The sequence below is a fragment of the Pipistrellus kuhlii genome, unplaced genomic scaffold (assembly GCF_014108245.1).
Source record: "Pipistrellus kuhlii isolate mPipKuh1 unplaced genomic scaffold, mPipKuh1.p scaffold_m20_p_3, whole genome shotgun sequence".
NCBI classification, from domain to species: Eukaryota; Metazoa; Chordata; class Mammalia; order Chiroptera; family Vespertilionidae; genus Pipistrellus; species Pipistrellus kuhlii.
Genome location: NW_023425529.1, coordinates 181453877 through 181525965, shown reverse-complemented (window position 1 = coordinate 181525965; position 72089 = coordinate 181453877). Strand labels below are relative to the sequence as shown.

Below are 72089 nucleotides of genomic sequence, written 5' to 3'. Positions count from 1 at the left end.
CCAAGAAAGGGAAGGAGATAAGGGGCATGCAGTTAGGAGCCCAATAAACAGACTTGTGCAACGGCTGACTACAGTGCCCAGTGGTGCTGGGCTTAGGATCCTGCATCTCCCGTCGATCTCTTGTTTCTGCCTCTTTTCCCTCCCCTCTTCGGCAGAAACTGGGAAGTACCCGTGCAGCCACCCAGTCATCTGCTGAACAGTCTGCACATCCTGCGTTGTGGCTGAACGACTGACCAGATGACCAAACATTCAGCATATTAGGCTTTTATTATATAGGATGGAGTAAAGGAACTAATTCAGTATTTACTAATGATACTTCCTATGGCAGCTGCATGCTCTTTTCAGCTTTCTCTCTATTTCCCCCCACTCGGGTCCTTTTTATCTATTCCACTCATCAGCTGGCTGCTCCACTTTGGGATCTAGACCCAAGTCTTGGTGAGGGTGGAACTCGGCTGCAGAAGTCCAGTTCCGGAGCCTGTCCCCTAAGTCTCACTCCCTTTCCACTTGGCCTCCAGCTCTGATTCTAACTCATTTTCTGACTGCTCAGTTCCAGACACCTGATTCCCCATGGACCTGGGGCCAGGTGTAGGGATTTATCCATGTAGTCGTATGTGTCCCATGTGGACAGAGATCACTACAGCAATAACTCTTAGCATCTCTCAGCAGCCCTCCTCTATTCCTCAGCCACCTGACTGGGGTGTTCAGAAGGCAGACCCAGGCATGCTCACCTCTGCCCCTTCCTCTCTGGGTGTGAACCTGCCCACAGGAAGCAAGCAAGAGTTCCCTCTGGGCTGCTGGGGAGATTTCCAGCTTCCTGTGCTTTTTTAAGATTGAGTTTAATCTGACATGAAATGCTGCAATCTCTCTCTCTCTGCAGAGTGAAGTCACAGCCCCACTCAGTTGCAAAATAGACATTTTTATCTCCACCTGATTTCTACATCTCTAATAATTCTAAGCACTGACGGGAGAAAAAATTACTTTATTTATTGAATATCCTAAACCCCAGGACCTGGGTGCCTACACGTGTGCAGCTGGGAGGAAGACACAGGCATTTGCCTGCATCCATCAGGTGGCACAAGTCCAGGACTGCCTACATGTGTGTGTGCACAGGATGCCTGCCAGTGTACACAAGTGTGCACATGATGGACAAACTGGGCCAAGGAAAGGGCTGCCCACACAAAATCACTGCTAGGCTATAGCTGGAGGGACCCTTCTATTTCCAGCTCGCTTGGAAGACGGGCGGCTGTCATGATGAAGGTCTGCACATCTGTCCCATTATAAACTTGGACAAAGCCTCTCCCTGGTAGGAAGAGCTGAAGCAGAGCATAAGGGTGGCAGCGGATAGTGTTATGGGATCGGGGAGATAGCAGGAAAGTTACTCAAACCATAGAAGAGGGTGGTGGGAACTTGGAGCAGGAACTCTGGGCTGAGCTACGGGGAGAGGGTGCCAGGTGAAAGGGCCACAAAAGAAATGGGCATCTGGGCACCTTTCGCTCTCTCTATTCCCAACTAGCCTCATTTATTATGTGTAGCTTAAAAGCAAGAGTCAATAAAATATAGCACTTAAAGCTTTATGACTATAATGAGACATTCTGACTACCATATTTCTGGAAGCCCTGGAACTGTCAAATTAGAACTGAATAATAATTATTCTGAACCTAAACCCTAGTCTGATGATGGCCCAAATATGAGTGGTGAGGAGAGGCTGCGGGGGAAGGCATGTCATCACTGTATCATGAATTCCAGAAGGAAGAAGGTGATCTAAGAAGTTCTTAAACTATAATTGAAAGTAGAGAAGGTAATCTCTAAAAACTACCGGAAGTAGGATTTTATAGCTGGTTCCTTGGTATAAAAGAACACTTAACAGTGAGACCACAATGCCAAAGCCTTCCAATTATGAGTGACAGGAAGAGACACCGGAAGGCTGAACATGCTTTGGGTTGGATAATGGGGTTTAGGAAACAGGTATGCCCAGAAAGCATCAAATGACTCTCTATGAGGACAGTTTTGCAGGGAGTAACCAAGTGATTGAGGTAAAGAGGATGTACTAATATGATGGCCTTCTGTTTACACCTGGTAGAGGTTTGGGGCATCAGGTGTGGGCTGTGGTTTGCAAGCTTCTTTCCAAAAAGGATTTGGGGTCTATTTTCCCATCTAACTCCTGGCCATACTTTGTCAGGCCCTGATAAGCCTCATATAAAGGAGGACTTGGCTGACCTTAAGCGCTGACCTGAATTCTGGGGAGGAAAGGCAGTCACTACTATCGACATGTTAGCTTCTTAAAAACCCTCTGTAGGGTCTCCCAGTCACCCTGGTGCTAACAGGAGAGAAAGTTATTGTACAAACTCCTCCTTCCCAAATAAATATATCAAACCATAAATGTTTCCTCACCTTCTCTCCTTTCTCTACCTGCCCTCGTTCACCTAATCACCAGCTTTTTTCTCTCTGTTTTAGGTTAGGCTCCAGTTATCCTGAAGGATTCTTTTGGGGCCATTAATCGAGGCAAAGCCATGCCACTGCAATAGAAAGGAAACCACTGTGACCTTATTTCCAGATCTATCCTCACTCCAGGTAGACTCAATCTGCCACTCCTTGATTCACCCCTATCCCTTGAGCAGCCTCTCTCCCTTCTCCAAAACTCCATATCCAAAGAGTCATCATCTTGTTGATCTTACCTCCTATCTATTGAATCCATTCATTTCCATCTCTTTTGCCACAGACCAGGCTGCCAATGTCCCTCTTCAGCTTCCTACCAATCCTCCAGCCTCCATTTTGCTTCTTCGAATTCATTTTCAACATAGCCGCAAGAGTGGCTTTTTCCTACAACATATCTGAAAGGCCTCTGTTTGGAATTATCCAATGCCTGCCCATTACTCTCAGGACAAAGTCAGAGCTCTTTTTCAGGTCTTCCCACTGCATACTTCTCAGGCCTCGTTCCTCAACACTACCCAAGATGCACATCAGTCATACTGAGAGTTCCTCCAAAGTCATGTGACTATACTCTGGCAGGCCTAGGATTTGAACTAGAATATGTTTGCTTTTAAGTCCAGTTCCCTTCCTCCTAGGCAACAGCTGCCATCATCAGGAATATGTTCACACTTTCTTAGAACATATGGTTTGGATCTAAGTTTAGAAATACTCTCCTCTACCTGTATAAAGTTGAGGTCCTCCAGGACCTCAAAATTGGACAGTTGGAGGTCCCAAAATACAGTCCCTAAAATTCAGGTTAAAAAAATAACTATCACAAACTAATGACAGAAGCAATATATGCTCACTGAAGAATGTTGGAAACACAATGAAAAGTACAAAGAGAATTCAAAAGCACCTATAATCCCACCATCTAGATATCAGCTCTAAGATTCTGAATGTGTTCCTTAAAACCTTTCTATGGACACACTATTTAAAATAAGTTTTAAATACTAATCCATAAATATGGTGTAAAATGTTAGAAGTACGAAGGGTCCATAGTGAGGAGTCCCCTGCCCCTTCTGCCCACCCACCCAGTGCCCCTCCTAGGAAACAACCACCATTTCCAGTTTTTAAATGTTCCCTTTGAAAGACAGTCCAGGCATGCACATAACCTGAGTGATTTTTAATCTCCTCTTTTTAAAACATGGGTCCTGGTAGGAGTGAGCACAAGCAGGTATCTCATTCTCTTTAGTCTCTAGAACTGACTCACCTCCCACTGCTTCCCGGCTCTCCCGTCACATTCATTCAGGCTGAGGCACAGGCCAGTCAAAGCATCTTCACGTCTGCCCTGCTGGTCCATGCGGCATGAGAGGCATCAAGTTCCCGAATTCTTCCCCGGTCATCCGGTAACTGCCCCCCCTAAGAGAAGAATCGGAAGCCTGGGATGTGAGTCTTCAGTGGGGCTACCCGTATTTCGAGACGTGTGCTGCTACATCACCGCTCTCCGTACGTACAACACCCTTCCTGTAAACTTGGCCTTCCTGAACAGTAAGGGTCACTGGGTCTAACTAACTTGCCTCTTCTGACCCCTTACAATTCTGTCTTCCAAAATGCTTGTCATTGCCTAAACTTGCCAAGCTCTCCCCTGCTTGGCATAGGCTCTTTCCTTTCTTCTAGTTCATTCCACCACCATCCCAATCACCTCCCCTCTCTTCCTTACCTGGCAAATCCCACCTTCCCCTGAATGATGTAGGCATGGCTCTTTTGGAAAGCTTTCCCTGATACCTCCATCTTCCCACCCCCCGTCCCCCAATATCATCTTCCCAATAACTTCTCTGTGTTACTCATTGCATCTGTGCAAACCCCTATTATCCATTGAACAAATACCAATGAAGCGCCTATACATGCCAGGGGCTGAGGAAATGGGGGGTGAGCCCCGTGATATCCTGATAGCAGTCATATAGTCACATGGGAAGCAATGAGGAAGCAATTATAAGGTCTGATAAATGCTAAAAAGAAACATTCCAGGCGCTGGGGGTGGGGGCAGGGAAAGGGTCCAGAGCAGAGCTTCCCAACTGGACCAAAGGAGCAGCAAAAGAGACAGTTAGCTGACATCTGAAGGAAGTACAGGAATTAACCAGGTGAAGTGGGGAATAAAAGGAAGACAGCTTCAGGTAGAAAACATCCTGTGTGAAGGCTCAAAAGCAGGAAACAGGAGCTTTTGAGAAATCAATGGCTGTCTGTACGGCCAGGGAACTGTTTTAAGACTTAATTAGAAAACCATTCTGGTTTCAGTAGGGAGAGGAGGAAGACTGGCGAGAGAGGGACCTGTGTCTGGAACATTTACATAGGATTTCCCTGTAAAGAGTTGAAGTCCAGACTGGCTGGTGGTGTAGCTCAGCAGTTGAGCTTTGACCTATGAACCAAGAGGTCCCAGTTCAATTCAGGGCACATGCCTGGGTTGCGGGCTGAATCCCTAGTGTGGGTTGCACAGGAGGCAGCCAATCAATGATTCTCTCTCATAGTTGATGTTTCTAACTCTCTCTCCTTTACCCTCTCCCTTCCTCTCTCAAATAAATTTTAAAAAGCCCAATAACAGAGAGAATCCAAGATGGCTGCTCGGGTAGGCAACTAGCCGCAGCAGCACACAACAATTTCAACAAAATACAACTAAAATATAAAATGGACATTAGCCAGAACTACAGGAAAGTCGACTGACTGGAAATTCTACAACAAGAAGCAAAGAGAAAACCAGAAGGAAGCGCGGAGGAGCTGGAAAAGCCCAAGGTACGGAGACACGCGGCGCGCGCCGAGAGGACAGAGCCGGAGAGGAGGGAGGCCGAGTGCCTGGCGGGCGTTCCCAAGCGGGAAGGAGAGAAAAGCTCCGACTGTGCTGGGCCCAGCTCCAACTGCTCTGAACCCCAATTCTAGGCCAGACCCCGGGGACCCAGGCTCAGCCATAGGGAGCAGGGCTGTAAGGCGGGACTCCGGGGAAACGGCGAAAGGAGGTCCCGGAGGCTCGCACACTGCACGCAGAGAAGGGCCGGCCGGCTTTGCCGCGGGATTGCCCTGACGGGAAGGAGACAGGGGCTCCAGACTGCTCTGAACGCCACCTCCAATCCCACTACCAACTGAACTGAACCCCAATACCAGACTCATTGGGGGAGAGCATAGACAGTTTGGCAGCATGCGAAAATCAAGGGCACCTTTCTCTCAGAGGCGCTCACAACAAGTACTGAAGGACCCTGAGTCTCAGGAGTCGCATAGGGCGGGGCTGACGGAAGCCAAGGCTGTAGGCTCCACCCTGAAACCCAGCCCCACCAGGAAAGCTGCCTGCGAAAATGCCTAAACCAAATAGATCACAAACGAAAGAAATGGAGGACAAAAAGCGACTGGATATAGAGTTCAAAACCACACTTATAAGGTTGTTCAAGAATCTCCTAGAAAAGGCCGATAAAATAAACAAGACCTATGAGGATATGAAAAGGGATCAACTAGAAATAATAAGGGATCAACAAGAAATAAAGAATACATTGTCTAAAATAAAAAATATTTTATGGAGTCCTAAAAACAGAATGGAAGATCGCAAGAATCAAGTCAAAGATTTGGAACATAAAGAGCCAGAAGACACTCCTCCGCAGACACAAGAAGGCCAGAGAATCCAGAAAGTTGAAGATAATGTAAGAAACCTCTGGGACAACTTCAAGCGAACCAACATCAGAATTATGGGGGTCCCAGAAGATGAGAGAGAGCAAGATATCGAAAACATACTGAAAGAAATAGTGACAGAAAACTTTCCCCACCTGGTGAAAGAATTAGACTTACAAGTCCAGGAAGCGCACAGAACTCCAAACAAAAGGAATCCAAAGAGGACCACACCAAGACAAATCATAATTAAGATTCCAAGAGCAAAAGACAAAGAGAGAATATTAAAAGAAGCAAGAGCAAAGAAGGTAGTTACATATAAAGGAGCACCTATACGATTGTCAGCTGATTTCTCAACAGAAACCATGCAGGCCAGACGGGAATGGCAAGAAATATTCAAGGTGATGACTAGCAAGAACCTACAGCCAAAGATAATCTATCCAGCAAAGCTATCACTCAGATTCGAAGGTCAGATAAAGAGCTTCACTAATAAAAAAAAAGCTAAAGGAGTTCATCACCACCAAACCAGAATTATATGAATTGCTGAAGGGGGTTCTTTCAGAAGAGAAAGTAAATAAAGATAAAAATTATGAACAACAAATACGTAACTATCAACAAGTGAATCTAAAAACCAAGGAAACTAAAAAAAAAAATCTGAGGAACAATATTAACTGTTGAATATAATAGAATCAGAGGTATGGAAGGGGAGTGAACTGTTTATTCTTGGGGAAAAGGGGAGAGGGGGATGTGGGAAGAGACTGAACATAAACTGTGCACCTATGGATGAGGACAATGGGGGGTGGGGAAAGGGCAGAGGGTGGGGTGAGAAGGGGGGGGAAGGGAACATTTGTAATAATATGAACAATAAAAATTTATTTAAAAACAAAACAAAACAAAACAAAACAAAACAAACAAACAAAAAAAGCCCAATAACAGCAAGAGTTTTATATTTCTGCATTGTTATTGATTGCTGACTAACTTCTGAGCTTTTAAAAAGGTCACTACATTATATTCACCTTTTTAGCACCAGAACTTAGCAGAGGTTAGCAGAGAGTGTGAGAAATGTCTACAAAAGACAAATGGTAGTACTTCCTCAGAGTAGCTTAAGCTCTAAGATTAGGGTTTTGTTTTGTTTTTGTAAAACAACACAAAGTGGAGTATCTTTCTGTTCCTATTAATGCATTATTTCATTAAAACAACAGCATCTTTATGAAGCAAACACTGATTTTCAAACTTACAGTTTACAAGTACTACCTACAATGTGGAAGCACCCAAAGAGCCAATCACAGGCTGAGGTGTCTGTAGACAGCCACCAAAATGGATCTTTAAGGCAAAGCTTGATGTGGAAATTAGTAATGGTTTCAATAGTGTGTGGTATGTATGTGTACGAATGAATATCGATCTGATGGATGCAAACATGCCCAATTGCATTACTAAATTGTGACAGAATCATGAATGCTAGAGAAGAGACTAAAGATAATAAAATACAAAAAAAAAACAACGCTTTTTACAAATCTTCCTATATATTAAAGAGCTAATATGCTAATTAGACCAGACAGCAGAACCACCTTCCAGAATGACCTTCTGGAACTACCAGTGGGTGGTTCTGTACCCTCAGCTCAGTTCCAGTCCCTTTCTCCCCAACTAAGTGATCACTATCCAGACTTTTACAGTAACCACTTCCTGGGATTTCTAAAAATAAAAATAAAAAGTAAAATAAAATAAATTGTCACCCAAATGTGCAACCCTGGGCAACAGCGTTTAGCTTGTGTCTTGCTTATTTAAAAATGCTTTTAAATCTCTTTTAACCTATAGATTCTCCCCTCCGTCCCTTTCATTGTCTGACAATTTGTTGGGAAATCCAGGCTATCTGGCCTGAGGAGGTTTGCAGAGGTTGGGTTTTGCTGGTGGTAAATGCATGTGCAACTCAACATGCTCTTCTGGCTTCTATATCCTGCAGCTGGACCCAGAGGCTCGATCAGATTCAGGTTTGATTCAAGCATTTTTTCAAAGTCAGAATGAAATGTCTCACATTTCACCGTGCGTCCCTTCAGAGCTGTTCTGGGCTCTGCCTGTCGGCTCTGCTCAGGGCCGGCAGTCATGGAGATGCACCTGTGTGCGCACACGCCCTCCTTTGGGAGAGAGAGAGCGCCGAATCCTAACCACTAGACCACCAGGGAGATCTCCTTTGGGCTCTAAGAGCTCACCAGCTCCTCTGACCCGGAGAAGAGTGACGGGCACCTCTGTGGAGGCAGAGCTCCCTGGCCGCTGCGCTGGGAGTCTCCAGTCCAGTTTACTCACTGACACTTACAAAGGGACATGGGACGGAGGGACATTCCTCCTTCACTCAGACCTTGGCCTCTTCCCCATCTGTAGCCCAAATAGTGTTCTCAATCACATCAAAGGAAAAAACTAACTTTAAAGTTTAACTGGTCCAGTGAGACCTCATTTAAAATTCTGAAGTGTAGCTTTCTGTCAGCTTTTATCTTCTGAATGCACTTCTGGCCCAAAGTCATTTAAAACAATACGATAATTACCCAGCACTGCCATCATCGCATGCTATGATAAGTTAGATCCTGTAAGGGATTGCTTAGAATGGCCATTCTAATAATCAAAATTTATGGAGCACTAGTCTTTCAAGAATTAAAAGTCCCTTAGCACTTCACTTGTCTTGAGGTGAAATACTGGATCCTATTTTTCAGATCAGACTGAGTCACATGGCCATTGTGCCTAGAATGGCAGTGGCATAGCATCTAATTAGGGAGTCGAACTTGGTACTTTCCTTCTTACCTTCACATACAATCCATCACCAAATTCTTAGATCCACTTTCCTCATGTCCCAGACTCACTCCTAGTCCAAACCACTATTCTCACCCGCAGTATTACCAGTTTCCTAACTGGTGTCTCAGCCTACACTTCTGGCTCCTCAAAATCTATTTCCACAACAGTCTGCATGGCTGTTAAAATAGAATTTAGATCATATTTTCCTCTCCACTAATTTCTTCAATAACCTGTCATCACTGCAATAAAATCCAAACCACTTACCATAGTCAACAAGACTCTGATCCAGGCTCTTTTTTTTTTTTTTTTTAATATATTTTATTGATTTTTTACAGAGAGAAAGAGAGAGGGATAAAGAGTCAGAAACATCGACAAGAGAGAGACATCGATCAGCTGCCTCTTGTACACCCACTGCTGGGGATGTGCCCGCAACCAAGGCACATGCCCTTGACCGGAATCGAACCCGGGACCTTTCAGTCCGCAGGCTGATGCTCTATCCACTGAGCCAAACCGGTTTCGGCTGATCCAGGCTCTTACCAACCCCTCCAACCTCACTGCCTCCCGTTCTCCTGGATCTATGTGCCAACCGCCTGGTCTCCCCTCAGCGCTCACATCCCCTCTAGGGGCCTTCCAACATTCTGCCCCCTGCACTCCTCACTCTACTGTCAGCACTACCTTCCTGGACCACCCTCTTCATTCAGACTGTCCCTCCCTCATTCCCTAAACACCTGGTGGTAAAAATAAATAAATAAATAAATAAAATCTGTTGTTTTTCAAATTAAAATGACAATGAGGTACCACCTCACACCATCAATAAATCAACAAACAAGTGCTGGGGAGGATGTGGAGATAAAAGAACCCTAGTATGCTGCCGGTGGTTTTTGCTCTTCAAATTACTCACCATAATTATTTTAAATTGCAGTAAAATATACAGAAAATAAAATTTACCACTGTAACCATGTTCTGTGTCATTCAGTACACTTACATTGCTGTGCAACTATCTCCAGAACTTACTAAAACTCTGTCCCCATTAAATAATTCCCCATTCTTGCCCTAGCTGGTCTGGCTCAGTGGATAGAGCATCAACCCTCAGACTGAAAGGTCCCAGGTTTGATTTCGGTCAAGGGCAGGTACCTCGTTTGTAAGCTCAATCCCTGGCCCTGGTCACAAGCAACACGATTCTACTTTCTGTCTCTATGAATTAACTATTCTAGCCATCTCACGAAAGCAGGATCAGTCAGTATTTGTCCTTTGTGTCTGGCTTATTCCATGTTGTAGCATGCGCCAGAATTTCCTTAAAATTTTCTTTTTAAGGCTGAGTAGTATTCCGTTACATGTACATACCACATTTTGTTTATCCATTCATCTGCTGATGGGTACTTGGGTTGCTTCCACCTTCGGCTTGTGTAAAAAAAAAATGCTGCCATGAACTTGGGTTACAAATATATGTTCAAGTCCCGGTTTTCAATTCTTTTGGGTATATACCCAAAAGCTGAACTGCTAGGTCATAGGTAATTCTATTTTTAATTTTGTGAGGAATCACATACTATTTTCCATGGCACCTATATCATTTTCCATTCCCACCAGCAATGCACAGGCTTGCAATGTCTCCACATTCTCACCAATACTTGTTAGTCTCTGTTTTGGTTGTTTAATAATTGCCATCCTAATAGGTATGAAGTAGTGACTCGTAGGGATTTGATTTGCATTTCTCTCATGGTTAGTGATGCTGAGTATCTTTTCCTGTGCTTATTTTTATATCTTTGGAGACATGTCTATTCAAGTTCTTTGCCTATTTCTAGATTGGCTTATATGCTTTTTGTTGTTGTTGAGTTATAGGATATTAACCCTTTATCAGATATATGGTTTTCAAACACCTTCTCCCATTCCTTCTGTTGTCTTTTCACTCTGTTGCTGTGTCCTTTCAGACACAAAAGTTTTAAATTTTGATGAAGCCAAATTTATCTATTTTTTATTGTTGTCTGTGTTTTTGATGCCATAGCCAACAAACAATTTACAATTCTTAATTATACACTCATCTGAATGTTTTATATCACAAATGTCTATCATAATAGACTGTAATTTACACAAAGGCAGAAACCTCTGTTTTTAAAGAAACTGATTGTAAAGAGAGAGGAAAAGAGAGGGAGCGAGAGATAGAAACACCAGTGAGAAAGAAACATCCATCAGCTGCATCCTGCATACCCCCCACTGGGGATCGAGCCCATAGCCCGGGCATGTGCCCTGACCGGGAATCGAATGGCGACCTTAGGTGCCTGTGTCGATGCTCAACCACTGAGCTATACCATCTGCTTTGCTCACAGTCCTATCCCCACTGCTTTCACTGGGGCTAGTAACTATGTGTTCCATTATATATTTGTAATCTGATGAATGCATATGTTCTGACATTTTTAACTTTAGGTATAGAATGGTACCCTACTAACTAGTACAGTTTGGGAAAATACTGATTAATAAATGTGATCTTATAATATATAATTATCTTTAGCATGAAAATTCACTCAATTATGGCATATAGTTTAAATCAAATCCCATGTACAGTTTCAATAAGTATTAAAAAATTAAATACAACAGAAATTGTATCAATGGCTTATTTTGAAAGCATATTATTTTTTTCAGATCAAAACTTTACAGATCATGCCCTGGCTGGTGTGGCTCAGTTGGCTGAGTTTTGTCCCATGCACCAAGAGGTCCCGGGTTCAGTTCCTGGTCAGGGCACATGCCTGGGTTGCAGGCTTGATCCCCAGTAGGGCACATGAAAGAAGCAGCCGATCAATGTTTCTCTCTCATCGATGTTTCACCCTCTCTCTCTCTCTAGTTTCCTCTCTCTTCTTCCACTTTCCTCTCTCTCTAAAGTCAATAAAAACATATTCAAGAAACTTTACAGCTCAAAATGAAATGACTAGAAACCCATCTGCCAAGTGTTAGTCAATCCATATCAGATCTAATTAACTTCGTGATATATTTCTTCATTCTTCTACTGGTAGCTTCTCAAAAGTGGCACAGACCTGCTTCTTACATCAAATGAGGGGTACAGTTGCCTGGTGCTAATCTGAGTGTTAGCCCAGATAAAATGCTAAAATAACTTTCCTTTCCTTTCTTATTTTGTAAATATTTTCGGGGAATTTAACAAGTATTTATCTGCCTCTTAGATCAAGCAAATCTACAAGGGAGTCTCTAACTCTTTTATGTTCTTGTATGCTTCTGGGAATTATCATTGAATAGGGCCTGTATTGTCAACTGTGTAACGGCAGAGGGCGCTCATGAGGTTTTTAAGGCAGCTATTACCAGCCTCTGGCTCCCTCCAAAAAACAGTGCATTAAGTATAAAATGAACAGTACCACAGAGGAACCCAAACACGGAGAAAAAAAGAAAAGAATAATAAAATAGAATGTCTTCCAAAGAAAAGTAAAAATGGCTAAAATCAATTGTATAAGAAAGGACTGATAGAAACTAACCCTCAGCTCAAACCTACAAACCCAAGTCTCCGACTATCCTTACCCCAAACCCAGTGTATCCCTAGATGCCCAAGACCCCATCACTGCACTGAACCCTTACCATCTTTCTTATGTATCAAAGTTTCCAGGAAGCTGTCTTCAAAACGATTGTGCTTACATTTTCTAAACATGTTTTTAAAACATTCTGTGAAATTCTCTTTGGAGAACAGCTTAAATTGTATTTTAAAAAATGGGTTGTAAACCACAGAATAATGAAAATATATGAAATATAGGCCTTGCAAAGAGTGAGGAAAAGAGTGAGGAAAGCAGGAAGTTGGGGTTTGGATAAGAAGTGACTCCTGTGAGCACAGGAGTGACATGAGAACATGAACAGAAAAGCATTTCCTATTGGGGAGAAATCACAAGTGACACTGGTACAACTTGCTGTGCTGACCTTTGAACCTTCCTGGGCAACAGGCATCAATCTTTAGCATTAACAAGCTGCATACTGCTCTTCATCCTTTATCATTACTTGTCATCATTTAAATATGTCATCAACGAGAACACGTAAATGTGCAAAGTACAAAGAAGAAAAAAACACACAATTTTATAAAAATCAGCTGCTAACTGCCGAAACCCGTTTGGCTCAGTGGTAGAGCATCGGTCTGCGGACTCAGGGGTCCCAGGTTCGATTCTGGTCAAGGGCATGTACATTGGTTGCGGGCACATCTCTGGTGGGGGGTGTGCAGGAGGCAACTGGTCGATGTCTCTCTCTCATCGATGTTTCTAGCTCTCTATCCTTCTCCCTTCCTCTCTGTGAAAAATCAATAAAACATATTTCTTAAAATTATTTTTAAAAATCAACTGCTAACCTTTTCACGTATATTCTTCACTCTCTGCTCTGTGTGTATGTAATATGTTTGTTATTGAGATTATATTTTCATTCTGTCAGGTACATTGTGGAGACAACAACTGGAGAGTATTCTGGGGTGGCTGAGAGGGACTGTGATCAGGGAGGAGGACTAAACCTTTCCAAGGAAAGAGCTGGAGCAACAACAGCAAAATGTGAATTAATACCTATTGCTTCACTACTCCCTATATTTTTCTGTAAGTTTGAAATGCTTCCTAACTTCCAAGGCAAGGAAAGGCTAGACTTGTGTTATGACCTCGCATGTGACGTGCGTGGCGGTTTTCCTATTTTGGGGGGGTCTCTCTCGCGGCAGTCTTCTTGCTGGGAGTATAGACACTTCTGGCTTTTCATAAATTGCTCTTCTGGCTTTTCATAAATTGCTCCAATAGAGAGTTCTCATTAAAAAGACTGATAACTCTCCTACAGAGAAGGTACAATCATTTAAAGCCACCCCACCCCCCCCACCCCCCCGTCAGTAGCAAAGTTTCAACTGTCCCGGTGTCCAGAGAGCACACCTGGGGCCATGAGCACTGCCCGCCACGCGCTAACACCAGCCTCTGAAGCTGCGTTTTCTCTTTGCCGTCACATCCCTCGGTGATGGATCTTTCGGAGGAAGCACGTTTTGCTTTGGTGGCTCAGATATGACACACATGGATGTAAATTCATCGCTTTTGGTGCCTGCTGCCTGGAGGTTGCTAGAGCTAGAGTGCAGTTGGCACACAAACACCACTGAGTTCAGAAAGCTCGCCCCCTGGGCATGGCACAGGCCAGCATGCTCCTTCAGCGCCTGCGCTAGGGTCTCGCTGACAAGGTCTCTTGACTTCATCTGGGGCCAAGACACTCTGCCTTTTCACAACTCAGACAGTGGAACCAAACTCTCAGAGGGCTTTGACAGTCCAGCCTAGGTCATCTGTCCTTCTGGAGAACTGCTGAAAGGCTCCCAAATTTAGGAAAATCCACCTTAAAACAGTATCAGGTAAAAGGGAGTATGTGATGAGATTCTAAAACATAATCATGTAGTCGATTTCCATGTGGCTGTGGAGCCTGCTTTTCAGACTTCCACTGGGACTACAGCTCCCAGGGACACCCCCCCTCAAAGGACACTGAGCATCGCAAGACTCTATTTCATACAGCAAGGTTTTAGCTGATGGTCCGGAAGAAGGAAGGAGAAAAATATGACAAAGAAAATCTCCTTGAAAATCCCAAAGACTTGGCAGTCAGGAATCATGGAAAGCTTTATCAGAACTGTGGAAACAGTCTGTAAATCTTTCAGTGAAAACGGAAGCGAGGAATTCGGTTGCCATTCATTAAGGCTATTCCAGTCAGCCAAGACAGGGTCTCGTTCTCCCTTCCTTTTGAGGAGCTACCTTGGCGGAGGAGGGCATGAGCAGTGAGTGGGCAGAGCTGACACAGTGTGAGGAGGCCTCGGCCTGGAGATGGGGATCACAGAGACTGAGAATTCGAAAGGACTCCTGCCGCTGGGTCCAGCCCTACACTGAATGTGTGGCCTGGAAATGAGGATGTGGCAGCAACTTCCTGCCAGCTTAAAAAGCAAAGGAAGGGAAAAAGTCCCCCCTCTTACCCGCGCCCCCCACTTCCCCAAAGAAGGCCAGCTTCTTTTCCCAAAGCTCATGGGCGTGGCACACAGCCTGGGCACCGGGGTGGGCGGGCAGACGCCACGGCCTGGTGCTGTCACGGCCAGGGCTGCCTAGCAGGTTCAAGGGGAGGTGGTCCCTTCCTCCAGGACCCGGGAGAGCTGACAGGGGCACGGCCAAGGGCACTGGATAAAGCGGCTGAGAAAACACGGTGCCCCTTAATGAATTATTTCTGCGCTTGGGTAACCTAAGGGCTGCTTCGGGAGGCTGGGGACAAAAAACTTTGCAGGCCATTGTACGGAGAAAGGCAGGCACTTTCCACCCTTTCTGGTACTAAAAAGAGGGCCTTTTGGAGTCTTCCTGAGAGATGTGGATTTTAAGGGCGACCTTAGGTCACACAGAACTAATCAAGTGAAAACAATAAGAAAATGAGCCTGACAGTCAGCGAGTATCTGAGGACTTTATCAAAAAGAATTAGAAATGGACAAATTCGCTGGGAGCTGCCAGGGATCAAATCTGCAAGGTGGCATTGTGTGGCCGGGATTAAATTATTTATTCATTGTTAATTTATTTATGTATGTATGTGCAAATGACCTTGCTGCTGCAGGTGCTCGGGCGCTCTGAAAGGGCCAGGAGTTTCAGATCCAGGCCCAGAATGTTGGTCCATTTAACTCATTCTTTCCTTAAGGCGATCAGCACTGACTTTTGTGGGAGGAGCTGGAGGGGACCGGCTGTGTGCAGACGGAGCGGCAGGACCAGAGCAGCCTGGAGGACCCCAGGATTTCACTTCATTCAAGATTCTGGGGAAGGCTCCATGCGGCTTCATGTCCACCAAATTAGCAAATGAATGCTTATGTCAATATGTGAAAAAGCCCTGCTTCGTCCACACAGATAAAAAGCCTCTGGGGGAACTCCAGAAAATGCAGGCTCGTTTTCTTTCCCTTTTTGGTTAATTTGATTTAGTTTTTAAAAGGTCACAGCACTTCTAGACTTCTACTAAACCCCACAGAAGTACAAAAAATGAAAAAGGTCTAATGGATACTTGATCCTGCACACGCTTGATACAGACTCGTGTGTGACTACTAAAATGAGGAGATTTTATGCCGAGACCGGTTTGGCTCAATGGATAGAGCGTCGGCTTGGGGACTGAAGGGTCCCGGGTTCGATTCCGGTCAAGGGCATGTACCTTGGTTGCGGGCATATCCCCAGTAGGGGGTGTGCAAGAGGCAGCTGATCGATGACTCTCTCTCATCGATGTTTCTAACTCTCTATCTCTCCCTTCCTCTCTGTACAAAATCAATAAAATATATTAAAAAATAAATAAAAATAAAAATAAAAATAATAAAATGAGGAGATTTTATCAGACATTCTCTGTATCATGTTTATTATTTAACTAGGGGCCCAGTGCATGAATTCATGCACCTTGAAAGGAACTGTGGGCTGAGAGGCTGCAGTGGGCACAGGGGCGGGTCTTGGCCCATCCTCTACGCCCCAGCCTGGCCCTCCCACTGTGATCCTTTGTCCCCTGTCTGCTGGCAGCCCCACTCCTGGTGGCTCACACCCGCTGATAGCTATACCTACATCTATTAATGCACAAAAAGATGCTCAAAATCACCCAACTGGTGTGGCATCCCATGGACCCAAGAGGTCCCGGATTTGATTCCAGGTCAGGGCACATGCCCGGGTTGCAGGCTCCACCCCCAGCAGGGGGAGTGCAGGGGGCAGCTGATCGATGTGTCTCATTGATGTTTCTATCTTTCCCTCTCCCTTCCTCTCTATTAAAAATCAATAAAAACATATTTTTAAAAAATAATTAGGGAAATGCAAATTAAACCACAATGAAATACCACTAGGCATCCATTAGAATGACTATAATAAAAAAGATACATATTAACAAATGTTGGAGAGGAAATAGAGAAACTGAAACCTTCATGCATTGCTAGAGGTAATGTAAAATGGCACAACCATTTTGAAATACAGTCCAATTTCTTAAAAAGTTAAACATAGCCGAAACTGGTTTGGCTCAATTGATAGAGTGTCGTCTGCGGACTGGAAGGTCCAGGTTTGATTCTGGTCAAGGGCATGTATCTTGGTTGCGGGCACATCCCCAGTAGGGGGTGTGCAAGAGGCAGCTGATCAATGATTCTCTCTCATCGATGTTTCTACCTCTCTATCCCTCTCTCTTCCTCTCTGTAAAAAATCAATAAAATATATTTTTTTAAAAAGTTAAACATAAACTTACAATACAATCCAGCAATCCCACTCCTATAAATCTATCAGAGAAATGAAAAGGCATGTTCACACAATGACATGTACACAAATGTTCGTAGGACTGTTATCCATAGCAACAAAAAACTGAAAACATTCTAAATGTCCATCAACTGATAAATGAATAAACAAAATATGGTATATCTATAATCTGGAATACTATTTGGCAATTAAAAAGAATTCATTCTTGATACATGCTACAACATGGATGAATTTGAAAAACATCATGCTAAGTAAAACAAACTAGACACAGAATATATATATTACATGATCACATTTATAGAAAATGTCTAGAAAGAATGAATTTATAGATACAGAGAGAAGATATAACTGTTCTAAAACTGGATTGTGGTGATAGTTCACAACTCAATACATTTACTCAAATCACTGAGTTACAAGCTTACAGTGGATGGATTTGTAAATGATTAAATATTTAAATGAGTAAATATGTAATTTATATCTCAATAAATCTGGTTTTTTAAAATCACGCAGTAGGTAAATATCAAGAAAAGTTATCTTAAGAGAGCTATGATGAATAAACCTAGGCAAAGAAGTACAAGTAGAATATAACTTGGTACTAGACTTCCTCAACCTCCTTAAAAATTTTTAACAAAAGCTTATTTGGGGGGTTATCCTATGCAATTATACTTGTGGTGTTCCTTTCACAAGGAGCCATTGATTATTTTTACAGCCTTTTATTGTGTTTTGAATTTCTCCCAGTTTTCCTTAAGATTTATTTATTTCCTAAGATTCTGTTAAGTATTTGTCAGTGGATATATTTTTGTGATTCTATTTGAAACTTTGTTTTATTTGAATTCCTGTAACGGAAAGTATTCTAATAAAGAGCAAACACTGACTATGGATATGCTCATATGACATATGGATGCTCATATGACATATCTCTGAGGATGCTCAATTGACTGCATCTATCACATATCCACAGATACTATTTCTGTAAAGTAGTAACCACTACTTATGAGCAATTAAGACGTCATGGAAGTGACAGAATATTCCACCTAAATTACCTGTGGTAGAGACTTAGCTATCTTCCACAACATCTATCTGCTTCTCCCTAGTTGGGCACATTGTATGCAGGATAAAAGACTACATTTCCCAGGCATCCTTGCAGCTGGGCCTGTCCATGTGACTGAACTCTGGCCATTTGTTATAATTAGAAGTGTGTGAGATTTCTGAGAATGTTGCTTACAGTGAACAGACTCAGCTGAAAGGAACGCTGAAAGGAACCCCCTTCTGCCTTCTCCCTATTTCAGGCATGCCACTAGTACACGCAGGCCAGAGCTTCAACAAGCGTCAGAACCATGAAGTAACCTTTAACATGAAAACCAAGCTTTAGAATGGGAGAGCAGCCTGGCCCCATAATACCAGGAAGATGCCTCATCAGCCCTTGGGCTGCATGCTCCATCCTCCTTTTGAGGGATGGAAAACACACCTCTACCTTATTTAACACACAGGGGCCGTGTTTCTATTATCGACTCAGAATCTTATCCTAATCAACATGCTGTCTAACATGAGAATCCAATGGAATTGTTCTGGGAATCAGAAAGTCCCCATTTAGTAAGTAGAAATGACTTGGATATTGAGATAAATGAACTTTCCTCTAAGGAATGAGAGGAGACAGGAAAGCAGGGAAGTAAAGTTCCAGAGCTGTCAGCAACATGGCACTGAGGCCAGCAGAGGGGATGCAGTGATACTCAGTAGCCATGGTAACAACAACTACAGCTGCTATACTGGAAGTCATCCCAATAATAGGATTTCTAGAACTATACTTAATGATTGCTGCCTAGTGAGGCAGCAAATGGCAAACACACACACACATACACACACACACACACACACACACACACACACACACACACGATCGTTTCCTAAATCTGACTTAACTTTTCAAAAGATTAGAGACTTCTCATAAGGTGAAAGCTAAGTCCGTGCAATTCTCCTGAAATGCTGATCTAATCAGAAAAACAATTCTCTCACAATACGAAACACTCAAACAATTGCAGTTCCTTAAAATTCTTTTAATTTATTTTAGAGGGAGAGGAAAGAAGGGAGGGAGAGAGATAGAGAAAGACCAATTTATTGTTCCATTGTTATATGTTCATCGGTTGATTCTTGTATGTGCCCTGACTGGAGATGGAACCCACAATCTTGGGATATCAGAATGATGCTCAAACCAATTGAAGCACCTGGCTAGGCCTTAAAATTCTTAAAAATACAGTACTTATTGACTATATATAAGGTAAATATATATCGTGTCTTTGTGGTTTTTCTAAGTCTAAATTATGTGCATTCAGACTTAGTCTCATCAGCTGCTCTGTCCTACTTGTGTGAGCACTCCCCCATGTTCTCCAATGAACACAATCATTATGTTATATTTGTATTCTGTGCAGATAACATTTAGTGAATACGTTTGATGAAACAATTCGATGGTTTCTATACCTATACAGTGGGGAGGTGGTGGTCGTGTAGGACAGATAATGTGTATGTCCATGTGCTCAGGAAGAACTGTTCTAAAATAAGGCTTTCTGACTGGTAGACTAAGTGTGGGTTGGTAGTTGGGCTCTGGTGCAAATGTATTGCTAATTTAGGCTTAGAAATATTAAATGACTAAGAAAAAGACTTAGATCCATATAAAAGTTAATGCCTGACATTAATCTTTCTTCCAGAGACCTCAGGAAGTCACCTGAATCTCAGACTCCTTCCTTGTATCAGAAAGATGGACAATTTGACCTCTAAGGTATCTTTTAGTGCTAGCTTGTTAAGAATATGAATTTTCTCCTGGGAGTAACATAAAATAAATATACTATAAACAAAAATAGGGCTGGCTGGTGACTCCGTTGGTTGGAGCCTGGTCCCATACAACGAAAGTTTGTGGGTATGATTCCCAGTCAGGACACATACGGGAGACAACTAATCGATGTTTCTTTCTCATATCCATGTTTCTATCTCTCTATAAGAAAAAACACAGCAATAAAAATGATATCCTTGGGTGAGAGGTTAAAAAATAGTCCATGCATATGAGTAAATGCATTGTCTTCAGATATGCTAAAAAGGAACACGTTCTGGGAATCAATCAACGTCCTGATTTAGTAAGTATAAATGATTTGGATATTGAGATAAAGGGACTCTCCTTTAAGATTTCAAGTTACAAGCTATTTTAGACAAGTCAAGCATACGAAGTAAAACTAAAAATACATGGTCCTGTCGAAATCAGAAGGGATTTGGCGTGCATAACTGGCTCTCCACTCCTAATACTTTTAATAGACCTCCTTGATACAGATAGCCTTGGACATCTGCCCTGGCTGAGCGAAATGCATTCCAAGCTTATCCCAATGGGTTGCTAAATGCAGCCCTGTGGGTAATAAGTGCTTACAAAGCCCTCTGCCTTTGGCTGGTTTAGACTCCTTTTCCAAGTTTAAAACTCAGTAGGTGATCATTCTAGTCCAGTGGTTGGCAAACTCGTTAGTCAACAGAGCCAAATATCAACAGGACAACAATTGAAATTTCTTTTGAGAGCCAAATTTTTTAAAATTAAACTTCTAACGCCACTTCTTCCAAATAGACGCGCCCGGGCCGTGGTGTTTTGTGGGAGAGCCACACTCAAGGGGCCAAAGAGCTGCATATGGCTCGAGAGCCGCGGTTTGCCGACCACTGGTCTAGTCAATACAACCTGGAGGGATTTGGGGAAAATCAGAAAGTGTGGCTGGGAAGCTACTCGCAGACAGGTCACAGGTGATAATTTTGATGTTCTGAGAACCTGGAGTCCTCTCACAAGATCCATTTTTTTAAGTTCCTGGAATCCTAAATCTTCTTGAAAGTCACTCATCAACAAGAACCAAAAGTTGCATGGCAAGAAGTGACTTACACCAAATAGGCTATGACTTCATATTAAGTAATACTTAATTTTAATGTAGATACCAAGATATTTGGATACCAGTACATTCTTACAAATTCTGGAATAGGCAAACTATGGCAACAAAGAAAGATCAGTGGCAGCCTGAAACTGGGGGAGGAGACTGATGATACAGGGTGAAGACGATGTTTCAGATCTTCATTTTAATTATGGTATCCATTTATCAGAATCCATCCAACCATATGCCTAATTATATTTTCTCTATGCATCTGTTGCTTCGACAGATTTTCTACCAGAGTTTTCCATAACAGAACTGCCAATACAAATCAGAACTCACTGACTAGCTATACATATTGATGAGTATCAATATTCACATAATACAGCATGTTCTAAAAAAAATTATCACTAGATTATGGCATTTCATTCCTTACACTGAAAAGAAAATTTGTATTGCTAAAATCAAAGAACATGACCAATAGTCTAAAATTCTTTTCCTAGATAGCTTAATTGAACAAATGTGATTAAATCTGAGAAAAGTGAGGCTAATAATTAATCTAGTCAGTAAATAAAGCTAGTCTCTAAAAAAAAGCCCTCTAAGACCTCTGTTTAAGCATGAAAGAGTAAATGCACGAGTTTATCTCCTCCCTCTCCTAAAACCCTTCTAAAATAATAGTAAAGAAACAAAAAGAGCATAAACTCACAGGGCCAGGAGTGCAGTATGACGACATGAGCACAGAGAGATGTCCAGCACCGGTTGGATACCCGAAAGCAGATGAACAGGATCTGAGCAGCAGAGAGACCTCAGTACAGGATGCAGGCAGGAGGAACTGGATTCCCAGCACAGATTCCTGGATAGCTCAGGACTGGACGCAGCAGGGAACTTGGAAGGCAAGGAAAAGAAACAAGGATGAAAAAAGGAGAAGAAATTGAACCAGGAAGATTCCAGACTCAAAAACATCAGGAAACTGAGCTCAGGGTCAGGTAAAATACTAAAACAAGAATTAAATGGAAGTTTGCCCACTCAATAGTTTAACTGCCAAATATTTTATCCCATTTGCCCCCAGTACTGCCGGCCAGGGTTATATTCCCAAGGCAGAAAGGAGAAGGTCCTCTATTAAGAAAGTGAGACCATGCAAGAGTAAAGATAAAAATTGACATTTGGGAGTCAGCAAATAATCGCTATCTTACCAGTGCACAGGGGGCATTCAATTGATTTGAGTGCCTTACTTTTAAATATAAATGAATACAGAAAGACTGCTAAACATTTAGGAAAGCCTCTAACATGAAAGACAAAGAGAATAAAAAATAAAATACAGTGGCAAGGGGGGGGGTGGAGAAAGGAAGATTACAAAGATAATGCAGGAGCAGAAGAAAACTTGAAACAACCTCCTATAATTAATATTCTCTTAGGAAGAGAGAATATCCACTTCATTCATTCAACAAAGATTCATTGGGCAGCTGACAAACATTATTCTCATTTCTGAAGGTGCTGAGATTTGAAAAGGATACAAAAATTCCTGCCTTCATGAAGTTTATAGTCTAATGTATCAATATAATTATGAATCTAGAACAGAATGCTATATGAGGAATAATCACATAATTTTTAAAAGAGCTCTAATAATTTAAAAGCTACTACAGCTCTCTATTCCTGCTGCTTTATTTCAAGCCACTGAATGTTCACAATGGCTTGGAAAGAGGTCTCCTAGCATCAGGCTTTACTACCACCACCCTAATCCTCCTTTTTCATAGCTGCTAGAACAATTTTTATTCGACCAGTACATCTTGAATCATATCATTCCTCTTCCAGAGTTCTTTTGTGGTATTTAACTGTCTTCCGGATAAAATACAAACTATTTGGCAAGTCCTTAAGGCTCTCTATGATCTGATTCCTGCTTATCTCTTCAATAGCACTGTCTACATGTACTCCATGCTACACCCATGTTTGAGTTCCTCTTTATAATTCTTTGTACACATAATGCTCCTTCTTAAGACTCCAAACCAGTGGTTTTCAAAATTTTTTTTATTTCAACCAACAATAAGAAAGGCATTTTTAGACTGCAACTCAATAAACAGTTTTTCTCTCTCTCTTTTTCCTCTCTTTCTCTCTCTCTCCCTCCCACCCCGCCTCGTGCATGTGCACACATAAATACAATGGGGAAAAGGTTTCATGAAAAAACACCCGTTCTATGTGAGATGCATGCTGATATTTTCTATTCTATTTTGCTATTTTTAGAATCCTGGTCATAACACATTAAATTGATTTCATGACCTATTAAGGGGACCCAACCCATCATTTGAAAACAACAACATTGCTCTAGTTCCTTGCATGTGTTAACTTCCTGTTTGGAATATTCTTCACCTTTTCTTCTGGCTAATTCTTATCTGTCCCTCAAGACCCACTTCCTTCCCTTCTCCCTGCTCTCTGGATGAGGTACCCCACTGTTTCCATAGCGCCTCATATACACCTGCCACTCTCTGTTATTGTTGTCTCATTAAATATAAAATAAATAAATCGTGGGGATATAAAGGACATAGGGAATATAGTCCATAATATCCTAATAACTTCATATGGTGACAGATGGTTACTAGATTTATCCGTGGTGATCATGTCCTGAGGTATATAAATGTCTAAGTCACTAAGTTGTACATCTGAAACTAATATAATATTGTGTGTCCACTCTATTAAAATATAATGCTACAGCGATTTTTCAATGAAGAAATGAGATGAATGTGTAAGATTAAAATCCTTTTTAAAAATAATGGCCTGTGAGTAAATCAAGGAATAACTTAGTTTCAATTTGAAATAAAAGTGTGATTATTAATGTATGAAACAAGAAATTTAACTCTAGACTTCATTGCACTTTTACATTTTCCAATGCCAAGTCAGTCAGCGTCTCTCTTACACTTTTCACTCTCCTTTCTTTGGGGACGTGAGCTTTATGAAATGAAATGGGATCTTAAAGTTACAGCCATTCTTTCCTGTCTTCTGCCACCTGGAGTTTTCACCAGATTGATTCGATCATTATTTTCTTCTGCCCAATCCCTAATATCTTGGTTTCTAGCTACTGCTAAGTTTTTAGATTTCTTTCCGTGCTCAGACTGACTGGAAGTAGAAGTTTCTTGGCAGCAATCATATTAATGAAGTAAAACCCCATTGTTTACCAACTATATATATATATATATAATACTTTTCTCCTCAGCTACAAATTTCCATGTTAGGTGCCGTCGCCAAGTAAACTGAGAAAGCCCAGACAGTGGAGAGACCCAAGCAGGCCTCACGCTGCCAAAGAAAATAAGAAAGTCCTGAAAAACTACAGGCTCAGCGTCAGACACATCGATGGAATCAATGTGCTTTTTCTCATGCAAAGGAAAAAAAAAATTAGATGCAAACTTTACATTTAAAACTGCATTGTTCCCCTTTAATCTGGCCACCATCCGCGTGGTGATCTGGATGTTAGAGAAGCGCTGAATGGGAGACACTGGCAGGGATTGACGCCTGGCGGTGAATGTGGAAATGTAGAATGGATGTTTCTTTTTTTTTGGCTTTGAGTTGACCGTTGTTTCTGTCTGTTTTTTAGAACTGATCCGAGAGGACAGGGAAGTCAGTGTGGGCGGCTCTGAGGAGCCTCCCCTCTACAGCTGCGGCTCAGAGGATTATGGCGCTTCATCCACAGGCAACATTGCACAAGTCGCCTTTGAACAAAAGTCACGGATACTATTAATGATATGGTAATCCTTCATCGAGCTACCTCCCAGTAGTGATTATACTGACATGGGAAGAATATCTAAGTCGTGGAGGCAGCCCGCAACAACACTGTGGCATTGTTCACCCCGGGCTTGACCAGGACTAACTTTTACCAGAATCTCTCATGTCACCTTCCCTCCGGAGCCTCCCCCAGCCCCGGCCCCGGCTCCCACTCCCACCCCGTCATGGTAAAAAGGTGGCAAAGAAAACCCTGATCCTAAATCTTTTCTTAGATTTGTTTTTTTGCAAGTTCCCACACACATTTAGTGTCATCTCAAAATCCATGCTGTCAAATGTCCCCAGGAACCATTTCCATCTGAGAGCGAGACCACACAAAGGTTAGTTCGGTAGGTCTCAGAGAAGATGTTTTAATTGTCTGACAATAGATCCTGCCAGGATTTGACTTGCAAATACTGTCCACTTGCTCTCAGATAACATGCTCAGAATTAGAGAATTTGTCAATAAGTTTCCAAAATCCTCCTTTATTATAACACAGAGAGAGCAGTGGTTTCCCTATTTGACAAGACTCAAACACTCTCCAGCAGAGGACATTTTATGGCTCATGACACTGTGGGACTCCCCTAAAGGTCAAACTAATTTACTCATAGGTGATTTCCCCTTAATATAAGCAAAGCAGCTTTTATGAAAAAGAAATAAGTTTATGATTTTTATGTAATTATGTGTGTAGGATAAACATGTTTACATTAACACTTCAAATGACTTGTGGTGAATGTACTTGACAATGATAAAGAAACTATTCACTCACCACCGTCCTGACCTAATTATTTCTTTTCCAGGAATTAATATTTGAAGATGATACCATTTCTCTGCTATCCAAAACAAATGTAAAGAAAACCAATACCTACTATAATTTTACAGACACTCTCCCATATTCACAAAAACTACATAGATAATTTTTCTATCCCACATAATAAACCATGCTCTCAGCACACAATGAAGTTGTGATATGAAAAAAATCTGACTTTCCTAACCAATATCTCTGGAGAAGATCACTATTCTAAATCAATTTTTCTTTAGTACTTACCAAAAAATTCTTACAGAAATGACACATAATTTTAGCAGAAGGGTCATCTTTGATAAATATATACACTTAACCAACATAAAGGACAAACAATAAATTGTATACATGTAATATTTTAAAGATTGTTTTCTGCTTTCTATATAGGCTATTTTCTGCTTAATATAAAGAACACCATGACAATTTATGAGAAATGTTAGAACCAACGTGCTGTCTTCTTCCTTGTTAAAATTAATAATGGACTGGCTATTTTTAAAAATATATTTTATTGATTTTATTTATTTATTTATTTATTTTTACAGAGAGGAAGGGAGAGGGACAGAGAGTCAAACATTGATGAGAGAGAAACATCGATTAGCTGCCTCCTGCACACCTCCTACTGGGCAACCAAGGTACATGGCCTTGACTGGAATCAAATCTGGGACCTTTCAGTCCGCAGGCCACCGCTCTATTCACTGAGCCACACCAGTTAGGGCTGGCCTGGCTATTTTTGAAGCTAGATCTGGAGAAGATGATGAGAGCATCTCCGTCTGTTCTTTGGACTTTACATACACTTATTTAATGTTCAGATGTTTATAAGAATGCACTGGGTCTGAGGTGGCTGCTACAGGTGCGGACAGGGCAAGCAGGAGTGCGGAGCGGCGTCAGACCCGCCTCTCTGGGAGCAGCCATAGCGGGGGTGGCACCATGAGTGGGGGCACCCCTTTTACCTGCAGCAAGATCAGCCTTATCTGCAAGGCAGAGATCCGCTACGAGGGCATCCTCTACACCAGTGTTTCCCAAACTTTTGACATATGTGCACCCCTTCTATAATTTTCGTAACGCTGAGTACCCCTCGTACTCATGAGAACGTAGAATTAGGTGCAGCTAAGCATGGTGCAGTGCATATCCCCACCAAACTCCAGTGCAACGCGTACCCCCACCAAACTCTTCCCGTACCCCTGGGGGTATGCGTTCCACACTTTGGGAAACACTGCTACACCATTGACACTGAGAACTCCAGCGTAGCCCTCACAGAAGTTCCTTTGGTTCAGAAGACAGACCAGCAGATCATCTGATATCACCCCGAGATGAAGCCTCTGGACACATTCTATTCCATGGAAGTGATATTATAGACGTCACTGTCTGTGAGCCTCCAAACCACCATGTCCTTTACCTCCGGACCGAGTTACCGGTCAGTCTTCACTAGGCTCATCCACTTCTTCATCCCAGCCAGTGGGCTCCTAGGGACCTTGTGGCAGGGTGTCGAGGTACAGTCGGTTTAGTGGAGCAGCAATTTGGTGCTGTTGGTGTTGCTGGAGGCTCGCTGACATCTTCTGGAACAGAAGCATCAAGCAGCGGTGCCCTGGCCCAACGCAGTGCGGTTGGTTCTGCCTCTGCACAGGATACAAGATCTGTTAAAACACAATGGTCTCCAGGTCGTTCAAGCCCTCAGATCCTTTGAAAAAAAGCCTTACCATGGAATAAGCAATGCAGACCGCCTCGGCCCACTTCTCAGCTCTGACACCTGTTGGGAGAAGGAGCCCCGTATCATTGTCTGAAATAAAAAATATTATACAGAGTCCTAAAAACAGAATGGAAGATCGCAAGAATCAAGTCAAAGGTTTGGAACATAAAGAGCCAGAAGACACTCCTCCACAGAAGCTAGAAGGCAAGAGAATCCAGAAAATTGAAGATAATGTAAGAAACCTCTGGGACAACTTCAAGTGAACCAACATCAGAATTATGGGGGTCCCAGAAGATGAGAGAGAGCAAGATATCGAAAACATACTGAAAGAAATAGTGACAGAAAACTTTCCCCACCTGGTGAAAGAATTAGACTTACAAGTCCAGGAAGCGCACAGAACTCCAAACAAAAGGAATCCAAAGAGGACCACACCGAGACACATCATTATTAAAATTCTAAGAGCAAAAGACAAAGAGAGAATATTAAAAGCAGCAAGAGCAAAGCAGGTAGTTACCTATAAAGGAGCACCTATACAATTGTCAGCTGATTTCTCAACAGAAACCATGCAGGCCAGACGGGAATGGCAAGAAATATACAAGGTGATGAATAGTAAGAACCTACAGCCAAAGATAATCTATCCAGCAAAGCTATCACTCAGAATCGAAGGTCAGATAAAGAGCTTCACTAATAAAAAAAAAAGCTAAAGGAGTTCATCACCACCAAACCAGAATTATATGAATTGCTGAAGGGGGTTCTTTCAGAAGAGAAAGTAAATAAAGATAAAAATTATGAACAACAAATACATAACTATCAACAAGTGAATCTGAAAACCAAGGAAATTTTAAAAAAATATATGATGAACAATATTGACTATTGAATATAAAAGAATCAGAGGTATGGAAAGGGAGAGAACTGACGATTCTTGGGGAAAAGGGGAGAGGGGGATGTGGGAAGAGACTGAACATAAACTGTGCACCTATGGATGAGGACAATGGGGGGTGGGGAAAGGGCAGAGGGTAGGGTGGGAACCTGGTGGAGGAGAGAAATGGAGGGGGGGAGGAACATTTGTAATAATATGAACAATAAAAATTTATTTTAAAAAAATTAAGATACTTAAGAATAAACTTAACTAAGGAGGTAAAAGACCTGTACTCAGAAAACTACAGAACTTTGATAAAAGAGAGGAAGATATGAACAAGTGGAAGACTATATCGTGTTCATGGATTGGTAAAATCAACATCATTAAAATGTCCATATTACCCAAAGCAATCTATAGATTCAATGAAATTTCTATTAAAATACCAATGGAATATTTCACAGATCTAGAACAAATACTTAAAATATTTATATGGAACCAAAAAAGACCCCGAATAGAAAAGGCCCTTTCAGAGTGAAAGTTCTGGGATTCTGGTTTTTATTAAAATTGGCTATACAAATTATTACATCCTGTCAAAGGAAAGCACAGAAGCTTTAACCTCATTCCACTTACATATTTGCCTCTTTCAATCCTGAAGGGAATCATAGCTGAATACCATCACACCTAAAAATTATGTATAATTTTCATTACCTGGGAAGTATAATGAGAAAAGTCTTGGCCTTAGAGCCAAAAGTTTCAGCCCTGCATCTTAACCATGTTGAGTCTGTTTTTAAATTGTAAAATGGAGCCCTGGCCCATGTGACTCCATGACTGAGCATCAGCACTCACATCAAAGAGTTGAGAGTTCGATTCCAGTCAAGGGCATGTACCCGGGTTGTAGGTTCAATCCCCAGAACCCATTAGGTTGCATGAGGGGGGCAGCCAACTGATGTGTTTCCTTCACATCGATGTTTTTCTCTCTCTTCTTCTCCCTCTCCCTTTCCCTTTCTCCCTTTCTCTTCCACCCTCCCTTCCACTCTCTCTAAAACGCAATAGAAAAAATATCCTTTTTTTTTCTATTGCTTTTTAGAGGATTAACAAAATGAATTTAAATCTATAATATGGAGACAGCAATACCTGCCCTTGCCACTTATTGGCCCATACTAAAGTAAATGATTATTATTCAAATAAGATGTAAAGCTGGAAGTGACAGTGAAACCCCCATAGTACAGGAATATTTTGTTTTGGGTTCAGTGTCTGGAGCTCGAAGTTGCCTATTTGCTAAAAGAAAATAGTAAGTAAATACTCAGATTCGTATTTAATCTAGATAAGCTATTTAGTTATATTATTCCTGATTTTCCAAATAATTATCTAGTCTTCTATAAACATTGGGTAAAATGATTCATACGTACTTTTGTATCCTCCCTCCGAGTTTTATATATATATAAAAAGACATTGGCTTATATAATTTGGCTTATATAATTCAATCACTTTATCTTTCTATACATCCATTTTCCTATGTACAACATGGGAATAATAACGAGATATGTCAAATATTAGATAGAGGCATTTGTTCATATTAACAATGAAGTTACAGAAGTTATTCAGTATCTTAAATCAAGAATATGAAGAATTAAAAGAATTGTCTCCTGTCATTAACCATTATCCACCCCAAAGTGAAGGGGAACATCAGCTCTCCCTTCAGTGCCCCTCAACCTCCCTCTCTGGCCACCTCCCTCTGGCCCTGACACTCCCCCCTAAGTGCCCTTACCCTGCTGCCTTCTGGGTGTTCAGGAAACTTGTCTTTCTCTGTAGCCTCCACATTTTTAAAAAGCCCCCCCCCCTTTTCTTCCTTTCATTCTCTCAGGCATCTGAGCTTGACTCTCTAAGATAAAACCATTTTGCGGTTTAATTTATTTAATCTAAGGTAGCCTTCCCAAATCATGTTCTGCGAACACTGCCTCTGACGTGCGCCAGGAAAGGTCGGATAAGTTTGGGAGACGCTGTAGACTGAGCCCCACCAGAGCAGAGGCCTGTCTTTAGAGAAGGCCCACAGGGTCTCCTGGCTAACACGGAGGCTTCCTCCTGCAAGCACCCCTGGCTCCGCCGGTGGCAGGGCCGTTGGTGGATGTGTCACTCCGGTTTCCTGGTGCTCAGCTGGCACTGCTCCTACGCGCGGTCCGGAAAGCCTCCAGAGGTCCTTTACCAATCCCCTCTCCCTGAGGCACCCCGTGTGGGTTTTCTTGTTTTCTTTTTCCTTTTTCTTGCTGCGTTGTTTTTCTCTCTTTCATGGTCTCACTTCCCCGACACCTTACCCCTCTTTTCTGGGATCATCTTTGAAATAAACTACTTGTCTTGGGACTTGTTTCTTCTCTCTGGGAGGTTCACAACATACACTAGCAGTATTAAAGGCTGTGTGAAGTCATTCAAGAAAGGAATTATTTAACTTTAATAAATTTCGCAAACTTATTTGGCTACAGAACCTTTTTAAATGGTGAGAGTTTGGTGTGTGTTTTTAAATATATATTTTATTGATTTTTGTTTTTACAGAGAGGAAGGGAGAGAGATAGAGAGTTAGAAACATCAATCAGCTGCCTGATTGTACCGCAATCAGTTGCTTGTACCGCAACCAAGGTACAAGCTTTGACTGGAATCGAACCTGGGACCCTTCAGTCCGCAGGCCGACGCTCTATCCACTGAGCAAAACCGGTTTTGGCTAATGATGAGAGTTTTAAGTGTCCTGTGCCACTAGTTAGTATTCCTCTGACACACCAGTTGGGAAATGTTGAACGAAGCCTTAATGAATGACAAATTAAAGATTACCTTTCCCAGAGATATTAGTATCTTAGCAGCTTCTGCTGTGGATCAGTTCCTTCTGACTCAAAGAACGGGGACCCTTACGGTGGCAGTTCCAGGCTCTGGGGTGGGTGTGATGGAAGGTACTTTGGGAGAGTTTGTGTTTTGTCATGCCTTTCACATCAAATCAGCTCCATAACTGCCTCCTTCACTATCAAGAGCGAACAGGAAGTGGCCGGTGATGGTGGTTTCCTGGTTAGAGAGGGCAGTCCTGGGGTTCAGGGGACAGTGCAGAGATGTTCAGGGTTAGCACAGGCATTTCCTGAAACTGCTCTGGAGAAAAAAAGCATCTTTAGGAAGACGGTCTCAGCCAGAATATTAGCTACCTGGGACTGCAACATCCCTCCAGGTGGTTGAGGAATAAAATGGACAATATTGATTAGAATTTTAAATACGTAGGCCTTGCACTACCCTGTAAAATACATAAAAAGATTGTAGAAAAAGAGTAGAACCTTGGCTTCCATGATAAGAGATACAAATCAGGAATATTTAGAAAGCACTCTTGCTCTGCTTTAACACAACTATGGGCAATAGTTGGACCTCTTTGGAAGGCAGTAAGGAACCTTACAAACGGATAGCCCTTGGGAGGTAAAGGAGGGAGTAACAGGTCACGCACGTGGACATGTATTAGTGTCACTGAGCAAAGTTCATCTCACTTTTCCCGCTACAGCTATTCTCTTCCCAAGTCTGCAAACACAGTTCACAGTCCTCTCCCTTTGTCATCTCCGTCACACTGTCCCTTCTCTTGTCCTTTTTTCAGAGGCTAAGATGTTATTTTTAAGTGATTTACCATGGATCATTAAAATATTCTCTTAACACTGCTATTTGAAATCTTTGTCAGTTACAAACTATTGATAAACGAGATACAAATATAGAGAAATTTAAAATAATCTGAATTCTTTTAGAGGCCCGTTTTCTGTATTAAAAACAAGAACAGAAATCTACTAAGGAATGTGAAATGTGAAAAAGGAGTACCGAGGATCAAACATGGCCGTGAGTCAGAGTGTCTGACATTTCCATCTTCATCAGGGGGATTCTGTCAAGAGGCAGCTCAAACTCTTCATCAGTAATCTCCACACCGAACCTGGAACAAATAGCAGTTCGCATGAGTCACCCCCAGTTCACATCGGAGTCACCCGTACCCACAATACCCCAAGCATATGGCTGCCATTACCGCTTTGTTACTGCTACAGTCCTCCAGATCAAGAGCACCACGTGACTATCAGAGGTTAATCAGGGTTTTGATCGCTTCGCTTTCCCAAAGAAAGAGATTCTACCACAGAATCCCGGCACCGGTGGCGCCCAGAAACAGAAATACCGGGGTGCTGAATTGTGCGGGATTGTCTTCTGTAAGAAGTTATTCATTACACTAAAACAGTGGTATTGCTTAAACAAGTTAACTCTGAAAGGCCTTTCAACTGGACTGCTTAGCATGAAAGAAAAGGTGGAGAAAAAGTGCCTTTTGCTAAACAGCTTCCCAATGCTCCTGCAAAGCATTTCATAATGGCTCTAAAGGCATTTTGCATACAAATATTCAAAAAGTGGCAGTGTTTATTCATCAGCATGAGAGTGTTTTCATCTCTCATGAACAATCAAAACATAATCCTGGAATTACTGGCATAAATAAGAATGACTTAAGCAATAATAATGAACAAGGAAGGCATTCATTCATCATTTTGCAAAGCTGATAAAACCCGGCTGACTTTTGGAAAAGAGGGGAATATATTTTCTTTCAGCAATGCGACAGAAAAAATAACACAAAAATTTTTTTTCACCATTTCCATGAATACTTTTTTGATAATTACAAAGCAAAGCACAGACACCATCAAGAATAGCACAACAAACAAAAATGGCTTTTCATAGACTTCAAAGAATGAAGTTATCAGATATTTGTATTTCAGAAGTACTTGAATTTGAATAGCGTCTCAGGGACTTTGCAGTCACTTGCGTAAAATTAGACAAATAAAAGGATATAATCCATTATTTAATGTGACACTTTTAATAAGATAACATTTTTTATCTTGTTTCCTATTACTCTTTTTTCCGCTTTTTAGAAATTAACTTACCAGTGCTAATTAATCTTCAGCATTTTGCCTGAGAACTTAAAATTAATTCTCTAGCTTTACTTGGACATAAACCCTTACACTAAAAAAAAAAAAAACTTATAAAGAAAATAAACAGGTTTTTCATTGGCATAGTGGGGGGAAAAACACCAGACCAAAAGTAAGAGAACTAAATCTAGTCTATATCCACCATTACCCAGCTATGCCATCGTGGTAAAAACCCTTTCCTTTAATAGTTCAGTTTTCTTAATTCTCAAATAGTGTATCAGTGCTTCACAGCTTACTGAGTGGTCATAGGATAATGAGATAATGAAAAGAAAAATACCTTGAAAAAAAAGGACATACCATATAAATACTGTGTACTGTAATATTATTATTATTGATATAGAATACAGGTTTTAAAAGTCCTCAGAAAATACTAGAATTGCTTTAACCTAACAGTGACACAGTAGCCCTTTTCCTCGAGAGGCGTCTGAATGGCAGTATAATCCAGTGGAGAAAGCACGGGCTCTGGACTAGCTAGACCAGCACTGAGCCCCAGCTCTGCCACTTAGAGGTATGTGGCTACAGGTGATTTACACAATTCCCTGAGCCTGGTTTCTGTACCTACAAAAAGATAACTGAGCTAGAGAAACAGCGGAGGAGGAACAGTTGTGATGTGATGGTGCAAGTGAAGACCATAAGTTCAGCTTTATTTATTTATTTATTTATTTATAATATATTTTATTGATTTTTTACAGAGAGGAGGAGAGAGGGATAGAGAGGTAGAAACGTTGATGAAAGAGAAACATCAACCAGCTGCCTCTTACACACCCCCTACTGGGGATATGCCCGCAACCAAGGTACATGCCCTTGACCGGAATCGAACCCGGGACCTTTCAGTCCACAGACCAACGCTCTACCACTGAGCCAAACCGGTTTCGGCCATACGTTCAGCTTTAGACGTGTTGAGTTTGGACTTAGACACATCCAAGAGGAGGTGGCGGCTAAGCCGTGAGAGATATAGGTCTGAAGCTCAAGAGAGCTCTTGGCTGCACACTTAGGAGTCGCTACCACCAAGAGAAATGGAAGCCAGGAGCACAAAGATGGAAACCAGTTCTGACATTTATCCCTGAGGGGGAAAGTTACTGTCACACTTATTCTTTTTTTTTTTTTTTTTAATATATATTTTATTGATTTTTTTTTACAGAGAAGAAGGGAGAGGGATAGAGAGTTAGAATCATCGATGAGAGAGAAACATCGATCAGCTGCCTCCTGCACACTCCCCTGGGGATGTGCCCACAACCAAGGCACATGCCCTTGACCGGAATTGAACCTGGGACCCTTGAGTCCGCAGGCCAATGCTCTATCCACTGAGCCAAACTGGTTAGGGCCAGGTTTATTCTTTTAAATTCAGAACAGACAGTATTTTTTTTTTTCCTTTTTAGCTCCTTTCATTCCTGCATCACATTAAACAAAGGTCATTTATTTACTCCAACAGTAAGTAACTACAACGGGGAAGCTAAAAATGGAAGGGTTTATGTATGAGTTACTTTTGAGATATTCACTAAGGGCCTTGTAATTTTTACTAAATGACATTCTTTTAAAAAAAATATTCTTAATGCAAAACTACCAGGAGATACCACCTCACACCTGTTAGAGTGGCCAGTTGCCTTTTGGGCCACATCATCTTGAGACATAAGGGTGTTTTTAAATAAAACAACCTTAAAGGAAGGAGGGGAAGGAGGAGGAGGAGGAGGACATTTGATATTATAGGGTGTACGGTGCGGTTATAGGGTTAAGCTTCAGACTGACCTGCTGGCAAAGTCACAAACAAGTCCCAGCTTGGAGGGCACAGTCCTCTAAGCATAATTGAGCTTGACCTTGTGACTGCTCCCAGATCTTTCCTGGGTAGCCAGTGGGCTGTGGGAGGGGCAGCAGGTGCTGCCAAAACAAGTGAAACTTATAAGAACATTGTAAATTACCTTGTTTGCCCCTGACTATAAATAACATCTCAACTTTGCAGGCTGGATCTGTTCTGTGGCCTCAGCCAGGCACAGAAGATCCACCTGGACCCAGCTTTTTCTTTTTGTCTGTCTTTTCTTCATCCTTCACCGGCCCTCCCTCAGGCTCGCCGAATCCTTGGCTGTGCTGGTGCAGCACAACAGGGTAGTCCTTTACTTATGTTAACCAATATGAACATTTGTGAAGGGCTTTGAATATAGCCTTTTTTTTTTTTTTAAAGGAATCTATTAACAGAGGTCAGTGAGTTTCAACTAGTGTGCTGCAAGAATTTTTAGAACATACAATACCAATTTAGAGGCATGGACCTCTTTTCCCTTAGATTGTCAAATAAAAAGATGACAGCAGCCAACACAACAATAGCCGTCCAGTGTGAGTGAATCAAAATTATACCTATTTTTTTGTCAGATCGGCAGAAAATATAATTTTTGGTGTGCCACGGAATTTTAGTAATTAGTGTATGTGACACGAGATGAAAAAGGTTGCAAATCGCTGGCATAGGTCAGGAGGGAGCAAACTCATTAGTTCACAGAGCCAAATATCAATAGTACAACAGACTGAAATTTCTTTTGAGAGCCAAAATTTTAAAACTTAAAATTCTTCTAACGCCACTTCTTCAAAATAGACTCGCCCAGGCCGTGGTATTTTGTGGAAGAGCCACACTCAAGGGGCCAAAGAGCCGCAGTTTGCCCACCACTGGTATAGGTGATGAAGTGGGAAGTCTTGGGCTTGAGTCCTCAGTGCTGCCCCCTGCTAGACGTGAGACCTGCGCAAGCCTCTGACCCTCTCAAAGACCGGGTCACTGCCTGTAAAGTGATAAAACAATCACACCAGCAACCTACCGACCGGCATGGCCGTTTCCAGGGCCAGACTTGCTAACCACACAAATCCTAAGGCAGCCTCCCGCTGTCAGACGTTCCGAATGTCGACAGCACCCGTGGGTACAGTGTGCATTCCCCTGGACCCCGTGCCGAAGGCGGGGAACCCGGCTCCTGTCCTCGCTCTCCCTTCGCATCCCCTGTTCCTCCAGACAGAAAACACTGGGTTCTGCAGACTATGATTTAATCCGAGTTACTGGGAACGAGCAATTCAACAACGAGTAATCGCCCGGACGGACGGGGTTCGGCAGAGGGTTCGTGCAAAGAGGACGAGGAGGGGTGCCTGGTCCCCAGCAGGCGCTCTCCCACCTGCCGCCCTGGGCGGGCCCGTGCCCACCGGGGGCCTTGGCCGCTGGCGTTCGGGATTGTGACGGTCACTGCGCCCCAGCACAGCACGGAGGAGCTGGGGTGCTCTTCCTGGAAGAAGTCTGGGCACCGCGCGCCAGCCCTTCCGCAGCCCGGGCCAGGAGCTCCCGAGGGAGCTGCTGCGGAGGCGCCGGGCATGCCGGGGTAGGAGCAGGGCGTGCAGGGCCAGAGCATGCTGGGATAGGAGCGTGATGGGTGATGGGGAGGTTAGGAGCAGGGCATGCTGGGAAGGCGCGGGGACAGACCAGATAGGAGCAGGGCGTGCAGGGCCAGAGCATGCTGGGATAGGAGCGTGATGGGTGATGGGGAGATTAGGAGCAGGGCATGCTGGGAAGGCGCGGGGACAGACCAGATAGGAGCAGGGCGTGCGGGGCCACAGCATGCTGGGATAGGAGCGTGATGGGTGATGGGGAGATTAGGAGCAGGGCATGCCAGGATAGGAGCGGGGCGTGTAGGGAAGGTGCAGGGATAGGGGCAGAGCATGCTGGGATAGGAGCAGGGAGGGTGGGGAGCAGAGTAGGAGCAGGGCATGCCGGGAAGGTGCGGGACATACCAGGATAGGAGCAGGGCGTGCTGGGAAGGTGTGGGGATAGGGGCAGAGCATGCTGGGATAGGAGCAGGGCTGGTGGTGGGGAGGGTAGAGCAGGACATACCAGGATAGGAGCAGGGACATACCAGGATAAGAGCAGGGCATGCTGGGAAGGTGTGGGGATAGGGGCAGAGCATGCTGGGATAGGAGCAGGGAGGGTGGGGAGCAGAGTAGGAGCAGGGCATGCCGGGGAGGTGCGGGGCATGCCGGGAACTCGCATGCTGACCCCGAGGCGGGAGAGAGGAGGAGCAGCGCGGGACCCAGGGCCTCGGAGGAGGCAGAGGGCCAGGAGCAGGGCCTGTGACGGCTACTCCGTGTAGGGGTGAAGGTACCTGGAGGATCCGTTCAGAGTGGTCCTTACAGCACAAGGCAGCCTGGGTGGTTTACACCAGCACCTCTCTCCACAGATGTGTCTCCGCTGGGGGCCCGAGGACCTCAGCTTGCCCCCATGGCCCCGAGGGGCCTGCTTCCGGCGGCCTCTTCCCACCGGCCTGAGTGCTCCTGGCCCCTGTGCTGACTGCCGGTCCTCACTCTTGAAGGCCTTTCTGCCTGGGCTCCAATATTTTACAATACTGGAGGGGCAGGGGATGTCTTTTACTTTGCTTCCAGCGGAAATGGATAATTCAGGTCCTCACAACTTTCCAAAGTCATATTTTAAGCCCCAGTATGTGTTCATCTTAAGCAAATTAACATTATGCCTGTATTAATGTGCGACAGACAAGCCCCAGCCTTATGTGAGTGGATGGTTTAATGAAATCCTATTAAATAGAACTCTGTCTGATCTGACTGCAACATGCAAACAAATTGCAATACAGCTTCTGTGTCATTAGAACACCACAAAGGATTTACACTTCTTCTCAATCTTTTTTGGTATGACTGGCTGAGATTTGACAATGCACTGGACAGTCTCAGTCTGATTTGCCATTGGAGGTTTCCCCCAATGCTAAGTGGAAGAACACCCTAACACCCGGGTGAAATGATAGTCATTACTCTGTTTTTCATATGTAACCTAATCTCGTTAATTCAAACTTTAGGGCAGCCGAAACCGGTTTGGCTCCGTGGATAGACCGTCAGTCTGCGGGCTGAAAGGTCCCAGGTTCGATTCCGGTCAAGGGCATATATTAATACATTGGTTGCGGGCACATCCCTGGTGTGGGGTATGCAGGAGGCAGCTGGTCGATGTCTCCCTCTCTCTCATCGATGTTTCTAGCTCTCTATCTCTCTCCTCTCCCTTCCTCTCTGTAAAAAATCAATAAAAAAAATTTTTTTTTAAAAGAAACATCAAAATTTAGGGCGATTAGTTCCAACTGTGTGGATAGACAGTTGCAAGCCAGTTAGCTTCCAAATCCTGTTGTTTTCTAAAACCTGACTTAGACTATTCTGTTAAGGGTATTTTAATATATTTGTAAAAATTTTCTTGCTCTCAATTTCTGCTTAGGTCTTAGTGATTCTCTCATAGGAAGGACTGTCTTTAAATTTAAAACAATAAGAAATGTTTTATGAGATTACATAACATAGCAAAAGAGCTCAATGAGATGATTCATGTTAATTCAAAGAAAATATTAATTGAAAAAATATTAATTACATCCATAGGTAAGTTATGTTCTTATGAATATGTTTAATATTCCATTTTAGAGCAAATACAGTATAATACAGAACACATTAAAATCATCACTTGTTAAAAGTCTATCACTTGTTATTTTAAACTAATATTTTAAAATGAAAATAAAACTTTTACTTTGGGATGTCATAGATTAAAAAACATTAGGTATAGATATAGATATAGCTATAGATATAGATATAGACGCACCTCTGTATAAATTCAATGATTGCAAATAATAAAATTTTCATTTTCAACTTCATATTTACTATGTTTCTTCTTTACAGCATAATTTATTTCTGTATTTGTGCAATTTCTTCAATACATAATGGAAATTACATGAGCTTTATAGAAAAAGATTTGAATACACAAAAATGTGTAATATAAAACATCCCCCACCCCATAACAACTACTCCCTTCCTCCTCCAGAAAAAACTACCTTTGGCTGCTCGGTGCTTCAACCTCCAGATGTTCTTCTAATTAGCATTATATTTGAAAAGTGTTGTCATTTATTTTTCACTAAATCGATCTTGGATATCTGTGCTAACATTTGTATACTTAATTCTTTTTAAGAATCTATATGGTATTCTATTCCATGCATGTACCATAATTTATAAGACCAGTCCCTTACTAACGTATATATTGATAGTTTCTAATTTCTCCTTACAATTTAGCTTCTTGAACTATATTTTTATTCTTTCTACTGCAAACCTCCAGCAGTAGAAAGAATAAAGATATAATTCAAACTATATTTGTAGTGTTTTCTGGTGACCGGGGCCAGTTTATTTCATTTTCATTTAGCTTATTTTGAAGTGTTTTTCTGACTTTTAAGTCTTGTCCTTTCCTTTAGACTGTCCTCTTTTCATTCTCCTGTTTTCTTCCCATTAAGGACAAAGGTCCTCTTACACAAAAATCTCTCCCCTCCGGTGCCCGTGTGCTCTCCTCACACTCTTGCTGACCCCAGCAGCGCAGCGAAAGAGGCACCGAGTGTCCCATTTCTGACCAGAAACGAGCTGCTCCTGGCAGGGAGCCTTGTCAAGATTGCCATCATTCTGAGCACTCCATTCCCACGTGAACGACAGTGAATGGAGATTCCACCCGCCCACCCCACATTGTTCAAGTTGTCCTTTGCCCTTCCTGTCAAATCCGGGCACCCAGGAGACAGCACAGCATGTTTTGAATTCAACCCTGGGGAGCCACCGATCAATATCTCTTGACTCTTCTTACCCGTTAGTTGTTCTCTTTCTGTGCCTGACGCCGAGTGAGGCCTGAGCTATTCTTTGTCATGGCCCCTTCTCGGTTGGCCCAGCTAACGCTATGGGTGGGACGGCTCCCTCCATCCACGAGGCAGAGTGCACAGGCAGGGCAGAGCATGGATGCAGTACATGGCGTGGCTTCCCTTGCTGCTACAGCTGCATGCTCCGAGGCTGTGGAGGAAGCTCGGGTATTTTACCTCTTTGTGAACCTATTCACCAAATACCATGAAGAGTATTAACTGTCCTCTTAACTCACAAAATACTGTAAGATGGAAAATTATAAAAATGCATTGAAAACAATATTCCAAAGAAACAGGGTTTATTATTGTATATGTCTCTTCTCCTTTTTTAGTACACATAAGTGACTTCCTTTTTTATTGATATATCTGTAGCTCATCTGGTCTTTCCTGCCCCAAATATTGATACCTATTTTTTCTCATGAATCAGTTTTAACTTATAGAACACACACACACACACACACACACACACTCACACACACACTCATACACACACACTCACACTCAAACACACACACGCACGCACACGCACACTCACACACACATTCATACACATACACACTCACACTCATACACTCATATACACACACACTCATACACTCATATACACACACACACACTCATACACACACACTCACACTTATACACACACACTCACACACTTGCACACACACTAGATTTACCTCCAATGAGAACTTCTCTCAGCAGTGATTTTGGAGGGTGGGAGATTGGGTTCAGAGAAGGAGAAAGACATAGCTGTTGTAATTTTTAATCTTAATTTTTTAAATGTTGCTCAAAAATACTTTATATATGAAACGCTCTCTGGAATGTTTTTTTGATTATCAAGGCCTTACCAAGGCCTTAATTCTAAATGGCAACATTAAAATGAGTGTAAGAAATTTATAGGGAGACTGAATTCCTATCTAATAGTAAGTTAGGTACTTAAAAAAAATTAGGTAGTATTTATAGTAATATTACATAGTATCCCGTCATCAACAAAGTTGGTCAGGAAAACCAAATATCTAAACCAACTCAGTGTTTAATGATTGGACCAATGTCTTAATCTCTGTATTAATGTATAAATGAACCCCCCAATATTAATATTGGTAGGACTTGGATGCTAGATGCCAATTTCCTTCAAATAATGAGGTAGCAGATTGTAGGATGATTAGAACAAATCTGAACATGACACTGGTTTTAAGAGAAATGTATTTTAGTGTTTTTTAGGTTTAAAAATAAGAAACATTTTAGGAGTTTAAATGGACAAGATTTCAGAAAATTGTAGTTCTCATATCCTGTCGTTGATTATTAAAGAAAAGGGTGAGAAATTCTATTTTTTTAAAATATATTTCTTTATTGATTTCAGAGAGTGAGAGAGATAGAAACATCAATGATGAGAAATACTCACTGATCAGCCACCTCCTGTACGCCCCCAACTGGGGATGGAGCCTGCAACCCAGGCATGTGCCCCTAGCCAGAATTGAACCCGGGACCGTTCAGTCCGCAGACCAGCGCTCTATCCATTGAGCCAAACTGGCCAGGGCAAGATAAATTTTATTTTAACTGTCATGAAATATTTTTTCACTTAAAAAAAAAAAAAAAGCCATGGCTATGTATTAAGGGTTCTTCTTTTCCTTAGTTGAAAACAGCCTGTTGCTAACCAAATATATATTACTATCACTTCCTCTCTCATTTGGTTCATCCTTCCCCAATTCTTTTTAATAGCATACCAATGCATTCTAAAACTGAATTATTGTTTTAGCCTTTGATTCTCAGAGAAAGAGGAAAATGTAAATTTGTCCTTTTATTAATCAATATATATTCTAATAGATTATATAATCTCAAAATTCATCTTGGTCTGGATAATCAAGATCATTTGAATGTTTAAATGCAACACAACTATAATAAAAGAAATCCCAAAAATTTGGAATCCAGTAGAATTATACAACAGCCAATCTATTTGCTGATTAGATTATAATCTATGGATCCTACGGAGCATTTCATCTTTTCTGTACAAATGACAGAGACTCAGGCCATCAAGTAGAACGAAAGGCCTTACTATCGTAGTGTAACTCATAGAATGTGTAACTCATAATGGGAGACAGCCAACGTCCCAACTTATAGCTTAAGTAAGCCACGGGAATTCCGCTCCTGCCACGTTGGAAAATAGCAGCATACTAAAGATTTCAGAAGGGCTTTCAGTGTAAGGAGTGTTAATCACTAGGACAAAGTTCCAAATAAGAGATCTGACACAAGCGGTACCAATAAAAGTACTGATTACATGTAAAATTATAAGCCAAGTGTTCACATCGTCAGGGTTTGAGGAAATCACTTTCTAATATTCTTTCTTAAAAGGAGGATCTTATGACATGCTGACAGAGGCCTGTGGTAAGCTGAAGAGCCTGCTAACTGGCTAGATGGTCTGAAGTAGTTATACTTCCAGATTGGTAGTTATGTTGGTCCAGCTTGGCTTGACTACCCTGAATCAGCTATGAAGTAACCCAGTCTAGGTAGAGGTTTAGGAGCTGGAAGCATGAACAGCCCCTGCCAAGATAAGTCCCTGACATAATCTCTTTTTCACATCCCCTTGCCCCAGCTCCTGCTCTTTCCCGACCTGCCAAAAATCTACATTCAATATACAGTATCTGAAATGAGTCCAGAGAGTGTAATGAAGAGCATGAGTTTTAGAGCTGACAAACGTAGCTTGGAATTCCAGATCAGCTACTTACAAGTTGTGTGGTCTTGGTTAAGATATTTAATTTTTCTGGGCCTCACTTTCCTCATCTGAATATATGAATAAAGGGGACAAACATGTTTACATCACAGAATCACCAGGAGTATTAATTATTTTACCCCACTGTCTGCAATATAGCAGCCAAAAAAAGTACCAGTATTATTACTGTTAAGTTTTCTAAATAGTCTTTATATGTCTGCTATGTCAAGAAAAAATAGAATCAGAGGCAGAATTAATACCTAGAAAGTATCCACCCTTTCTACTAAAGGACTTTGTTGATGACGGGATACTATGTAATATTACTATAAATACTACCTTGCTACATTTTAGAAAAAGGTTTTATAAGTGGATACTTCCCTGAATCTCATCAATTATCAGTTGGGTAACAAACATTTGTATAAGTTTTGGATGGCAGCAAAATAGCCATAAAAAATATTTGGAATTCACAGCATTATTTAAAATTGTGGTCTTCTCAGTTTCATCAAAATTAAAACTTCTACTATTCAAAAGATATCATTGAAAAATAAAAAAGCCACAAAGATATATGTCCAGAAAAGGACTTATATCCAAAATATATGAAGAACCCTTACAACTCAGTAGTAAGAAGACAGACAACACAATTAAAACTGGGCAAAAGGTTCTATAAGATTCACAAAACAAGATGTATGCATGGCCCATAAACGCGTAAAATGAGGTTCAGCCTCCTAAGTCACCAGGAAAGTGCAAACTAAAATCACAATGAGTAACTACTCTTTGGTACATAGCCATTAAAATGGCTAAAGTTAGAAAGACTGGCAACACTACATTGGTGGGAAATATTACAACCATTTTGGAGAACCGTCTGGCAGTTTCTTATAAAGTAAATGCTTAACACCAAACCAATCATTCTCCTCCTAGGTACTTGCTCCCCAGAAAGGAAAGCCTTTGACTGTACAAAGATCTACATACACAAAGACTAGCAGCTTTGTTCATAATAATCCTAAAGTGGAAATATTAACATGTTCATTAACAGATCAGTAGTAGGCAAATTTTAGTACCTACATAGTGTGACATACCACCCAACACTAACAAACTACCGAAACACTATAATCTCATAAAGCTAGTGAGTGAAAGAAGACACAGAACAAAAAGCACAGACCGTGTGATTCCATTGGATGCGTCTATGAAGTTCTAGAAAAGGAAGATCAGGGCCAGAGGGCAAATGACTGCAAGGGAACATGAGGGAACTTTCTGGAGTGACGGGAGTGTCCATCTTGATTGTGGTGGTGGCTACACAGATGTACACGTTTTCCAAAAGTCATTGAAACATATACTTCAAATGCAAGTGTTTTATTGTACGTATGTGTGTACCTGTATAGTGATGAATTGGACTTTACCTCAGAAGAGGTGTGGCCTTTGACCCCAGACACGTAAAGACTAACCACTAAGCCCTTGGAATGTCTTTGTTTACCTGGGGCCTTGGGTTATGCCAATAGGCTATCAATCCAAGTAGTATTTAGGGTGGGGACTGACCACACCATTCAGACCAGCAGTGTGACATGGTGGAAGCTTTGGGTCGCACAGTATCAGCTGACCACAGGGGCAGGAGACTGAGATTAGCCTCATAAGCAGTAAATCACGCCTCTGTGACGGAACCTTAATAAAAACCCTGAGTCACAAGCCTCAGGTGAACTCCCCCAGCTGGCAATGTCCCATCGGTTCCACACAGGGACCAAGAAAGCACATCCAAGATTGCTTTCAATTAGTTATCAGTATGAAAATTTGACACAACCTATGGTCACAGGAAATATTGTACAAAACAATGGAAGCTCCGAAGTTAGTCTTTTCCTGGGTTCTTCCTTCACTAGGCACTTCCTCCCGTGCCTGATTTTAATCTGTCTCCTTTCCCTGTAACGAACCCTAACTGAGAGTATTACAGCTTCCAGTATATTCTGAGTCCCGTTAGCACATTATCAAACCTGGGGGTGGTTTGGGGAACATCCCAGAACGTGCAGCGGGTGGCAGCAGGAAGTGTGGTCTTGCAGAGAAGTGTTTTTTTTGTTTTGTTTTGTTTTTTAATATATTTTATTGATTTTGTACAGAGAGGAAGGGAGAGAGATAGAGAGTTAGAAACATCGATGAGAGAGTCATCGATTAGCTGCCTCTTGCACACCCCCTACTGAGGATGTGCCCGCAACCAAGGTACATGCCCTTGACTGGAATCGAACCCGGGACCCTTCAGTCCCCAAGCCGACGCTCTATCCATTGAGCCAAACCGGTCTCGGCTTGCAGAGAAGTGTTTTCCCGCTAACTCCACATTTTCCTAAACCACAAGGGGTTAGCTCTAAACATTAGCAATATCATATCACAGTTAGGATGATTTTATATATATATATATATATATATATATATATATATATATATATATATATATATATAATTTTTTTTTTAACGTGGTCCTGCCAGGCTGGCGAGGTTCAGTGATTGAAAATCAATATATGAACCAGCTGGTCACGTTTTGATTCCCTATCAGGGCACAAGCCCGGGTTGCAGGCTTGATCCCTAGTGTGGGGCATGCAAGGGGTAGCCAATCAATGATCCTCTCTGGTTGTCGATGTTTCTCTCTCTCTCTCTCTCTCTCTCCCTTCCTCTCTGAAATCAATAAAAATCTATTTTTTTTTTAAATAAAGAAAATGTGGTCCTTTTCCCCCACCTAAAATGTGTCTACTAGTATGTCTGTATATATTTGAGTGTGTGTGTGTTTGTGTGTGTGCACGTGCGTGTGTGTGTGTGTGTGTGTGTGTTTGTGTGTGTGTGTTTACACACAGGCCCCACCCCCACCCCCATGGAACACTGCTTTTGATGCTAGGAAAGATCTCTTAAAAGGCAATAGAGGGAGCACCTTAATATTTTGTGCTCCAAATTTTAAAGGTATAAATAAATCTTTATGAACTTAGAAAAACCATGGAAGAACAGGCATCAACTATAATACTTAACAGAAAGTATCTAGGCAAACTGGTAAGAGATAAGCACAAGAGGGTTGCCGCCTATCATTTATTCTCTATAAGTATTATTTAGGTGTTATGGTTAAGGGTCATTTTCCTTATATTTTCTGGATTTTCCAAATGACTGAAAGAATAAATGTATATTGGGCAAATTTAGGAATATATACTAATGTATATTAGTTATCAATATGAAAATTTGACACTTAACAACCTCTGATCACAGAAAATACAAAACATTTCATGTCATTTATACACACACTCTTGTTGCAGAGAAGAACAATGGTGACCAAAGCTTTTAAGCATGAAACACTGTATATTAGTGTAAAATTCTGTAAAGGAAATAAAATGGGAAACATATATTAGAAAGGAAAAGGAGCCGAAACCGGTTTGGCTCAATGGATAGAGCGTTGGCTTGGGGACTGAAGGGTCCCGGGTTCGATTACGGTCAAGGGCATGTACCTTGGTTGTGGACACGTCCCCAGTAGGAGGTGTGCAAGGGGCAGCTGATCGATGACTCTCTCTCATCGATGCTTCTGACTCTTTATCTCTCTCCTTTCCTCTCTGTACAAAATCAATAAAATATATTTTTAAAAAAGAAAGAAAGGAAAGGGAGTGATATGAATTATCAAACTGTGAATAATAAGCTCATTTTGGCATTTTAAAGAAAATACATGATGGTGGCTATCAAATATCTACAGTCCTTTGCATTCAATTCGATTCATTTAGAAGAATGACATTAACAATTTTATTTAAAAAGTCGGTATTTACAGCATGTCAGAAGTGATATCTCTTTTGTTATCTAAACTTTTGCTGAATAATTTTTACATGCACTTAAAAGTTTGTGGAGGTGCATATGTTTTCAATTTATTTTAGGGGTACATGAGTAAAAGGTTTGATGGGCACTCACATTAGCTCTAAACTACAGTTGGCAATCAGTAGAAAAAGGCAATATTCAATCTAACCCAGGGAGACTCTGCCACCTGGTGGTGAGAAATGTCCATGCTCACAGGCAGGGATAAAAACCTTCCCTTCACCAGAGTGAAGAGATGAACTGGGTCATAACATGTAGACTCAGGGAGGTGCATTATTTGATTACAAGACACCTGAATACAGAGAAGGAAATAAAATCATTCATTTGGAATATCATCATTGGAAATTGCCATCAGTAGTTTTTTACTGGGCAGGATACTATCTAAAATCCCTCACCTAAGATCAACTAATTTGTAATGAAATTCTTAAAATGATAATGCATACATTTATATCTTTTGTAAACTTAAGTAAAACCAATTTTCATCTGCCATTTTATTGTAGAGAAACAGAAAAAACATTTTGACCCATTTATATAGAAAAGAGAAATCATCAAAGATTCCACTATTTAACTATATTGAGAAAACACATGTTAATTGTTATTATCTAGTTGTTCAAAACTCCTGTGGACTACTGATGTTTTAATTTGTCAATGTTCCTATCAAAAATAAGCAAAAAGACAAAGAACCATGGGCTTTGTCATAGGGAATCCAGTAACTGTATTTCTAACTTCCGGAACATGACTCGACAACTCCTCAAACTTATAAGGTAATAGAACTTTTTAAGTGGTCCCATTTCTAGGATCAGAGAGTTGACCTTCCATGTGTGTTCTTCCACTGTATCCTTAGGTAACTTGGAGTAGGCAGAAGAGAGAAGATATTTTCAAGATGCAGCATCACAATCTTCAGGGCTGTTGACCGCACACAAACCAGACTGCAGATGACTTCGGAACTCCCCGTCACTTCAACGTAAGTGCCTATGGAAGTATATGTCTGACACATCCGGGTACAAAGACATTTTCATCTTAATAGGTGCTGTGAAAAATGGCTGGTTTTATAATTCCCTTCAGAGGAGAAAGGAACCAATCTGTCTATATAATAGAGGAATAAGCAAATTAGCCAAGACACCATAACGTCACAACCAAACAGCAAGGATCTGAGGCAACATGGTGTCTGGCTGGAGTGAGGGACTGCAGATTGTGCCCCCTGCCCTGCAGGGATTGACGGGAGACCTCAGGTCTTGCCCCTCCACTCTGAGGGGCTTGACAGGGGTGGGGTCGGCTGGGTCTGGGTGTTTTTGAAGCACATGCAGGTGGTGGGTGGGGACTTGACTCTAGATCTCACAGTGCACCCCAGATTCTGACAGGAGGGAGATTTTCATATACATTTTACTAATTTCTTTCATCTCTGACACTTCTATTATAGAGAAAGGGCAAGTAGCAATATTAAAATATTTCCTCTAATTAATTCCCTTTCAATGTGCATGAATTTTGTGCACTGGACCACTAGTGTAGAAATAAAGATAAAGACAAATGTGGAACATATACCTTAGTTAAATACTGACTGGAAAATGGGTTAAGAGTGGAAGACAATCAGATTGAAACAAATCTGCCAATTTGACTTCAATTCCAGTTAAAGTGGAGATGGAGCTAATTCTTCTCTCATCATCACTAAATCTATTTTTTTAAAAAAAGTAACTTAAAAATGATCATTCCATGTCTCAAGATGAAATGGGGATATGGAGTTAGGAATCTGGCATTGGCTTTTTCTCTGTTCCATGAATTTAAAAGTCCCTGGAACACAAATGATTGAATATTACTGACTGGTAATCCCAAAGGAATGGTTAGCCTTTACCAGCATTTAGTGTCTCTCAGTTTTAAACTGGACGTCATTTTCTCGGGCGATTCCACCACCTGTGCTCCCATGGGTGCAAAAGGCTGGTTTGGTTGAAGTGACAGCATTTTAGCTTCAAAGAGTTTTAAATGAGCACTAATGGTTTGACCTCTCAGAATAAAGAATCCAGTCCTCTTCTTTTGAGTAGATCCAGAATCAGAAATTATGGGGTTTTCACAATTATTTCATAAACTCTGACGTATGAGCTCTTTCTCTTTCAGAGCAGGAGGAGAGAATGCTACATAACAACCAACAGCTGAACAAAAGTGTCTCTTGGACTTGCCTCCACCTTGTGGCTCAGGAGTCAAATTCTCCCACAAACTTAAAGAACCTTTTAGCCTGCCGGGGCCCAGAACGGAAAATCTTTTTTTTTTTTTTTTTTTTTTACCATTACTACAAGCATTTATTCCTCTTTCATGTTACAACCAGTGGCTGCAGGGCAGCTGCTGCAGCTCTGCTCCACTGTCTTACCATTCTGGTGCCCAAGCTGAAGGACAGCCCTAATCTGGGAAATAAGTTTTCATGGCAAAGGAGAAAGAACATGAACCTTCCACACCATGGCTCTTCAGGGGAGTACACTCCTCCCCGGGGGAAGGGGTGGGTGGGCACTGCAAAAAGTCCCATGGCTATGTGTAAGGGCATATAAAGCCCTCTAGGTACAACTTATGACAGTGACTCAACATGCCAAAAGGTTTTCCAGTTTAAAAGGCACAAAATCCTAAAATGTGAAAAACTGGGGAAGAATTCAGAGTTCACTGTCCAAGTGTATCATAGTCCTCCATCCTGCAGAGATCAGGAAAACTGGCAAACCTTTGAGGGGTTCTGGAGAATGCCAGATTGTTGGTGTTTACAGATGTAGAAACAGGACCCAGATTTCCTGGCCCCATCTTGCTCCAAGGTATCTTCAGTCAGTATCCCACAGAGCAACCCTCCATGCTCATGAAATAACTGGAGGCCAGTCTCAGCTTTAGTGCCTTAAATTACAGACATGGTTTGTATATAGGCAGTTTGAGGGCTAGCTTCTCCAAAGCCTCTAGCTCTGCAAAGGTTCAGAACCGGATCACTAGATCCTGAGTCAGTCCAGGGAGTTCCATGGGTCAGTTGCTGTGGTAATTGCAACACATGGTCCCTTCAGGGAGGGAGGCTGGTAGTTAGCACAGCTCAGAGTCCTAAAGGATGCCATGACCAAGGCACAGTTTTGTATCAACAGAGGAGAATGAAGACTAGCTTAGGTCCATCACTTTGATCAGAGCGGCTGCAGCTCAAGGAAGTCAGCAGCTCTTCCCCCCCCCCCCCCCCCCCCCCCCCAGTGTGAGGAAGGACGGTCTCCAAGGTGACGGAAAAAAGTGTTGGATTCTAGGACTATGTCCAGCTGATTTAAGTATGCTGTATTCCGGGCAGAGGTGGATATGGGAGAAGATCCAGGTGCCTGGCTCTGCAGCCTGGCTCAGTCACTTTACCTGGTGCACCTTTCTCCCCTGGAGATAATTTCTACAAAAAGGAGAGGATTCCACACAGACTAAAAATGCTGGTGTCAGGGTTTTTACGAAGTACCTGGCCAGCGTAGCTCAGCGGTTGAGCATCACCAATAAACCAGAAGGTCATGGTTCAGTTCCTGGTCAGGCCACATGCCTGGGTTGTGTGTTCAATCCCCAGGAGGGGGCGTGTAGGAGGCAGCTGATGACTCATCAATGTTTCTCTCTCCCTTCCTCTCTGGGATGCTGTAGCACCTGCAGCAAGGTGCTCTTAGGAGGCACCCGGTACAGTTCTGCCCTGTCCTCATCTTCAAAGTAGATCTCTAAATTATCAGGGCAGTATTTTTGCTCTAAGTCCCAAGAGGGTGTTTCACCAAACATCACAATTAGATGATCAATAAACCTGGAGTCCTCATGAAAAGCAGAGATGAAGTCCGACTGGGCATACTCCGGGTACAGAAAGAGCACAGGCCAGCTCAGTCTGCCCTGGTCATCTATACTCAGCCTGGTGCCATAGGGCTTCTCAAAGCTGAGCCCATCCAGGAGTGCACTTAGACCTTCTGAGGCAGAGTCTTCATCCTCACTGGCAGCTTCAGAGACTAGCTTGATGTTCCTAGCCTTGATGGCCTGGAGTAAAGCCTCATTCTGATTCTGCTCCTTCTTCTCTTTCAGCTTTGCTTTCCTTATATCCCTCTGTTGAGTCCGCTTTAGTCTGTCTGCTTTAATCCTCATTTCCAGAAGCTTCTTCTCTTTGGCATCTATCTGCAGCCCCTCGTCACACCAGTTCACAGTCTCAGGAAAGTTTTTCAGTTCCAGATGGCACAAGGCACCTCTTACTATTGCTTTAAGGTGGCAGGATTTTAGCTTTCTGGCAGCTGTCACATCATTGAGAGCAGAACGAAAATTGCCCAGATAGTACTGTGCTGCTGCCCGGTTGGTGTAAAGAACAACATTCAAATCAGGGTCTGCACATTTTTTCTTTAAGCCTTCAGTATACGAAATCACAGCTTTTTCATAGTCTTTTTCTTTAAAGTATTCATTGCCCTCATCTTTATAGGTCTTGGCTTGTTCTTCTGGAGGTCGCTCGTCATCAAAAATAATTGACTGCAGGCAAGCCAGGTCAGGATTCTCCTTGGGATCAATTTCTGACGGTGCTTTCTTCATAAAGAGAGGGATCTTTTCAAATTCCTCTTCCCAGCGGTCCTCGCGGAAGCGGCCACGGTAAGGCTGGCTCTGGAACTTCTCCAGGAACAAGTCCTCGGCGTCCTCGGAGGCGGCGTCCGCCATGGCACCTCGGGGACCCTCCGCCCCAGAACGGAAAATCTTGACCTCCCATGGAATGCATTGTACAAACAAAACTGAAGAAACATGATTCCTAAAGAGAAGTGCTTTGTACCTTCTGAACAAAGCAAACAGCCAGCAGATAGATTATTTTTACTTCAAATGTGAAATGAAATACTGGAAGACAAAATTATTTTACAACCGTTAATGTTGAGCAGAAAATTAAAACAACATAGAAAGTGGTGTAAATTTTGTGAAAGACCTGAAAACATTTCCCTCTTTTGCTTCTTTTATTTCTTGGGTCAGTTTTGCCATTATTTAACCTTTAACCTGAGAATAATTACTTTTTGATTTCTGAAATTCTCTACTAGAAAAAGTAAAGTTAAGAATAGGAAAAATTGGTCCAGATAAATTTTCAAGTCACTTCTAGTTCCGATGATTCTATATAAAGCTTCTTTTCTGGTTATAGAGGTAACAGAGTCCATATCAAAAAATTTATTTTAGCCTGGCCTGTATGGCTCAGTGGTTGAGCATCAACCCATGAACCTGGAGGTCACTGTTCATTTCCCAGTCAGGGCACATCCTGGGGTAGCAGGCTCAATGCCCAGTAGGGGGCATGCAGGAAATAGTCCATCAATGTTTCTCTCTTATTGATGTTATCTCTCTTCCTTTCCCTTCCTCTCTCCGAAATCAATTTAAAAAACATTCATTTTAACATAAACCTTGAGGACACTGTGCTTAGCAAAGTAAGGATAAACACTGTAGGATTCCTCTCCTATGAAGTGGATAAAACAGTCAAAATCATCGGACAGCTGAAGGTGGGTACTGACTTATGGGAGACAGGAGGAGGAATCAGTGCTCAGTGGGTATAGAGTTTCAGTATTACAAGGTGAGAAAGTTCAGACCTGTTGCACAACCGTGTGAACAGACTTAACACAACTGAACTGTACACTTAAAAAATTAAGTGGGCAAATTTAATAGTATGCGGTGTGTTGTGTGTGTGTGTGTGTGTGTGTGTGTGTGTGTGTGTGTGGAAGGGGGTGAATATAGTTTTAGTTTGTCCTAAAAGACCATTCTGGACTGCAGACTTCCAAAGAAGACACAACCTAACACACATACCCCTTACGTTTCACAGGACAGGGAAGGCTGTGGGTTTGAGCTCCCAGGACATCCCTCTATCCAGGCAAAAGGTCGAGCGCTGCGAAAGGCCAAAGCTAAAAATAAAGTGTGGCCCTGATCAAAGTAAGGAGCTGGCCGGGGGCGGGGAAGGAGTCCTGCCAAATTAACACTTCTATAGTATATCCTTCCGTACTCTGTGGTCACCTCCTCAGCCAGGGGAGGCAGACTGGTTCTCCTATGATAGTAACTTCAACAATGATACAAATAATGGAGTAGCATCACAGAGTAGTTTCATTCCTATAGAACTTTTGTTCCCAACAATCAAATGTGATTGGACTCTAATGTAGGAGGAGCTCTTTGGCTTCAATGGAGAGGATGGACTGGAGACCAAAAGATGGTTCTCGTAGACCATCTATGCACCCCTCTGCCTCTTGCCCATGAATGCAAGGTCTCCGGAAAGACACTGCACCACACAGCGGAAGCATCCAAGGCACTGAGCCTGCCTGGAGTCTATCCGGGGTCTGGTGGGACTGCGTGGATGAGAAGAGGGCAATAGCAATGAGGAGTGTCTGCAGCCTGTGCGTGTGCTTGGAGCGGAGATGTTATGCATCATCCCCTCTCCCCTATGATCCTGAACGTGTCTCTGGAGATCTAAATAACTGGTGCCAGCTGGACTGTTTATAAGGTGGCATTTCTTCAGGAAATTGTGCAAATAGTTCTTCTAATGCAAGTCAAATCTTTTCAGGACTGGCAAGAAGCCTTCTTTCCCAACCTCCGAGGAACAGAGAGAGAGATCGGACTCTGCTACTTAGCAAAGTTTTCACATTCATCCTACATTCGAGTGTTTGATATTTTCCCTCTTGTTAAGAATCATGGGAAGGTGGTGAAGAACAAGTTGGGTGATTTCTTCAGTCTTTTAAAGGGGTATCTGCTATGTATGTAAGGCAGGATAGGGCTAGGAAGTCCTAGAGACTGCCTTCTCGAAGCTCAGATTCTAATTGGAGAATGAGGGCAACAATGACATACAAAGTACACAGTCCGGAAGAGAGCGTGCTCCTGCTAGAATATCCAGGAAGAGAAACGTAGCAGGGAAATGACTTAATGCAAGGAACCACACATTTAAGACAAACTTAATCTAACATTTTATAAAACGGTGTCATTCCTAAAGTCAGAAAGATTCAACCTGTTTCATGGCACCTGTAACTGTAAACCTACTTTTGCCCACCCTGTATATTACTCTACAGATATCTGCATAGAGACCCCTGCTGACCTGGTCCTTCGAATTTCATTATTTGGGTTATCAGTGTGACAGCAGAGGGAAAATAACCAAGAAAATCATGCATGTCCAAGATCAGAGCCTCCTGGAAGACATTTAACCCCATACATTCCAATATGAGCTCTTGGACGTTCTGAGTCAGCCTGCCTTACCTTTTTTTTAAAAAGACATGCACTGGTTATTCACTAGGTCAAAGGCAGAGAGAAGGTGACTGCCTTCTTGGGCTTTTCCTTTGAGCTGTAAGGACCTGCGAGGCGGTCCTCAGTGCCCCTGCTTTCTATTACAAAGGTCAGACCAGGTAGGAATTCTTGCAGGAACTGGTTCCCGAACTGCTGCACCCAACTCTCCAGAGTTTGTCATGACTTTGTCTTAGAGTTCCAGCCTAGAGGCATTAAGAAGATGGAGACAGGAGAGGGAAGAGGTTGAGACATGTCTGCTATACAAATAGAGGAACACAGTTATATTCCAGCAAAGGTAACAACCAGATCCCCTCCATAAATGTTCACTCTTTTTAGCTCAGACATTGTTTAGTTGTTGTTTTTTAAGGGGACATCTGTAATAGTTTCAACAATAAAGATAAATTAAAAAATGAATTAAATGCAGTGTGAGTTTTACAATTTTATTGAAGAGCACTTGGAAGAAAATTAGTGTTTTACATTAAAAAGTAAACATGCCATGTGTACAGACAGTGGGGTGGTGAGGGCCTGGGGGGGGGGGGGGCTGGAGAGAGTCAATGGAGGAAGAAAGGGGGACATATGTAATACTTTCAACAATAAAGGTGTTGTTGTTTTTTAAGTAAAAATGAAAACAGTGGACTCTGAATCATCAAAGAACAATTTCTTCAGCCCTGTTGCTCTGTCTCAGTGGTTGAGTTTCCATCCATGCACCAAGAGGTCACCATTCAATTCCAGGACTCATGCATGGGTTGCCAGCTCGATCCCCAGTAGGGGGTGTGCAAGAGGCAGCTGACTGCTGAGATCAGTTTGGTTCAGTGGATAGAACCTCAACCTGTGGACTGGAGGGTCCCGGGTTCAATTCCGGTCAAGGTCATGTACCTTGATTGCAGGCACAACCCTGGTGGGGGGTGTGCAGAAGGCAGCTGATCAATGTTTCTCTCTCATCAGTGTTTCTGACTCTCTATCCCTCTCTCTTCCTCTCTGTAAAAAATCAATAATATATATATATATATATATATATATATATATATATATATATTTTTTTTTTTTTTTTTTTTTTTTTTTTTAAAGAAGCAGCTGACTGATGTTTCTCTCCCGTAGATGTTTCCATCTCTCTCGCCCTCTCTCGCTTTCTCTGAGGACCTCCTGAGAATGTCAGCAGGGAGTGACAGAGTAGGTCCCTCCCTTCAGGTGTGATTTCATAAGTTGTTGGGGGGGGGGGAAGAGACCCAGACATAGCATGTAATCTTCCTAGTTACCCTCCCAGTGGATAACTAACACTCTTAGCTACTTCCCCTTCCCACTAACAGTCCCTCTTTCTCAATCACAGCTTAGGGAATTTAGAACGTAAACTTGAAATCATACAGAACACTGAAAATTTCTCAGGCACGGCAGAGGCATGGCCTAATTAATACACGAGTGTGTGATTTAAATGGTGGCAGCATTGCATTTAATAACATGGAAATCAAAGCCCTGGTTCCACCCCCTACCTGCTCCTGTTTCCTGTGGGTGTAGGACCGTGGTTCTCAGCAGCTGCCTCCTGGCGGAACAACCCCCGGATCGCGTCGTCTCATGGGCAACGCTCTCTGGCGGAAGGAAAACGATGGATTCACAGATGCAGAGATGGTTTCCATTTTAATGTGCATGTCTTTTTCGAAATGTAGGATGACTTATTTTCATAGCAACAACATAAATCAGAAATAAGTGTTTCTTTCAATGGAGCAACATTTTCAAATGCCTAGCAGTCAGATAGCAATTGCTAATTGTGCTCTATTCAACTCCAAAACAGTGGTACTGGTGGGCTTCGTGTGCAACTCAGTTAGCGGTGGTCACGCTGTATCACACACTCTAACGTATTTGAGTCACAGCTCCAAAGCCAGGTCTGGGTGTCAATGCCTATCGCCTGGGCCTGGGCCGGGGTCTCCATTCCACCACCGCAAGCGCTTGGACCAGCGTCGTATACCTCCCTCGGAGGGGGCACTTCTCTCCCCTCCGCGCGGGAAACCAGCGCAAACCTGCGTGGGGTCAGACTACGGTCCATGTTCAGGGAACATGGGAGCTATGGGAGCCATGGGAGCGGTTAGGGAAGGAGGGAACCTCGCTTAAAACTGAGACCATGGCCGAAACCGGTTTGGCTCAGTGGATAGAGAGTCTGACTGCAGACAGAAAGGTCCCAGGTTCAATTGCGGTCAAGGGCACATACCTTGGTTGCGGGCACATCCCCAGTGGAGGATGTGCAGGAGGCAGCTGATCGATGTTTCTAAGTCTCTATCCCTCTCCCTTCCTGTTAAAAAAAAAAAAAATCAATAAAATATATTAAAAACAAACCAAAAAAACAACCATCTGAGCCCATGGCTGCCGTCCTACACCTGGGGAAGGGCAGGTACCTGGGTCAGGAGCCAGGAAACACATGGCTGCTGGGCGGCGCTGCCTGGAGGGAAATTAGGGGGGAAGGTGGAGGCTGGGAACCCCGCTGCCTCGCCTCGCAGTTCTGCCCCGGCCTGGAGCGGCCCCACAGCGCTGGGCCGAGGCCTTGGGCCAGTCACTCTGCAAACAGAGGCCACACAGCCCACCTCGCTTCTGCTGAAAGCGTTAACGGGATAAGGGCCCTAAGGGCTTAGTGCCCTGCGGAGCGCCGAGTAACCTCCACGTTCGCCCTAGCCTAGCCGGTCGGCGCGGTGGATGGAGCGCTGGCCTGCGCACTGAAGGGCCCAGGTTCGGGTCGGCCAAGGGCACAGGCCCGGGTTTCGGGCTCCATCCCAGTAGGGGGCGCGCAGGAGGCAGGTGATCAGTTGTTCTCTCATCACTGATGTTTCTCTTTCTCTCCTTCTCCCTCCCTCTCTGAGATCAATAAAGAAACACATTTTAAACAACAACAACAACAACAACAAAGTAACCGCGAGATCAGTGACCTGGGGACCCGCTAAGGGCCAGCGGGGAGCTGGACTTAGGGTTTGGAGATTTTCCCCGTCGCCCGGCAGCCAGGCCAGTCCCACCCCCCACCCCTCACCCCTCACCCCCACCTCCACCCCCCACCTCCGCCTGGCCCCCCTCCGCCTGCCCCCCCACCCCCGCCTGCCCCCCCACCCCCGCCTGGCCCCCCTCCGCCTGCCCCCCCACCCCCGCCTGCCCCACCCCCCACTTGCCCCCCCTCCGCCTGCCCCCCCCCACCCTCCGCCTGGCCCCCCTCCGCCTGCCCCCCCACCTCTACCCCCCGCTCCGCCTGCCCCCGCGCCCGGACGCAGAGGCTCGGCAGGCGGACCCGCAGCCCGGAGTGGCCCCCGCGCGGCTCCCGGGCACCGGCTCCCGGGCACCGTGTCTCCGGGCGGCGGTGGAGCGGGGGTCAGGGCCACGGCGCCAGCCGCCCCGGAGGCCTCGGCGGCGGGATGCGGGCGGGGAGGCGGCGGGATGCGGGCGGGGAGGTGACCATCCTGGGGAGGGCGCGCGAATGAGCCTGGCGGGCGGAAGGGGGCGCCCCCGAGCCCGCGTTCCCCGCCCTCCGGTCTCTCCGGAGGCTCGGGACCCGGGGGAGGTCCTCCCGGGCTGGGCCGCTGCGGGCTGCGGGGCGCCCTGATCGGAGCCCCGTTCACACCCGCCCCGCAGCGCCGCCCCCAAAGCCGCGAGGACCCGCTGGGCGGGGAGGGGAGGGGAGGCGGGCAAGGACCCTCCTCCCCGGGCCTCTGTTGTTGATTGATTGATGTCTTTTTAAAAGTAGGAAGGTTTTTATTTCTTAGGGTTGCGTGCTATTTACAAGTTATTTTGTTTTGTTTTTTAAATCCTCACCCTAGGTATTTTTCCATTGATTTTGGGGGAGAGAGAGGGAGAGAGAGGGAGAGAGAGAGAAGCATTGATGTGAGAGAAGCACATGGATTGGTTGCCTCCTGCCAGGCCGGACAGGGGAGGAGCCTGCAACCGAGGTCGGTGCCCTTGACCCAAATGGAACCCAGGACCCTTCGATCTGCAGGCCAACGCTCTATCCGCTGAGCCAAACCGGCTGGGGCTATTGGGCTATTGGCAAGTTTTTGATAAAAATTAGGGACTTAGGCTATTATTTTGAGAATAACTGTATGTGATCTCCCTCTAGTGGCCTCGTGGAATAATGTCAGGAAATTCAAACAAGCCTTCCAGAGCTCAATTCACTCATTCAAGTCCTGAATATCTGACAGCTGTGTCATTCCTCATTAATTTGACTTTAGTGTTTTCTGAAGCAGTAAATCAAGTTGTGCTATGGTCCCAGGAACACCTAGTGCCTAACCAGGAAACTTGGCACTTTCTGAACCTGGCAAAACAGTAGCCACCTAAAACAATAATTACTGTGTTATTAGCACCTTAGTAGTAATTCAGAAATATATGTCATTGTTGACATAGGATAGCCATGGTAAGTGTCATGTAAATGACTTTATAAAACATGCATAAGGAGGACAAATAGCATAAGATAAAATAGCAGAGTCAAAAATGTTAAATATGTGTAAGTGATTCCTTTGCAACTTCCTTTGAATCCATATTTCAAAATAAATTTTTGAAAATATCACTGGTCATGAGAAATGGAAATGGATCCAAACTCTCCAGCTAGAAGAATAAGGGTGTCAATTTAGAATTTTTTAAAATAAAAAAGAAAATATAGACTTTACAGGGAACATATCTCAAACATACAGAATGGTTAGAAGTGAAGGAGTATAAAAATATAAATTAGGCAAATACAAACTCAAGGAAAGCAGGTATTACTCTGCCCATTTAGGGGAAAGGAACTTTAAGAAAAAGCATTACTGTTGATAAAGAGGACTACAACTTAATGATAAAAAGTTAAGTTCACCCAGAATCTTGTATAACTTTAAAAACAAAGCCCTAAAACATGTAAAGAAAAACCTGACAGAACTACGGGAGAAATGGACAAATCCACCATTATAGTGGCCATGATTTTATATGGCAGACAGTATGCTATAGACCAGTGTTTCCCAAACTTTTGACATATGTGTACCCCTTCTATAATTTTCGTAACACTGAGTACCCCTTGTACTCATGAGAACATAGAATTAGGCGCAGCTAAGCACAGTGCAGTGCATATCCTCCCCAAACTCTTCCCGTACCCCTGGGGGTATGCATAACACACTTTGGGAAACACTGCTATAGACAATCATATTTCTGCTGGTGTAATTTCTCCTACTTTCTATAATGAAATTTCATATACCTATATTTCATAGTGCACTACAAAAATTAAGGTGAGCTCCTGGTGCTCCATTATTGGGGGGAAAATTATACTAAAAATTGAAGCATGTTAGTTCCCTAATTATTCAACAAACACTTATTGAACAACTATTATGTTTAAGGTATCATGTTGGAAGAGTCTGTTGCTATACATACATAGTCAGCATTTAATACCCACGCATAAACTGGAGTTTCATAGAGATTTGTAGCAAAAACTGCCCTGAAGTCTTTCTCGCCCTCCCTACAGTCACTCTCAGTTAAGTGTGAGTCTCCTTCTTTTATTGATTGATTGATTGATTGATTGATTGAGGGGGGGAGAAATTGATTTTTGTTCCATTTACTTATGCATTTATTGGTTGATTCTTGTATGTGCCAGACCGGAGATGAAATCCGAAGTCTTGGTGAATCCAGATGATGCTCTAACCCACTGAGCTACTTGGCCAGGACTGTGTTTCCTCCTTAAAGAAATGTCTCTGCCCTGACCGGTTTGGCTCAGTGGATGGTGTCGGCCTGTGGACTGAAGGGTCCCGGATTCTATTCCAGTCAAGGGCATGTACTTTGGTTGCAGTCACAATCCCAATAGGAGGTGTGCAGGAGGCAGCTGATGGATGTTTCTCTCTCATTGATGTTTCTAGCTCTCTATCCCTCTCCCTTCCTCTCTGTAAAAAAAAAAAAAAAAAAAAAAAATTCAATAAAATATATATTTTTAAAAAATAAATGCCCTTGATGGACCAAACAATAGTAAGAGTTTCCAAAATTATTATGTCTTTAGTATATTATCTTTTTTGTTTAATCCTCACCCATTGATTTTTAAAGAGAGTGGAAGGGAGATGGAGAGACAGAAACACCTATGTGAGAGAGACACATTGATTGGTTGCCTCCTGCATGCCTCCAACCAGGGCCGGGAGCCTGCAACCGAGGTGTCCTTGACAGGAATCGAACCCAGGACCCTACCCACTGAGCCAAACAGGCCAAGGCGCATATTATTTTTTTAAATTAAGAAAATACTAAGCAAGAATGAATATGGACAAACTCTGCTGTACAAAGCACCTTAGTTTCAATTAAGAGACTCCCTCTGCCCAGTGGCAGAAACGCTTAGTGTCCCCTTGTCTCTCTGCTGTTTTCCAGTGGAATTTCAGGAATTTCTAAACTCCAGGAATTTTTATTGTTGACGGAAAAACCATTGAAACCTGTAAAGAATTTTTGGGAGTTTATTTGAGCCAAACTGTCAACACATGCCGGGAAGCAGAACCTCAGTGGATTGAGATAATGCTCCGAAGAATGGCGGGTTACATTTCTAATTATACATTGCAATCAAAGGAGGGACATAGGTGGGTGACAAGTTCATTGGTGATGGAGTAAGGAGGTGGGATAAAGGAAAGCAGTGGGAAACCCCTAGAATTGGGTAAAAAGTAAAATGATGGATGTGTACTCAGGTGAGTGCAGGGACAATTAACATGATAACGAAGGAATCTGAGGCATCTGTCCTGGCGCCCACCACATTTGGTTGTGCCCCAGGGGCTCCGGAAAAAGGGAAGTTACATGTTACCCAGACATCTCTCAGATATGTTATCTTAGAGGCAAAAAGGCAAATGGGCTCAGTAAAGAAGATCTAAGTTGATCTTTGTCAGGGAAAATATCGGCCTAGGACATAACTACCCACTATAACCTGTTTGTAGTTAGATATTTATTTTCAAACCATCTTTTGTGGTGATCTTAGGTCTCTGAGTTTGCAAGACTGCCACGCAGGCCTCCCTGAGCTTGTCAGGTCGGCGTGTGGCTCCTTCCGTTCACACTGTGGACGGAGGGCCATGGGTCTGGCGAGCCCTTTACCCACGATGCCGGGCCCTTATCCCTGGCCGAGCTTCAGCCTTGGCCCCGTCAAGGTCACTCCTGACAGCTGCCCCGTTCCCAGCCACGCGGCTCTCCCGGCCTGGCTTCCCCTCCGCTCACTCTGGTGTCCTTGAACGAGGTTTTATTCCGAGCTCCGCACCACGCCACGATGGGGCCGGAAGCCCGTGGTGCCGGCTCCGCGGGCCCTTCACGCCGGCAGGCTGGCCCGTGGCCGGGATTGCTCTCCTGCTCATTTCCATGCATGGATGAGCTCCGAGGCTGCCTCTGACCTTTGTGCTGGGACAAGGCCTGGCCCTTCTCCCTGCTGCTGGCTGCCTCTGGCAATCTTCCTTCCCCCGGCTCTGGGAAAACTGGATGTGACCACTGAAAGGAGTGGGGTGGGCTGGGTAGGAATCGCTGCTTCCCTGAAGGTATTCTACCGCGGCTACGGTTTATATCTGAATTCTTTCTCTCCCTCTGGGAATGCTAATGTCACGAGTAGACGACTTTCTCTGCTTTCTGGATGTTTTCTTTTTCAGAGGCAATGGCGTAGAATGTCCAGCTGAATAAATGAGGAAAAAGAAGCATGATAAAACAAACAAACAAAAAAAAAAAACAAGCAAGCAAACAAAAAAACTCATTCATTAAAATTGCTAATTATTGTTCTTTAACAATACAGACGAGCAAAAATGCCCCTCTAGAAACCTTCACTAGACGTTGATTTTAATAATAACAGGAATAAAGCAAGTGTTTAAAAAAATGATTGGTAGGGTGTGTGCAACACAACCTTCCCAGTGTGAATACGAGGGAAGCCAGCTCAGAATGTACTTGGAAAATCAATCAAGTTCACTCCAGGTGAGTAAAATGCAAGCCAGGGAAACTGGCCTTATTAACACACACATAAAATAAGCTGAATTGTGCCATAAAATACCGAGATGCTGTTGGAGTTTTGGACAAAAGTAGGAGAGGGTGGGCGGATGAGAGAAGTTGGGCATCTCTAGGTAGGAATGGGGGAGGGGCTGCCTGCTGGGGATGGGGGAGGGAGAGTGCTGTCCCTGTGGAGAGTCCCCAGGCTCTCTGCCTCCGGCCACCACTGCGTCAGTTCTCCAGGGATGAGGGTCTTCAGGGAGAAGGCCCTCTGATCATCTTTTTTCTTTTTCCTTTTTCTTTAACGACTCAGAGGTACCTCTGCCCCCAGAAGTCACCTACTTTAGCTGAAACCAGTTTGGCTCAGTGGATAGAGCATCGGTCTGCAGACTGAAAGGTCCTGGGTTTGATTCCGGTCACAGGGCACATCCCCAGTAGGGGGTGTACAAAAGGCAGCTGATCGATGTTTCTCTCTCATCGATGTTTCGAACTCTCTATCCCTCTCCCTTCCTGTCTGTAAAAAATCAATAATATATATATATATATATATATATATATATATATATATATATTTTTTTTTTTTTATTTTTTTTTTTAAAGTCACCTACTTTCAATGCTGATGCCTAAAATCCCTCTCATGTCACTTTTTGGTTCATACAAATTGAAAAATGCAAGTTCTGACAGGTAACACGTTGGAGGTCATGCGCCTAGAAGTATAATAAGAGCCCTAATGGGACTCGTGCCACCCCGGGCGGGAGCAGCCTCGTAGGCAACACAAGTGCGTGGTACCTGCCCTGCCAGGCCCTCCAGGGCTGCAGTCTTGCCTTCCTGACTTTGGCATCACCAGTACCCCACAGAGTGTCAGTGCCCAGGGAAGGCATTCAAAATGAGTGCTGAAAGATGAAAAGGAAAAGAATGAGTGAATGAGTGAATGAATGATGTCCACTATTCAGAGAGTTTCTGTTCTGATGGGGAAGAGCAGGAGGGAAGTGGAGTCCCAAGGGAGCTGATCACTAAAGGGTAAGAAGTTTCTATAAAGTCACACACTTTGCAGTTCCACGATTTTGCTTGGCATCAGCTAAGTGGGAGCTTGTGTTTGGAGTATTTTGCAGGAATACTTGCGATTTCTGCAGATCCGTATGGTGTGTGTGTGTAAAGCTACCCTGAGGAATAACTGTGGGGAAATATTGTATTTATTTTTTGTCTTTTCAAAAGAATACAGAATGAACCTATTAGTTGAAAGATGAGACAGAGGGCCGAAAACCAGGACACAGGCTTTATGGGAGGAGAAAGGCCCTCCAGGGCCGCCTCCCAAAGGAAGAGAGAGCATTTGTGCAGGAAGGAAGGCGCCTTTTGAGGGGAGGAACGGGAAGGGATGGGGCTTAGGGTCCTCGGCACAAGCTGTTTAGTAGTTTCATATAAGGCACATGCCTAGGCCCTCAGGGGCTTAGGAATCGGGGGCTTAGGGTGTCTCGCAGGTGCTGATGGGTGGTTCGATGTACAGTCCATGCAAGGTGCCTGGCTAGGTGCTCAGGAATGTCCAGGCCGCAGGTGCAGGTTGCGTCATACTCCGTCCATCAGTTGGGGGAAGGGAGGGTCTATCATGAATCACCTTTGATTGAAATTCAGCCATTCATATGTGATCCTATATGATAAAAAAAAAAAAACTTACAGAATTCTTTCCTCTCTGCGAAGCTGGAATTCACCATGTGAACAAATAGTCATGGTGTGCGCAAGTTCCTACAGGATTTAGATGGTCACCCACACACAGGCACTCTGCAGCCACCACCGTCAGCAAATCCTTGAGTGCTTTTCTTCCTTTGCCTTTGGCTCACGAGCAGCTCCCGTTCTCTAGTCCCAATTCAGTAAAAACAGAGTCATTCTTGACAAGCTTCCACTGAAATTCCAAAGGCCAGCTCAGGACCATCGCTCCTTCCTGCACAGCCCCGTCCCTGCCCCCTCAAACCCCCCAGGCTCCAGGAGACCGAGCTGCGTCTAAAAGCAGAGCTTCCTCTCTCATCTCCCAGCGGCCTGTCCACTCTGTCCACTCTCTCCTTGGCAGGAAGCCACCGGGCACTGGGCCTGGCAGGCAGACACATGTTCTGCTGAGCACCATTCTCTCGCCGTCTGTGTAAGCGATACCTGGATCTTATGATCACAGGCAGCTCATGCTCCGGGGGCATGCCAGGTCTCCCTTTTCTGAGAAAGTCAATGGAGGGAGAGGTCAGTATGAGTCTCCACGGGTAACCTCTTGTCAAGGAGGCTGGCTACAGCTCCTCCTGCATGGCAGGGCCATTGGACAGAAGCCAGGGAGAATTATGATACCTCTCATTTAGAAAGTATGAAAAATCAGCAACATTAAAACAAAGATGACATTTCCTGAATTAAACATTAACATCCCACATTAAATATTAACTCAGTATTTAATTTAATTTAAATGTCTGTTAAAGTCTTCTGGTAATGTTTAAATAATTGAACAAATTGACAGTGAAAGTAAATCCAGGCATTTAAGCAGATAAAACTTTTCATGGTTGAAGTGGTTGTACTATCAAGTATGTTATTTTTTAAAGTTCAGTAATCAAATAAGTCATGGCATGACGATTTCATAAATTAAAGCTATTATAAGAAATGAATACATGAAATTAATACTAGAATTAGTAATATAATACAAATAATAAAGAAAAGAAACTATCTACTTAAGAATTCGTGTTGGGATACCCGAGAATGGTTATGGAGAAAAATGAAATTAGATCATACCTTTTTATAATATATAATGTAGTGTTAGATTTAAAAAACAAATAATGACCACCCTAAAGAATGTGGGTTCAATTCCTGGTAAGGGCACATGCCCAAAGCGAGTACAGGAAGCAACTGGTTGATCCTTCTCTCTCACATAAATGTTTCTCTCTCTCTCTCTCCTTTCCCCTCTCTCTAAAATTAGTAAGCATGTAAGGATTAGTAAGGACTTATTTTAATCCTTGGGTAAGGATTAAAATAAATAAATAAATAAATAAATACCAAGAGAATTGGAATAGACTACCTAGTAGGGCAAATAGACAAATCTATCTACAAAAGAGTTACATTTCCACCGAAACATGAAGCATACCATCGTATTATGGATCTGTTCATATTTAAATAAATAACATTTAGAACAATGTAATAGAATAAATATCAAAAGAAAACAAAACGAAAAATACTCAACATTTATTAATTGGCCTTGATGTATGAAACATTGTTGTGAACATGAAGAAGTACTCTGCTTCCCTGCCATAAGGGATATTTATTTTTGTAGAAGGAAAACCCTGACCAATTAAATCAAATCATATGAACATGTATCATTTCATATCAATCAAAGAGGCACCAATGAGAACTCAGAAAACACAGATAACTAAAAGATTATTTTTTTTCAAGCCAGTGTTGGAAGAGCATCTGTAGGAAACAAGAGCCCCATCTATGTGGCTGGTGGCTCCACACTTAGGCAGAGCAACTGCTCAATAGGCACTCAAAAAAAAACAAACCCACACAAAACATTTTAATTATTTTTATTTTTTAAAAATATATTTTATTGATTTTTTTTACAAAGAGGAAGGGAGAGAAATAGAGAGTTAGAAACATTGATGAGAAAGTCATTGATCAGCTGCCTCTAGCATGCCCCCTACTGGGGATATGCCCACAACCAAGGTACATGCCCTTGACCAGAATCAAACCCGGGACCCTTCAGTCCTCAGGCTGACACTCTATCCACTGAGCCAAACCGGTTTTGGCCACACAAAACTTTTTAAATGTTCAATCTATCCTTTCCATTTTGGGGATACATGAGAAGAAAAAAACTGAAGGGAGAAAGAATTTGTGCAGAAGTTTTATATACCAGCACTATTTTTCATTATACACCTAAGAAACATCTCTAATGTACAGATAGAAGGAAAATGAATTAGGCAACTACTCTATGTTAACAGGATGGAATACAGTACATCCTTACAATAAGAAATGATTAATATGTGGATTGTGTTGATCCGTGGAAATCTATATGTGAAGCTGTGGGTAAATAAAGTTAAACAAGTGACAAATAGGTCACCTGCTGAATGTAAGGTTCTTTTCCCCCCCTTAAATATATTATTACTGATATCAGAGAGGAAGGAAGAGGGAGAAGGAGGCAGAACTTCAATGATGAGAATCATTGATCGGCTGCCTCTTGCACAGCTCCTACTGGGAATCAAGCCCGAAACTGGGCATGTGCCCTTGACCAGAATCAAACCTGAGACTCTTCAGTCCACAGGCTGATGCTCTATCCACTGAGCCAAATCGGCTAGGGCTGACTGTAAGGTTCTTAAGGACTGAGATATCTCATTTTGAATCCACAGGGCCAAACTCCTTTTCTGGAACTCAGTAGCTCAAATGTTTTTGTTGAATGAATGCATAAGGGCTTTTCTGCTTATCTCGAATTCCTGACCTTCTGCCTGCTGTGATCTTGGTACATTTGCCCTTTGTTAGCGTCCACACAGCTCACCTGCATTTCCGAACTCTAGCCTGCCCCGACCTCAGATAAACGCATCTCCTCTGCAGTCCTGGCGCCCAACCAGCGACCTCTGCCCCACTGAAGTGTCCAGACCCCGGGTGACACCCAGCCGCAGCTCAATCGACACCCAACCTGAGGTCTGCATGCATCAGCAAGCTCGTGGAAAAAAAGAAAAGAAAAGAATAAACGTGTCAATGTACAAAAGAACAGGAACACCCGTGGGAAAAGGGTTGGCCAGGGTAAAGAGTTTCGAGTTAAAAACGAATTGCAATCATCCCAGGGGAAGGAACAGCTGTTTTCGCAAACCTGTGCGATGATATGAATTGCCTGGAAAAACGATAAGGATCAAAGCTCACAGGAATATATTTGAGGGGGTGGGAAGGGGTTGCTAATTGCAATCAGTTCCCTAGGACTACATAGCATACGTCTTCCCAAGCCCAGGCGCCTGCTAAAGGAGGCAGGTAGGGCCAAGGACTCGACCTTCTCTTCCTATCACCCAGCTACGCTGGGGGGAAGCAGCCAGCTGCCCCAGGCCGCTCCGCCCAGAATATGTGCTGAGATTGCACTGAGAGCAGAGTGTCCTATGGGGTCCCTGCTCTTAGTGTCATCGGGCTGTTAGGGGTAACAAGCTGACTAAGAGAAAAGCAACACACACACACACACACATACATATACACACACACATGCACGCACACGTCACACACAGACACCACACACACACACACACAACCTCACACACACAACCTCACACACACACCACACACACTACACACACCACACACACATACACACACATGCACACACACATCACACACAGACACCACACACACACACACACACGCACACACCACACACACACACAACCTCACACACACACACAACCTCACACACACACCACATACACACACACCACACACACACACACACCACACACATACATACACACACATGCACGCACACATCACCCACAGACACCACACACACACACACACACACACACACACAGTTAAAATAACTGTTCCCCTAGCCCCCTGCGTTCGGTCTTTCCTGCTGCAGGACATGAGCGTTTGAAAGCAGAATGAATGGTGGAACCGCTTGAATGGGGACACCAGGGGGCTCAGCAGGTTGCCAGACGGTGTTGGGCAATCTCCGCATCGGGTGACGTTCGTATTTGTTTTGGAGGATGTTGGTTATTTGTGAGAGCGCACACACCTCCGGAGAGGCCCAGGTCCAGGTAGTCAGGGACACCATTCCGGGGGGAAGAAGAAGGAAAAAATGAGCCTGAAACGGCCTGCCCCGGAGCGGCCCGTGCAGGCCCGGGCTCCAGGCATCCATCCGTCCCCAGCCGGCCCGGCCTGAGCTATAAATACAGCGGCCCCCGCGCCCCGAGACACCGTGTTCCCTCCTCCTCCTCCTCCTCCTCCTCGTCCTCCTCCTCCGGTCGCGGGACAGGGGACACGCTGGGGAGGGAGCACGGCTGTGCCCTTTAAACGTCCCCGGCCGCAGGCACAGCCCCCCGCCCGGATCCGCCCTCGCCCCCTTTGCCCTCTGCGGCAGCGGGCGGCCCGGGGCGCAGGCACCTGCCCAGCCAATGCGCTCCGTGCGCCCGGCCGCCGGGCCCTCCTCCTCTCGCGAGAGGCCGGGCGGGGGATATAAGGAGGGATGCGGGGCGAGGCGGGCGGCCCCTTCGCGACGCGCAGGGACGGAGACGGGGTGGCCGTGCCTGGCCCGGCGGAGGCGAGAGCGAGAGCGCGGCTCCCGGCGGCATCATGAGTGACCAGGCTCTGAGCTTCCTCAAGGACTTCCTGGCGGGTGGCATCGCCGCCGCCGTCTCCAAGACCGCGGTCGCCCCCATCGAGAGGGTCAAGCTGCTGCTGCAGGTGCGGAGGGCGCGGGGCGGGCGCGGGCGCGGCGGGCAGGGCGCTCGGGATGCGCCGGGCGCGGGGCGCGGGGATCGGGGATCGGGGATCGGAGATCGGGGATCGGGAATCGGGGATCGGGAGCCGGATGGGCTGCAGCAAACCTGCGCTAGGCCCCAGGCCCTGCGCCCGGCCGGCCCGCCAAGGGGAAGGTGCCCCCTGCGCAGATGCCTGGTGTCGGGTGGCGCGCGGCGGCCCGGTGTCTATATATGGAAACCCACCCCGGGTGGGTCTCAGCCAGCCAGATCCTGCGCCCGGGCCAGCCCTGGCACGCACTCAGGCCTCCTAGGTCGCACTCACCTTTGGATTTTCAATGTCTCCTTGCTTGCTGCACCTTTTCACCGGCACCACCCGCCTTTTGCAATAAAAACCTTAATTATTCCAGAGGAGCTGCTTGCTGTGGATCCCACGCACTAGGCTAGATGATGACATACGTGTTTCATTCATGTTTATGTAACCCCTGCAAGGGCAGCTATTGTCTCCTGCAGCTTTCCCCGTTTGAAGACACAGGTTTTGAGGGATTAAGCTTTTTTTTGGAGTAAACTCGGATGGCCGACCTTACTCGTCCTTTCCCCAGATCGTTTCCACTCCAGCCTGGCCATTGAATGGCATCCCATCATCATCATCCCTGTCATCACCACCACCCTCCAATCCGTCCTCTTTTCCTCACGTGTCCCAAGGACATGGGCCTGTCATTGAGGAATCGGGCCTCTTCCATGTGGGAGTCAAAATGCTTCACAAGAACCCCCTGCATGGCTCACCACAGCCATAGGCCCCTCAACAATCAGTTACTTGGATAATAACGTGCCTGACCATTTCCAGGCTCCGTCTAGTGCCCAGTGGGTTTCTCCTCTTTCTGTTAGAACAGCTGCTCCTCGGAGATCCTGGTCTCCAGGGAGACTGGATGGCCACGAAGGAGCCCTCACCTGCTCAGCATGTCTATGAGAGCACGGGTGCCCTCTGGGGTGGGGGTGGGGGAGGGGGTCTCTCATCCTCTCTATGTCCCAGTAAGCCCCTCGCACAGTTCTGGCACCTAGGAGAATGCTGCACACAAACCACCCCTTACACAGTTACGTCCTCGTCTCCATCTACGTGGGGCAGAGCATTTTTTTCTCAAGGGCCCTGGTAATGGAGGCACCATTGGGTTTGGGGGCCTGTGAGCCAAGGAGCCACCTACCATTCATTTACCCCATTTGTTTGTTTTCCCCAGGCATTTTTTAAAAATTATTATTAAAAAGCAAATCGAGGGCGTGCCAATGTTTCTTTTTCTCTCGCCCTGTTCTCCTCCTCCCTCTGCCCTGCCCCTCCTCACGGCCCCCTCCTCCCCCGCGCCCGCCCCCCGCAGGTCCAGCATGCCAGCAAACAGATCAGCGCCGAGCAGCAGTACAAGGGGATCATGGATTGCGTGGTGAGGATCCCCAAGGAGCAGGGCTTCCTCTCCTTCTGGCGCGGGAACCTGGCCAACGTGATCCGCTACTTCCCCACGCAAGCGCTCAACTTCGCCTTCAAGGACAAGTACAAGCAGATCTTCCTGGGCGGCGTGGACCGCCACAAGCAGTTCTGGCGCTACTTCGCCGGCAACCTGGCGTCGGGCGGGGCGGCCGGGGCCACCTCCCTCTGCTTCGTCTACCCGCTGGACTTCGCCAGGACCCGGCTGGCCGCCGACGTGGGCAAGGGCAGCGCCCAGCGGGAGTTCAGCGGCCTGGGCGACTGTCTCACCAAGATCTTCAAGTCCGATGGCCTCGGGGGCCTCTACCAGGGCTTCAGCGTCTCTGTCCAGGGCATCATCATCTACAGAGCCGCCTACTTCGGAGTCTATGATACCGCCAAGGGTGAGAGGAGGGTTGGGGGGGGGCGGGGGTGTGGCCTGGGCTGGGTGAGGGGTGCAGCCTGGGGAGGAGGGGGAGGACCTGCAGACAGGACCCTGAGGGATCTGTCGCTCACAAAGGGCTTTCTGTGTATTAATCCTGTGGGGTTTTTTTTTCCTGGTTTCTGGGCTGATATGAGGCTTTGGAAGGAGGCGGTGGTGGAGGGAGGTCATAGAGCTAGAGGATTCTCCTTGACCTTGACTGGGGCTATTGAGAGGAAGGGCAGGCCCGCCCCCTCTTCCCATGGCCCTGCGGGTTACTGAGTGTAACCTGGACCGCTTCAGCCTGGCCTGTACGCCGCTGGCCTAGGTCCAGCCAGAGTAGCCAGTTCTGCTGGAAGGGGGGGGGGGGGGGAAGGGGGTGCTGGGGCTGGAGGTTCCCTGCCTCTTCCCACCCCCACCTGCTTTCTGCGGGGCTGCTGAGAGGGATCCTTCATCGCCCTTTGGCTTCTGGCTCTGCCCGCAGGGATGCTGCCGGATCCCAAGAATGTGCACATCTTTGTCAGCTGGATGATCGCCCAGTCGGTGACAGCGGTGGCGGGGCTGGTGTCCTACCCCTTTGACACGGTCCGCCGTAGGATGATGATGCAGTCTGGCCGGAAGGGGGGTAAGCCTGCCCCCTACTGATCTAACGCCGAGTTTCCCTGCCCTGGAGAACACTGCTTGGTACTGTTTTCAGTCTTCACCATTCCAGTTGTTAAGGAAAGCAAGCTTCTCAACTATTTCTCTAGAGAACTTTGTTATCATATAGATAAGGACACAACAAATGGGTATTTAGAGGTGGATTTAACTAGGTATCTAGCATGATAGAGGCTTTTTCTTAGAGCAGTGATTTTCAACCCGAGAGACACAGTAATTTTTTTAAATACATTTTTTTATTGTTGGTACTATTATAAATATTTCCCATCCCCCCCTCCCCCTTACTCCCCTTCTTCCAGTCCCTACCCGCCCTGCCAGGTCTTCACCACCCTATTGCCCGTGTCCATGGGCAGTGCATATAAGTACACAAGTTCCTTGGTTTATCTCATTGTTTGTGTTGTATGATGAGATCAACCCCACATTGAGGTATGTCGGTCTGTTCCATGCCTCCGTGCTTCCCATCTTATTTTGTTGGTCAGTTTGTTTATCCACAAGAATTTTTAAAACATGCAAAAGCTGATTATTTAGTCATGGACACTAACTTCTTTTCCCTTAGGTAGTCAAATAAAAAAAAATAAAAAAAATGACAACAGCCAACACAGTAGCTATCCGGGGGGTGAATGAATCCATTTTGACAGATTGGCAAAATACGTATTTTTGGCATGACAAAAATATTAGTAATTTATGTGTGCTGTGAGATGAAAAGGTGGGAAATTGCAGCCGTAGAGCCTGGGTGCAGAAACAAGGGGGAGGATTGAAGTAATCAGCTGGTTTATGAAACAATTATTCTCCTCTAACCTCCTTCTGACAGGCAGGGAGAGGGGGCCTTCGGTGGACGAGGGACAGCCTCCAGCAGCCTGCTACGATAAAGTCTTAGCTCCCAGAAGTTGAAATGAATGAAATTGCCATTTTTAACATAAAAAAAAAAGTCATTGTAGTTTCATTTGGTTCAACCTACTAGTTGTGGCTCTTTTAACTGTGTTATCTTGGACTAGTATATCCCGAGACTAGGCCTTATTTTTCTCATCCATACACAGGGCACTACCCAGGTTAGCACTTCTGTCCCACCCTGCGTCCGTTTGAGTGTGATGGGCTGTGAGTTAGCTGGTTAATTGCCACAGTTCTCGAACTAAAGGAGCAGGAATGACAAGAGAGCCCAGCAGTTATACAGGAAAGGGATGTCTAGTTGAACACAGTGTAGGGCTGGGAGTTGGAGCTCAAGCGACTTCTTAGTGACACTGTGTGCAGAGGTCTCCAGAAACACGGAGCCCTGACCCGCACTTGTTTCCACAGCTGACATCATGTACACGGGGACGCTGGACTGCTGGAGGAAGATTGCCAAAGATGAGGGAGCCAAGGCTTTCTTCAAAGGCGCCTGGTCCAACGTACTGAGAGGCATGGGCGGTGCCTTCGTGTTGGTGTTGTACGATGAGATCAAGAAAATTGTCTAATGTCATTAAAGCCAACTCACTGCTTCCAGACCTGTTTGTGTGGTTTCATACACTCTTCCTAGGGGAAGGAAAAGGAGAGATCTGGGATAAAACCAGACTGGAAGGAATACCTCAGGAAAGATAATGGCTTCACCGAGTGTTCATTCAACCACAAATGTATTTTGTATTTATTTTACATGGAAATTCCCTCATAAAATATAAAATATCATACTTGTATAATTAACTGAGGAGCTGATAATAACTGAATGTGAAACCAATAAAGACCACTTAATGCACCTTCGCTATTGAATTCTTCTTAACTGCCAAATGGATTAAAAAATAAGATGAGCCCTAACCGGTGTGGCTCAGTGGATAGAGCCTCGGCCTGCGGACTGAAGGGTCCCAGGTTCGATTCCGGTCAA

General features: G+C 44.0%; 2 protein-coding genes, 1 long non-coding RNA gene and 1 pseudogene across 5 annotated transcripts; 2 read left to right on the top strand and 2 right to left on the bottom strand.

Annotated features, from left to right (window-relative positions):
- The first annotated feature begins 26405 nt into the window (after window positions 1-26405).
- LOC118729730 lies at window positions 26406-32110 on the top strand (annotated as a pseudogene).
- Window positions 32111-44550: 12440 nt separating this feature from the next.
- LOC123653292 lies at window positions 44551-55249 on the bottom strand. The gene is made up of 3 exons (XR_006743021.1): window positions 54882-55249; window positions 53368-53597; window positions 44551-44596 (listed from the first exon to the last, which is right to left on the bottom strand). It is a non-coding gene; the product is annotated as an uncharacterized LOC123653292 (long non-coding RNA).
- Window positions 48452-50855, bottom strand: LOC118730100 (tetratricopeptide repeat protein 4-like). Of its 3 annotated transcripts, none has more exons than XM_045588962.1 (2): window positions 50158-50855; window positions 48452-49860 (listed from the first exon to the last, which is right to left on the bottom strand). In XM_045588962.1, exons 1-2 carry the CDS (start codon window positions 50824-50826, stop codon window positions 49753-49755), a joined length of 777 nt encoding a protein of 258 aa, XP_045444918.1. In that variant the 5' UTR covers window positions 50827-50855; the 3' UTR covers window positions 48452-49752. The 3 variants fall into 3 exon arrangements, with proteins under 3 accessions (XP_045444918.1, XP_045444917.1, XP_036313706.1); XM_036457813.2 differs by having other exon boundaries at window positions 49825-49942; XM_045588961.1 differs by having other exon boundaries at window positions 48452-50855.
- Window positions 55250-67489: 12240 nt separating the features above from the next.
- SLC25A4 (solute carrier family 25 member 4) lies at window positions 67490-71807 on the top strand. Its single transcript, XM_036458526.2, has 4 exons — window positions 67490-67692; window positions 69077-69563; window positions 70065-70205; window positions 71531-71807. The coding sequence occupies exons 1-4, from the start codon at window positions 67582-67584 to the stop codon at window positions 71686-71688; spliced, it is 897 nt and encodes a 298-aa protein (XP_036314419.1). The 5' UTR covers window positions 67490-67581; the 3' UTR covers window positions 71689-71807.
- Window positions 71808-72089: the final 282 nt, after the last annotated feature.

What these genes read in the sequence shown, in the direction of transcription:
- LOC118730100 (XM_045588961.1), bottom strand. Translation starts at nt 50,826, where the DNA reads ATGGCGGACGCCGCCTCCGAGGACGCCGAGGACTTGTTCCTGGAGAAG.
- SLC25A4 (XM_036458526.2), top strand. Translation starts at nt 67,582, where the DNA reads ATGAGTGACCAGGCTCTGAGCTTCCTCAAGGACTTCCTGGCGGGTGGC. An exon ending in GGGTCAAGCTGCTGCTGCAG is followed by an intron (nt 67,693 to 69,076) that starts GTGCGGAGGGCG and finishes CGCCCCCCGCAG; the next exon opens with GTCCAGCATGCCAGCAAACA. An exon ending in AGTCTATGATACCGCCAAGG is followed by an intron (nt 69,564 to 70,064) that starts GTGAGAGGAGGG and finishes CTCTGCCCGCAG; the next exon opens with GGATGCTGCCGGATCCCAAG.